This window comes from Oncorhynchus nerka, linkage group LG14 (assembly GCF_034236695.1).
Source record: "Oncorhynchus nerka isolate Pitt River linkage group LG14, Oner_Uvic_2.0, whole genome shotgun sequence".
NCBI lineage: Eukaryota > Metazoa > Chordata > Actinopteri > Salmoniformes > Salmonidae > Oncorhynchus > Oncorhynchus nerka.
In genome coordinates, this window is record NC_088409.1 from 35,637,806 (window position 1) to 35,709,894 (window position 72,089).

Below are 72,089 nucleotides of genomic sequence, written 5' to 3' on the forward strand. Positions count from 1 at the left end.
CCACATTTGGCTGTTCATCGCATATGCACCTGTTATATAAACTTTCTCCTCTCATTGTGGAAGAGGTGAGAGAGAGTAACATGTTATTATGGACAGATATTTACTCATGTTAAAACATGCAGCAGAGAGGAGCTTGGTCCCTTTGTTAGGTAGGCTGTTTTATTTTATAATGTAGTCTTATACTGTAAACATCTTGTAACATTACCTTTTATGTATGATATTGTTGATTAGCCAAACACATTTGCACATCAGGCTTTAAATACATGGAAAATCGTAATTTGAAAGGAAAGGACAGTGTGCCGAGTTCTCAACATGTCTTGGCATGGTTTTGGGAGTTCTCCAAAAAACGGCTGTTTTTAAAGTGTCACTGTTTATTAACGCCACACCGCTAAAACAACCAATTTCACTGTTGTCTTTATGACTGGGAGTGTGCTGGAGGGCCAAGACCTGCAATTAGCAGTTTTATGTGGGCGGCCATTCTAGACAACATCAAGCCTTGTTAGTGCCATGACTGTACTAAGAGTGGAGACGAGAACCGCTAGCCTAATTATGCCACCCTGCTTCACTAAATATGAAGACATTAACATTGATTAGTCTTTCTAATTAAGATATGCTTTTGATACCATTTATGGTTTTGCTTAACGGCATTTATGGACGTTTATTGGGTTTTCTCTCTACTTATTTTTTACGAGTGTTCAAAATGCTAAGGGTTTTCCTACACATCTACACCAACAACATGTGTTTTGTGACAATCTTGAAAATAAGTTAGGCTTTGTTTTCAATGGAAGTGATTTAGTAAATAATCATGGATAATTGTAAGTGATTTGGTGTTGACATAGTACCTACATGTACAGTGCCTTCAGAAAGTATTAACACCCCTTGGCTTTTTCCACATTTTGTTGTGTTACAGCCTGAATTTATTGGCCTTCACACAATAACCCATAATGTCAAAGTGGAATTATGTTTTTTGACATTTTTACAAATTATTTAAAAATCAAAAGCTTGAGTCTGTCACACCCTGATCTATTTCACCTGTCTTTGTGCTTGTCACCACCCTCCACCAGGTGTCGCCCATGTTCCCCATTATCCCATGTGTATTTATACCTGTGTTCTCTGTTTGTCTGTTGCCAATTCATTTCATTCGTGAAACCTACCAGCATTTGTTTCCCTGCTCCTGTCTGTTCCTGCTCCTGTTTTCTAGTCCTTCCCATTTTTGACTGTTCTGCCTGCCCTGACCCTGCCTGCTGTGCTATACCTTGCCACACCTCACTGGATTATTGACCCCTGACTGCCCTGACCCTGAGACTGCCTGCCGTTCTGGACCTTTTACGCCCACTCTGGATTACTGACCTCTGCCTGCCTTTGACCTGTCATTTGCCTGCCCCTGTACTAGAAATAAACTTTTGTTTTCTCGACACTCTGCATCTGGGTCATACCTGAAACCTGATAGTCAATAAGTATTCAACCCCTCTGTTATGTCAAACCTAAATCAGTTCAGGAATAAAAACATGCTAAACAAGTCACATAATAAGTTGCATGGATTCCTTCTGTGTGCAATAATAGTGTTTAACATTATTTTTGAATGACTACCTCATCTCTGTACCCCACACATACAATTATCTCTAAGGTACCTCACTCGAGCAGCGATTTGGAAACACAGATTCAACCACAGAGACCAGGGAGGTTACCCAATGACTCGCAATGAAGGGCAACTATTGGTAGATGGGCAAAAAAAATGTAAAAAGCAGACAATGAATATCCCTTTGAGCATGGTGAAGTTATTAATTACACTTTGGATGGTGTATAAATACATCCAACCACTACAAAGATACAGGCATCCTTCCCAGTTCAGTTGCCGGAGAGGAAGGAAACCGCTCAGGGATTTCACTATGAGTTAGAGTTTAATGGCTGTGATAGGAGAAAACTGAGGATGGATCAACAATATTGTAGTTAGTTACTCCACAATACTAACCTAATTGACAGACCGAAAAGAAGGAAGCCTGTACAGAATAGAAAATATTGCAAAACATGTACCCTGTTTGCAACAAGGCAGGCACTACTACTGTAAAACAAATGTGGCAAAACTATTAACCTTTTGCCCTGAACACATTGTTAAGTTTGGGGCAAATCCAATACAACACATTACTGAATACCCATCTTCATATTTTCAAGCATAGTGGTGGCTGCATCATGGTATGGGTATGCTTGTAATCGTTAAGAACTGGGGAGTTTTTCAGGATAAAAAATAAACTAAATGAAGCTAACACAGGCAAAATCCTAGAGGAGAACCTGGTTCAGTCTGCTTTCCACCAGACACTGGGAGATGAATTCACCTTTCAACAAGACTATAATCTAAAACACGAGGCCAAATCCACAGTGGAGTTGTTTACCAAGAAGACAGTGAATGTTCCTGAGGGACCATGTTACAGTTCTAACTTAAATCAACTTGAAAATCTATGGCAATACCTGAAAATGGTTGTCTTGCAATGCTCAACAACCAATTTGACAGAGCTTGAATAATTTTTTAAACAATAATGGGTAAATGTTGCACAATCCAGGTGTGGAAAGCTCTTAGAGACTTACCCAGAAAGAAGCACAGCTGTAATCGCTGCCAAAGGTGCTTCTACAAAGTATTGACTTAGGGGTGTGAATAGTTACATAAATGAGAGATTTGTGTTTTATTTTCAATAAATGTGCAACATTTTCTGAAAACATGTTTTCACTTTGTCATTATGGGGTATTGTGTGCAGATGGGTGAGACATTGTTTTAATTGAATCCATTTTGAATTCAGGCTGTAACACAATAACGTGTGGAATATATCAAGGAGTATGAATACTATCTGAAGGCCCTGTACATCCCCTCCACTGTCCTTGAACAACTATATGAAATTCTTGGAGTACTTGAAATACCTCAGCATGTGAAACAGTATTGTATTACCCTGAAACAAAACGAACAGTAAGTTGAGTTGTTCATGTATTCAATTTAAACAGGAATGAAACCACAGGACCCACTTAACCCAAGATGCTGTTTCGAATAACAGCCAGATCTGATATCTCATCCCCTCCTTTGCAAATGCACACAAGGACATGACTGGGCAGAAAAAGGCCTTCTCATCTGAAAGATTAGGTTTGGCAACTCAATCCCTTCTCTCCTCTCTCGGCCGGCATGGTTGTCAGATCGGTTGGACTGAATTATATTGAGATCCTCTCAGAGATGACAGATGAAATCTGTCTCTTTGGGCTTGACGTTGAACTGCAGGTGATACATGATACGCGATAAGACAGGCGGGGGCCCACGGAGCCTTTGGGCCTGGCCTCTACAGCGGTGATGTCACGGCCGCAGGTGGCTTCCCCCCACCACATCCCTCCCTGCTCCTGCTACTTGTATAGAAACATGGCAGGCTGTGTGAGAGAGGCTCACAGAGAGAGACAACTGTTATCTCTCCTCATCTGTGTGGTCTCGGGCATGATGATCTTGGACTCCAGCCATCTCAACCTTCATACCATTTAAAGAAAAAAAAGGAGGGGAGAGAGAAAGAGAGCGAACGAGAGAGGGAGAGAGAGAAAGAGGGAGAGCGAGAGAGAGAGAGAGAGAGAGAGAGAGAGAGAGAAAGAGGGAGAGCGAGAGAGAGAGAGAGAGAGAGAGAGAGAGAGAGAGAGGGAGAGAGAGAGAGAGAGAGAGAGAGAGAGAGAGAGAGAGAGAGAGAAAGAGGGAGAGCGAGAGAGAGAGAGAGAGAGAGGGAGAGAGAGAAAGAGGGAGAGCGAGAGAGAGAGAGAGAGAGAGAGAGAGAGAGAGAGAGAGAGGGAGAATATGAGCTGTCTGTCTATATCCCTGCTTTAAAGTTTTATGCAAGCAAGCATCTGTTTTGTCATGGCTGAGCACTCCTTATGCTTTTTGTTTTTAACCAAAAGAAGAACCACAGCTTAGTCAAGCACAGAAAGCTCAACTAAGATTATTATTTTGATAACTATATGAGGGACAAACATGGAGACAGAATAAATCCCTGTTTACCTACCTTTACAATTACATACCTCTTCAGTCACAAGTTCCAGAAACAAGGTTCACTAGATAGGACCATCTTCACATACATTACCGTTCAAAAGTTTGGTGTCACATAGAAATGTTGTTTTTTACACTCTAATGTACTTGTCTTTTTGGTCAGTTGTGCACCGGGCCTCCCACTCCTCTTTCTATTCTGGTTAGCGCCAGTTTGCTCTGTTCTGTGAAGGGAATAGTACATGGTGTTGTATGAGATGTTCAGTTTCATGGCAATTTCCAGCATGGAATAGCCTTCATTTCTCAGAACAAGAATAGACTGACGAGTTTCAGAAGAACGATCTTTGTTTCTGGCCATTTTGAGCCTGTAATCGGACCCACAAATGCTGATGCTCCAGATACTCAACTAGTCTAAAGAAAACCAGTTTTATTGCTTCTTTAATCAGAACAAAACAGTTTTCAGCTGTGCTAACATAATTGCAAAAGGGTTTTCTAATGATCAATTAGCCTTTTAAAATGATAAACTTGGATTAGCTGACACAACGTGCCATTGGAACACAGGAAAGATGGTTGCTGATAATCGGCCTCTGTACGCCTATGTAGATATTCCATAAGAAATCAGCCGTTTCCAGCTACAATAGTAATTTACAACATGAACAATGTCTACACTGTATTTCTGATCAATTTGATGTTATTTTAATGGACAAAAAAAGTCGCTTTCCTTTCAAAAAACAAGGACATTTCTAAGTGACTCCAAACTTTTGAACGATAGTGTAGCTGACAGTGAGTAGCGCATGAGGGACATATCACTCTGAAACGAGACAGAGAGTATAGGTTGGTTGTCAATAATTATGGACTAGTCTTGCTATTGTAACCATGCAACCATGTGCCATTTCAGACTGGGCTGTGCTTCAGAGATAGAGGCTGTCTGCAGTGTCTTATGATATTTCAGCACAGTGCTATTCTTTCATGTTATAAACAACAGCATACAATACATCAAATCACAGGTAGCCTAATGCTGCTTATGGAAATTCTACCTTTAATGTGCCACTCTTCTGCCTGCAATGGAGTGGTAGTCTAAATTGATGCAATTCAATTAATTGTTTGACTGGTTCAGTAAAAAGAGCCAGCAGCAGAGCCATGCAATGTTAGGACAAAACATTGAAATAGCTTTGATCTACATAGAGTATTCATTAATTGAATTTGATTGAAAGTTGTTTTAATCAATTTCAGAATCCAAACAGTGAGAATCAGCTTCTGTAGGTTAATGTAAAAAAAAGAAGGAAATACTATGTGTGCGTGCTGTTGCTGTTTGCAATGCTACTGGTCTAGCTAGCCCTCTAATTAACCTCACCGTTGATAATGTGCTTAATTACTTTATGCTGTGATTGACTTCTTTTCTAGAGGTTACACTTCTTCAGATGGAGGAAATAATCTCACATGCCTCAAAGGTGTTCAGTGAACAGTGTGATGCAGTGGTGAGACTAACGGGTCGGTGCAGAAACTAGCTAGTCGGCATCTGTGGAATGGATTGACTTTGTGATTACTTCTGCATTGACATCAATAGAAAACATTTGACATCTGGCCCAGGGAGAAGGCATCAGACTGGAGCAACTTTGATTAAATGAAAAAAGAAAACTTCATCTAATTTTGCCCGGTCACCTTGTTGGCCCAGTCTCCTCTCCTATCAGACAGGGGAGCTCTCTCAACACCTGTACATTTCTCTGGGCTGAAAATGAAAAGATGAGACACGCGGTTGATAAAAACTGTGGCCAGTCTTCCAAACAACTGCGGTGGTGGAATGAAACTCTGATCCTTTGGCTTTGATATAGAGTCACTAAGCAACAATTTGCTCGCAGGACAATTTTCTGCTCTTTGAATTTGAATGCTGTGCACGGAATGGCACACAGGGAGATAGAGGTTAGTGTCCACAGAAGTGCAGAAAAGAAGGGTGTACACTGAACTACACTGTTTCTGATGATGGCTGAAATGTCATGATTTTTAATAGAGCAAGAGAGTCATGCCTTTTCCATCCTAATGTACACTGAACTAACAATTGTTTTTAGGTATATTGGGGGGATAATAAATTGGTTCAACCATTCAGTCAAGCCACACCAATCTTTCAATATATTAATGTATGTTTATGTGTGGAACAATAGACAACAAATCACCACAAAACTGAAAAGCTATATTGGTAATATGCCTCTCAACCCCAACACACACACACACACACACACACACACACACACACACACACACACACACACACACACACACACACACACACACACACACACACACACACACACACACACACACACACACACACACACACACACACACACACACACATGATTTAGTGCACTTGTTTTGTTTTTTGGTCACAGTGAGGATAACACCTGACTCTTCCCAGTTAATGGCCTTTTTAATTCATGGCTCAAACCCATTTATAGAGCCAACCCTTTCACAATTTACCTTAATTTCTGATGTCATTTCCCCACTATAATTACTGTTCTCTTCCTCATAGTTATCTGTCCAATGTACCTGCCATGAAAATATAAGACCTTGACTCCACTTTCGCGGTATCAGAACACTATTTCATTTGATGTCTTTGGCTGTCCAACAACATTGTTCGAGAGACGTAATTAGGAGAAATGTATCATTTTTATTTGGGGGATATTGCTAGGACATGTGGGACCTTTATGATAAGCAGGGTGGGGGGAACGTTTGAACGCTGCTGCCCAGTATCTTGTGGTTATGTGAATGGGTTTCAATAAAATGAATGGCATAGGGAGATTGCAGTGTTGCCATTTTAAAACAGGAAACAGATGTGGTTCTAGGCATCCAGGTAAGGAAGCAGTTGTTTCCTAAACATAGCGCACACACACACCAAAATATAAATATGGATCTATTTAACATTTAACAGCTCTCTCTCTTTCTCTCTCTCCACTTAACCTACCACTTTCTTACCCCAAAATTGTCAAGAGTTCTTGACTTTACAGTAGTTTACACTGAAGTGGGTCTGGTTTGTTTTTGAAAGTACACAGTTGGTTGAATATTGCGGTATCTGTGTTGTTATCATGTAGAAAAGTATTAATTTCCATAACGGATTCTATTACAAAACATTCTCTTGAACCGTCTGTATTGACAATAGTTTGAAATCCCTACTCTTACGTTACAATGGTGTGTCCATCATGTGAAATGTAGGCTAGACTACTGATCCCCCAAGGAGTGATAAATTACTCTTGGGGAAAAACAGCTTTCGTAGGTTGTTGTTCTTGTTCCGAGCAGCGACAGATTTTCTGTACACAACCTGCTATATGTTATGTTGTCAAAACTGAAGGTATCCCCGGCAAAGAGAAATGAATTGCAGTGAGGCTGGAGAATTTGTTTTCATGTTTCAGTCAGTATTGTGTGCCAGAACGCAGGGGGACAGCTGTAGGGGATGGCTGGTCGACCCACAGCCTTCTGCCTCTACCATGCCTAGCTGCACAGAGCTTCACACAACCACTGACTGATTACACACACAGCCCTCAGGAAGACTGGTCACATACGCATAAACAGTCTTCCAACAGAATAGAAATGACTTTCTGAGACTACCAAAGACAAAACAGCAAAACAGGTGACACTTTAGAATAACTTACATGAATATGCATTAATAAGCACATGAATAAATACATATTTCATTCTTTATAAACATGTATAAGCATTTATAATGGCTTGTTAATGAAAGTTCCGATAAAGAGTCACCAAAAATCTTCTGTATTCAATGTATGACAGAGGAGTCATACAGTACTGTAGTATCAAAGTACATACATTACAAATGTGTGTGAATCACACAGCAGGGAGAGTCTGAACTCATAATAAACAAACATGTTCCTTTAGATGTTTTAACAACTTGCTACAAGAAATAAGGTCAAGCCTGTTGTAAGTGATTCCTCCTCTTCTCAATCTGCTCCAGTATGTGCTCTCACTGTACAAGGAAGCAGACGAGGTTCAGTCAGGAGAGATGGAGTTAGATAGGGCAGTCGAGGGAGGAAGCGTTTTCACACTGCCACAATTACAGAAATCGTCATTACATTGCTCACTCTAACTCGAATACCGATAGAAGCCCAAAAATTATGCGAAGGCTAGGAGGAGAAAGTGTCTCACTTCTGTTTGCTAAATTAATCGCTTCCTAAATGGCTCCGGGCCAGGCAAAGTTAACATTTGCAGTTTCAAAGGTTTTCAGCGCTTGCAATGAGCCATGAAATTACTGCATGCCGTCGAAAATGGCAGCTGATGAAAAGCCCAAGGACTGCAGCGGGTCCCACCGGCAGAGAGAGAGAGAGAGGCTTGGAAGGGAAATCTCAAACACAAAGTCTCAGTCCTTTCTGATGTGCATCATGGATTGTGAAATTCACAACCAAAAACTTCAGAAAATGCCCCAACATGTAATGAGAAAGCTAGTGAGACAGGCAGTGACAAGACAAGACAGATGACGAACAGCTGTTCCTGCTTCTCTCACCAGCTCCTCCGGCGACCAGCGTCCATTGTGGTTCTGGTAGGGGACAGAGGTGGGGCTTTAAGGACCATAATAATGATGTTGAGATGTTCACCTGGAGCCAGAATGGCTGACCCAAATGAGGTTTGTTTGATTACAAGGCAGGGGTGACACTGCATGTCTCAGATGTCGTTAACAACAAAGTGATTATGGTAGGAAGACATTTTGGCTCAGCGCTGAGCAGTCAAACAGAGCATGTGTTGTGCTAATTCCCACTTCTGTGTTCATCCTTTAGAAGATATATACATCCTTATCAAATCAACATTGTTGTATGTAATTTTTTTTACTCATAAATTGTTGTCTTTGACATTATTTCATCTTTGCTCTGAATTACATGAAATCCATAAGTCAATACTGCAAGAGGCTAAAATATTAAAGTGGCAGAAAACAGAGCCTGTTTGACATGTGGATATGATATGGACATGTATGGATACATAATATGGTTTAACCTCCCGAGAAACATGTCTTTGATTGATTAAAGTCAAACTGGAAAGGACCAAATCTAGCCAATATCATGCTATCCCCCAGTAAAGGCCTGGTACTCTTAAAACTGGAACATCATCACGGAGAATGTCTTATCAAAATGTTACCATTATGTATTTTGTAAATCATTTCCAGTAAAACCCTGAAATATTCTCCAGTACGTTGGGTCGTTTGATTTGCCATTCCTCTGAACATGGCTAAAGCACCTTGGCGATTACCCGTTCTCTAAAACTCCCACTGTGCTTTTGGATGTCTGCTATTGCTCCTGTCTGGGTAACCCTGATAATTAACCATTACCCCCAAGATCAATCTGAGACTAATGTGGACTCTGGACTGCAAAGATGCTGACCCTCTTAAAAATGTTTGAGTGACCGTCCCTAGAATGTTATGGAGTAGGACAGTATCATGTGGTTTCTAACCTGGCTATATCATGAAATCCTACCTTGAGTTTATAGGACGTCCCACACTTGTTTGAGAGTTGTACATGATTGCCTTTCTAAGTCATTCTCAAATGAAGAAGTTCATGGCTAAAATGTGAAATGTTCTCTTTGATATACAAGTACTTCTGCACCAATTTAACTCAAATGTTACCATGACCATGCCGACCAATTATTATTTGCAATTATTATTTGGTCTAAAATGGGGGAACCCTCTTTTTTAAAGACATCACCTAATACTGCTAATAGAATTGAAAAAATGTGTTTATCTTGGTGTCCATGTATTAATGACATTTAAATATGTTATGCCTCTAACATAAAACATGAATACTCTATTGTTAGGTCACATTTGGAGTGAGTGGGAAGTGTTAGATGTTTATAAATGAGAGCTTAATTAATTAAAGAATGCATTACATTTTAATGTGAATTGTTAACACGTCTGTGTAGACTCATTAATATGCGCCCCATGGGGATTCCAATGCTATAATTTCAGCAGTAACCTGCAGGCAGCTCGCTCAGTGGCTCTGTGGCTATTTCATGGTCCCACAGATTGATGGATGGCAAAGTAATTAATCCTATGGAGAAATTAACCATCTCTTTAGCCTGTGTGTGTAAGGAGGAAATGAAGAGTCAATACCCGGCCTTTGGAGTGTGTTAGATGAAGGGTGCGTAATATATAATTAATTTAGTTGAGAGGGGAGTGTATGTGCCCTCAAGACTATCAATGGTCATTCCTTCTGCTTCAGTCTTTAGGTCAGGTGTGTTCTTTTTACAATGTTGTTTCTTCAGAGGGATATGCTTTTATTGAGATACCCTTGCACCCAAGCTCTAACTCGTCTGTTCCAGTGCTTTTATATTACATAAGAACAGTGATTTGTCACATACAAAAAGAGAATATATGTTAACATATTTTTTCCACAAAAATAGGGGAAAGGACATGTAATGTGAAAACACTCTAGCGGAGTGTAACAGTGGCATGTTGAGTGGCCAAAGGGCAACACAAGCGCCGGTACCACTCGGGTAGTGTTGTTTAAGACTTCACTGAACTCAGTGGCTCTGAAGCTGCCGTTCTCTCTCCTTTCTCCCCCTAATTACCATCGCCCCTCCACAACGTCCTGTCGCTCCATCTGTTGTCCCCTCAGACACAGACATAGATAGTCTAATCACCTCTCATAACGTGTCTAGTACCATGAGGGAGGGCTACACAGCCACAGCCATAGACACCACCGGGGCTCAGTAGCAGTAGTACAGCATGCCAAGCCTCACAGGAGGGTATCCACTTCCTTACCCTACTCTACAAACACTGTCCGTGGGGCTGGGATAAGATATGATATGTTGAAATAGAGCCATGTTTTAATGTTACAGATCTCTCACACTGAGCGACAACATTAATGTTAACGCCAAATGTGTGTTTGTGAACTGCATGGCACATGTATAGAGGCCAGGCCGTCTATCTGAAGTCCACTTCAATCCTTCACTGAGACCTTTAGACGTAACAGCCCAAATCCAAAATTACATTGTAGGCTACATATATGAAGCCACCAATATCAGGGCATAAAACCTAGAAAAATATAAATGACTTCCCTTGCATCACCAATAAATGTCGATGGCTGTCTACTAAGGAATTATGGACCTTTGAATGAAGCCTTGCCCACACATGCTTTTCTCCAATTAAAATCTCCATTCAAACTTTCTGAACTTGAGATATGTAGCTACTTGAACATTAGCACATGATCATTCAATATGTATATATTGAATAAAGGACTTACAAAATTGCAACAAACAAATCTATTTTATACTCGAGACAGCTTTTGCCAGAAATTTCCAAAAGGCTTGTAGCATAGGACATTTCCCAGCGTATTCTAATCAAATATTTCACTCTCATATCTTTCAGGAACCTTGATTTCTTTGCCTTCGATGTAGGTATTTGATTCCGTGATTTTCACCTATCGGTTAAGGCACCTCCAGCCTTCTTCATTTGGTTCATTCGTTCAAACAACTGTTTTAGGTTCTGTGGCGGATCGCTGTGATAAAAGTTTTGCAAGACAACTTTTTTTCCAGAAGTGGAACTTTTTGAGGCCGAAAGGCAGAACAGAAAGCTTGTCATCTTGGCTGCGAGGCGCGAGGCGGCTGGGCTGAGGGGAGCTCTCAGATGATGACAGCAGTCGTGAAAGGGCAGATAAACCCGTGTGGCTCTGAATGTAATGTTCATCTCATTCTGATCCGGCCGTCGATTCTAATCCCCTGTCTGTCTCACAGTCTTCCCTCTCCAAACAGTTGATCTTCTGCACGTTGAAATCGCCTTATAGATGATCCAGGAGACGACGAGGGGAACGTGGCTGTTTGTCACAACACTTGGGTCTGTTCTTGGCATCGAGAATCATGATTGTTTTGCACAGTATAACTGTAGATTCAGTGTGACATGACCAGCGCTCATTACTTATATGTAGCTTATGAGTTTATGAAGGAAATCACTAAAGTCAAAATAAAGTTTATTAGCATACGGTATAATTAGGTCGAGAATCAACCAAAGGCACATTATAGACAAACACACTGCACCTGACGTCTTAAGGTCATTTCCACTTGAGCTGACACCGGCAGGGTTTACCGTGAATGCGTTCTCTGACAACTCGTTGAACCATATGATGGCCAAAGTTATCCATATTGCATGCATTAGATTAAAGAGGTGTAGCACGTGACGAAATCATTGCATTCATTATTTTAGACACTCCAAATTCTTAAAGAATAAAAGTTAACTATGCCTCTCCTGTATCTCTATCTGATCAATGACATTCAGTATTAGCAGACCATTTCCCTTTGAAACATAATAGCCTATAGGAAAAATGACAGGACAAGCGTCGTGGTAGCATCACTCATACACACACCACAGGGACACTCACCACCATGCTTATTAGAGTGTGTTCAGGGCCTATAGGCCATACATTCCCCTTCAGATAGCTTGACATTTCCAATAGCACTGTTTCTGTGGCAGAGAGACGTTCAGATCAGAGCAGGGCTCTGTGTGGTGTCACGTCTATAGCCGCGTGGCAGGGTACTGTATGCAGAGCTGAATGCTCCCAGTGCTAAATGAGATCCCAAAGGGAGAAGACGAGACCTGAGGGGGCATTATCTCCACTAGCTAATGAACAATTGTATAATTTCTATCATAAGGCCTGCTCAGTCTTACCATATCTTCTCTAAATACTGTCATGATAAAGGAAGCGGTAAAAGGAGAAGAGGGTGGTTGTGGGGAGTGGAAGCTGTCAAGAGGGGTGCTACGGTCAGGGGTGTGGGGAAAGGAGAGTCTTTCCTCTTTATCTGCCATTTCCTGCTCTCCTTCCTGGCTACATTAAGTACAGACAATCACGCACGGCCGTAAGAGATAAAACACGGATGACAAAATATCAACTTCCTGGCTACAAAACTCAAAGCCCTGTTATTAAAATATCAGCAAAGACAGTAATTAATTTTAACTTTAATTACTTGTACTGTTCGTGTAGATTAGATCACAGGTCTGAGATTGGTTATTAAAACAACTGGGAAATGTTCAATGTAAAAAAGAAAAATGAATATGTTAATTTCTCCAGCCCTCCATCTTAACCTGCTTGTTGAGTGATGCAATTACATTTCTGCAGTACAGACGGGGTGATATGGTGCAGATGAGAAAGACAGCGCATCGTTTTGTTGGAAGTGGAAAGGTTTCACTGCATGCAGAAAGCGGGACTGAGACAGGAATCTCATTGATGATATCGTCGGCTCATTGGGATACATTCCTTTTCCATTCCTTGTAATAATCCATGATACAGTATTAACAGTCATTGTTTTTAATTTGATTTAACCAGGTAAGTTGACTGAGAACACATTCTCATTTACAGCAACAACCTGGGGAATAGTTACAGAGGAGAGGAGGATGAATGAGCATATTGGAAGCTGGGGATGATTAGGTGGCCATGATGGTATGAGGACCAGATTGGGAATATAGTCAGGACACCGGGGTTAACACCCCTACTCTTACAATAAGTGCCATGGGAACTTTAGTGACAACAGAGAGTCAGGAGACCCGTTTAACATCCCATCCGACAGATTACGCAGGACAATGTCCCCTGGGGCATTGGTATATTGGTATATTTTTGGGGGACCAGTTAATATTGCCTGCTAACATCAATTTCTTTTAACTAAATATGCAGGTTAAAAAATATACACTTCTGTGTATTGATTTTAAGAAAGGCATTGGTGTTTATGGTTAGGTACAGTTGTCCAACGATTGTGCTTTTTTCGCAAATGCGCTTTTGTTAAATCATCCCCCTGCGTTGCATCGATTATATGCAACGCAGGACACGCTAGATAAACTGGTAATATCATCAACCATGTGTAGTTATAACTAGTGATTATGATTGATTGATTGTTTTTTTATAAGATAAGTTTAATGCTAGTGTCGTGTCTTTACTATCATTAACTGAAGACTGATCGTTTTTATCCCCAAAAAATTCTCTGTAATTAGTTATTACGCGATTAGACTGATTAATCATGTAATCGTAATTACTAGGAAGTCGGAGCACCAAGGAAAAATATTCAGATTACAAAGTTATCATTTCCTAAAATAACTTTTCAGATATTTTATATGATCAATTAGTCTTCGAATTAATGAATTATTTACTTTACCTCACGTTAGTCTCATTCCAAACGTCGTAAATTGATGGTTATCTGCACGAACCCAGTCTTCACTATGAGTCATCCATACATCAATCAATCTTAAATCATTTATTTATTACTAACTAAGTAATTCACAGAAATGCATAAACAAACAAACAAACAAGGTAAATGTGGTTACATGAAATGAGAATGTGTCCTAGTTGGCTAAACCAGCATGGTGGCTTGTTAGACAAAAGGGGAAGTGGGGGTTGACTAAGAAGTCACTACAGAATGATAATTATAACAATTGAAATGCTAATCCTTTACCCATGAACGCTCACTCATTCGGGAACAATTGCAATCAATATATATATTTACGCTCAGTGTGTCGTCTTGATTGCTGGTGAAAAGTTTGTGGTTATAGAATGGATGTTTCGGCGTTGTCGTTCTTCGCGTTCAATGATACCGAATTCCTAGCTACAGACTAGTAATTAATATCAAAGACTTGTTCTTATTCTGTCGGCATCGATAGTCTAAGAGTTTAACCATGTGGTATGGTTAAAAGATTCAGCAATGGTCTACAACCTTTGTCCTCCTAATGGAGAAAAACATGGTCTGCAACCTTTAGCCATCTCGTAATTGAGGTAAGCTCGGTCTGCTGATCGAAAACCCGAGTGGGGGTCTTATTCGGACGGACCGAAGAGGGCTGTCCCAGGATGTCTGACCCTAACTGGGCTCAGGGCGGTCCTCTGATTTAGTTCAAATCAAAAGGGAATTGTATTTTTCTTCATTAAACAGTCCAAAATCATATGACACAATTATACAAACAGTATCATACTCACTCATTCATCTTATACAACAATTAGATGTAAACCTCATATCTGAGGCTATTATATAAACAGCGTTATGGTAATGTGGCCACACCGTCTCCCATGAGCTTCCCCAAGTTGTGACAGACGGACCAGTTCGTAGCTGGATTCTTCACCGATCTTTTATACTTTCTCCGGAACATGAAATTTGTTCGTACCTCAAGTTCTGTGAGGTGGAAGGATTTCCTTTTGTTCTCCATGAAAATCTACTCTCTCTATACTGTGTGTCCATGAGGAGATTCTCAGGAATTTACGACGTCTCTCTTACCACAACAACCTAGTTGAAGGAGGAAAGGGGGAGGCAGGGAGAGGGGAATGGGGCTTGCTATACCCAAAGAGGCCAATGTCATGACACTAGCTAGCAACTTACCTTGGCTTCTTACTGCATTTGCGTAACAGGCAGGTTCCTCGTGGAGTGCAATGAGAGGCAGGTGGTTAAAGCGTTAACTCTAATGTTGCGAGATTGAATCCTGGAGCTGACAAGGTAAAAATCTGTTGTTCTGCCCCTGAACAGGCAGTTAACCCACTGTTCCTAGGCCGTCATTGAAAATAAGAATGTGTTCTTAACTGACTTGCCTCGTTAAATGAAGGTGTAAAAAAAAAAAAATCTGTGTCTAAAATACCTTGATTAATCGGCCATTCCGATTAATCGGTCAACCTCTAATTCGGAGACTTCCCGAAGCCACTCCTGCATTGTCTTGGCTGTGTGCTTAGGGTCGTTGTCCTGTTGGAAGGTGAAACTTTGCCCCAGTCTGAGGTCCTGAGCGCTCTGGAGCCAGTTTCCATCAAGGATCCCTCTGTACTTTGCTCCGTTCATCTTACCCACAATGCTGACTAGTCTCCCAGTCCCTGTCACTGAAAAACATCCCCACAGCATGATGCTGCCACCACCATGCTTCACTGTAGGGACAGGGCCAGGTTTCCTCCAGACGTGACTTATGGCAAACTCCAAGCAGCCTGTCGTGTGCCTTTTACTGAGGAGTGGCTTCCGTCTGGGCACTCTACCAGAAAGGCCTGATTGGTGGAGTGCTGCAGAGATGGTTGTCCTTCTGGATGGTTCTCCCATCTCCACAGAGGAACTCTGGAGCTCCCAGAGTCACCTCCCTGACCAAGGCCATTCTCCCCCGATTGCTCAGTTTGGCCAGGAAGCCAGCTCTAGGAAGAGTCTTGGTGGTTCCAAACTTTTTCCATGTAAGAATGATGGCCACTTGGTTCTTGGAGACATTCAATGCTGCAGACATTTTTTGGTACCCTTCCCCAGATCTGTGCCTCGACACAATCCTGTCTCGGAGCTCTACGACCTCTTCGACCTCGTGGATTGGTTTGGCTTGGTGGCTTGGTTTTTGCTCTGACGTACACTGTCAACTCTGGGACCTTATGAAGACAAGTGTGTGCCTTTCCAAATCATGTCCAATCAATTGAATTTACCACTCCAATCAAGTTGTAGTAACATCTCAAGGATGATCAATGGAAATAGGATGCACCTGAGCTCAATTCCGAGTCTCATAGCAAAGGGTCTGAATACTTACGTAAATAAGGTATTTCTGTTTTTTTTTTTTTATAAATTAACAAACATTTCTAAAAAACTGTTTTCGCTTTGTCATTATGGGGTATTTGGTGTAGATTGATGAGGGAAACAAATATTTAATACATTTTAGAATAAGGCTGTAACATCACAAAATGTGGAAAAAGGGCTGGGGGGGATATACTATACTATTATATGGTAGCAGACATTGTATTTTCCATGGGATTAACTATTAAATAAAAAATGCCAGATTAAATGCATCTGTTTTCGGGTCCATCTTTCCACAGATAGTCTAATTAATTTACCTCAACTATAAATACATCTTTAGTTCCTTCCTAGCACTGCAGTGGCCTGCACACTGCAGTGCACCGGAGTGCAATGCAGCTGGATGGGAGCTAGCCTTCATTATAAAAGGGTGTTAGGAGTATGTGGGAACAGCTAATCTTCGAACCCCTGCCACACATAAACAGAGTGACAGAGAGGAAGGATGTATGAGATAAGTCCAGTAATGAAAGTGGATGCCAAAAGAAGAGGCCAGTATGTAGTGAAGAGAGAGCAGAGGGGAATGTTTAAAATTAGTTCAAGAATAGAGATAAAGCCAAAGATGATGTTATCGTCAGGATTGCAGAGAGCATTTCAGTAACAGAATGCTCCCAATCACTTAATCAGTACTACTCCACCCAGCCCAGACTCTGTCTTCCATCATATGCTATTTCACCCGCTCTAAACAGTCCATTTTCAGTATGTGTTCGTGTTTGTGTTTGTCTGTGTGTGTGCATGTGTATGTGTATGTTTGCGTGAAAGCCAAAGATCATACAGATAATAGTTGAATTTGATGGCACTAAGTTACTGAATCAAAAGACCTCTGAAGTCACTTTCGCATTGGTTAATACAGAACTGTAGCTTTCCACCACAGCAGCAGCCTATTCCATCTAAATACATCTCTGCTACTCCTAACAGTATCAACTGTCTAGAAATAGACAGAGGTTCAGTTTAATCTCAGTCTCCATCCATTATGCCCGAGCAACATCTCCATCACCCACAAGCTTATTTTCAAAAGCTGCAAATGCTGTGTTCAAAGACTCTCTATCCTGTCCCCACTGGCCCCAAAGGCAGCCAAACAGAATGCGGCCCCAGATCCACAGACAAAGACTGGCCTGCTGCTCTGTTGCCTTGGAAGGCCCCCATATCCTCGCTCGGCAAACACCATCTCTGTGCTCATTTGTGAGGCCTTTAGTCACTCATGAGGTTGTGATTAACAGTGTTTTGGTTCGATGGCAGCTCACCAGTTGTAGAAGTCGGAGCGGACAGTGGACCCCCTCTGAGAGAGGGGGAAGAATGGGGCACTAATGCGCCGACCTCACATGTACCAAGAACCTGACTCTGGACCTAATGCTGGCGCATGGAGAGAGAGGGAGAGAGACAGGGAGAGCGAGAGAGATGGAGAGAGATAGGAGGGGATAGAGATGGAAAGAGGGGGGAGAGAGAGAGAGAGAAAATGGGAGAGAGAGAGAGAGAGAGAGAGAGGGAAGAGGGAGAGAGATTAGTAGATATATACTCTAGATAGGACTGGCAGAGAGAGAGGTAGATACAGACAGAGACACACAGCAAGCCTGTTGACTATTGGCTGTACGTGGCTAATGGGGTTAGTGGCAGGCAGAGGCAGCCTGCTGAAAAACAGTGTGTGGGAGACCAGAGCAGAGTATGGTGTGCTGTTGGACTGATCCATATAGCACTAAGCTCCTGGCACACCTTAGCAGGCCTGGAAGAAGCCTGGGAGAAGCCTAGAAGAAGCCTGGAAGAAGCCTGGGAGAAGCCTAGAATAATCATGGGAGAAGCCTGGGAGAAGCCTGGAAGAAGCCTAGAAGGGGAGAAGGGGCACGTGGAGACAACCACCAGCCTGACTTTACTGCTGTCTATCTGTTTCTCCGTCTGTCCGTTCGTCCGGCCGTCTGTCCTTTTTTATATACAAAATATTGTGCTTGCTATATATGTTGCAAACACATATTGCACCTCAATCCCTGAATTTTCCTTGTAATGTTGAGACAATTTCCTTGCAGAAATACAACAGAATGGAGCCTCAATGTGTTCAAGGGCTGGCAAAGTGGAATGTCTTTGCTCCTCTGTTTAAACAAAGGGTGAGATAAGATTTAAAGGAAATACTTGCGGTGAAGCCGGCTGGCTGCCCTCTACCAAGCTGCAGCAACCATACAGCACACAGAGAGGGGACCAACCTCCAAAACCATCCAGTATCCTAGTTTTACATAGGAATAAAGATTTCTCTGGGCTGGCAAACGGTTGGAGATAAATACATTCATCCTCACATTCCCTCCCAGCTTATTCTCCTGAGATAAAGTCCCTAACCAAGGAAGCCTTGGAGAATAAGAGACGTCTCTGTTTTGGTGTTTCACACCTGTCTATTGTTTTCTGCATGTACTGTACTGTGTATTGTACTATACAGTACTGTGTATTGTACTGTGTACTGTACTGTACTGTGTATTGTATTGGACTGTGTATTATACTGTACTGTACTGTGTATTGTACTATACTGTATTGTATTGGACTGTACTATGTATTACACTGTACTGTATTGTACTGTACTGTGTATTGTATTATACTGTATTGTACTGTATTGTATTGTACTGTACTGTGTATTGTACTGTATTGTATTGGACTGTACTATATTGTACCTTATCGCTACACTAAAACCACTGCAGTCACAGGTGCATTGTGTGTCACACGGAGGGTCAATCATCTGACATGGTCCCTTTCACTGACTATTTATGATGTGCATTTATCTTAGCTTAAAAAACTAATCATTGACTTGAATTATTTACAGTGTGTCTGTCTCAATACTGATGACATGTCTGGTTTATCTGAATCATTCCGTTGTCTTTATTTATTTATTTCCCCCCTCTTGTGCCATTTTAATTCCACGCAAAACTACCGGCGAATAAAAATCTGTGAACTGTCAGAAAGCATTAAGAAAACAGAGCATGCTGCATATAAATGCATGATTACGTTACATCAAAAGAATGTTTAACATTTTGTCACATCAACATTGTAATTAATGCAAAACATATTTGCACGAACAACAATTTTACAATGAAAATCATTATTCATAACACTTATACACGCAGTGTGGGACAATCCAGAGTAGTTGAGAGAGTGAAAAAAAATAATTAGCAGGAAGAAACAGATTGGACTAATGAGACGACCATTTGACTAGGATCCTTTACTTGACCTGCAGTGTTTCCTTGACTCGGCCGTTCAGGAGAAAATACACATTTATAATTATACTCTGCAATGCACCATGAAATTGTTATTGTGGAATACCTTTTTCAAAAACGCTATCAAACAATTACTTAAAATTTCCCCTGCGGAGACTGTTGCATATGTATACTAAATGAAATGGGAAGTTGGAGCTGTCTGTGTATGTAGCCTGTCGCCTGGCCTGCCTGTCGACACTGCTGCTGCTGCTGCTTCAAATGGTGCTGTTCTCTTCATGCAGATGAGCTCTGTCTGTTCAGAGGGGGGATGCTGTGGCAAATAAAATAATACCCGGATAAAACTGAAACATTTTATGACACAGTGATAATCATTGCAGGCATACGTGCCACTGATATGAGCTGTTGCAGTTGGGGGAAGAGAGAAAATAATCCTTTTTGTTGGGCTTTAAAAAATGAATCTCAGTTGAATCACATCAAAAAAGAAAAAAACTCAAAAGACAGTTGCAAGATGAGCCAACTCCACGAAAAAAATGACCTCCTCGTTTTGGTGATAAAGTTCTAGCCAAAATGATATCAGGCTGGGACGTGACTCATTAGAAATGTGTGTATTGCGTGGAGGCAGCTCTCCCTATCTGGCTGTGCCTGGCTTGCCGACTGATAAGAGGCAAATGCAAATGTACTGATAAGAACTGAATGCAAATATTCATGATATGATATTCCCTGGGAATTATGTGTGGATAAAACAAAGTGTATTATTTCCCCTGTATTCCCTTTCAGGTTTGCCAAAATGGCTTCTTTTTTTTTTGCTTTTGGAATTTGCATTTCTTCAAAATTGATTGGGCCTGCATATTATGTTAAGCTATTTGTTTGCCTAGGATGGTAATTAGTTACTGTAATTACAGCGATGACAGTTGCTAAATTGTTTTTAAAGCATTACAGTACGTCTGTGCCAGAAGATTGCAGTACTTATTTTAGGATTTAAGCATTCGTTGGAAAAACTCCCACTCCAAGGCCAAAGTGGAATTTGTTTGAACTACAAAGCAGCCATTTTCTAAGCAAAGACATTTTTTAAAATGTCTGTTAATTTACACTAATTGCTGGGTTGACTGTGTTTCGCAGTTTCTTCACCGATCAGGGACATGTTACTGATAGGATGTCTTGAGGGATCAAAACGGGCTTGAAATAGTTTGAAATACATTTGTTTGTGAGCTTTGTGTGCTCATTTTAAGACCAACTTTTTATGTTTTCTGTCAACCAAGAAACAAATTGCTGTTGAAGGCATATTTGTAATTATGGTTCTCAGTGTAGCCTATGCACTTTCAAGTTTAGTAAACATTAATTAGTGTGGACGCTGACAGTTGGTTAATTTAGAAAGTGCTTCATGTTCTCTGACTAAAGTCAAAATCACATTGATCAGGAGTTGGAGAGCTGCAATGCTTATTTGTAATGCACAGAAACAGAACATATCCATGTGCAATATCACTTAAACAACAGTCTGCCAAGTATTAGTGACTCATAACGATTGCATTTGCACTGCTATTGAGGTTAGCTGTCAAAGACAATGCCATACAGATGGTTTCGACTTGTCTTACAGTATGTGATTTTCCTGTACATTTTCACGTGGAGGGGCAGGGCATTGAAAACAGGTAAGTGTAAAAGGTGTGCCAATAACAATCATTGGTCATCCCTGAACACCCAATCTACTGATTGTAGTGTACTATTTGTGAGTTGGTTCCACTCCACAGTGGTAGACCCCATTGTCACCGGTCCTTGTCAGGTTCTCAGGCATTACACTACAGCTAAATGCATAATTGGATTTACTATTAACATAATTAGACAATGTGCATGTTGACTCTCATATTCCATTATGAAATGCATTTCTCTTCCAAAATGTTTAGGATAGGACTAAAGGTGCCACTGAGGTCCCAAGTGCTCCACTTGTACTGTATCTGTATAATGAAGGCTTGAATGAATAGGAACAATATTACTCTGGGTGGATGATTATGTGCATGCATATGCATTTGGTTGTCCACAAAAGAGTCTGAAGGAAAAGGTTGCTTTAAATGTTTTGGTGGAATTAAGAGGGTGAGCAGTGGACAGTAATCTAGGGGACCAAGAATTTTAAGCTCCCACTTTCCTATTGTGAGATGTTTACTTGTAACTGCTGTCCGTTGTATTACACACCTACAAATGTTAGCATGATTGATAAAGACATGTATTGGTCTTGAAAATCTAAAATTCAGTTATAAAAGAAAACATGAGTAAAAACAAGTGAAAGAGGAATGTGGTCATGGTGTGCAGGCAAATATCCCAGCCCACCTCCTCCTTCGCAAGCTTGCTCCCCGATCAGCCCAAAGTCCACAGCCCCCTCTCCATTAACTGCCCCAACCCCTCCCCACTAGATGATCCAACCCCTCCCCACAAGTTGTCCCAACCCCTCCCCACTAGATGTTCCAACCCCTCCCCACTAGTTGTCCCAACCCCTCCCCACTAGATGTTCCAACCTCACCCACTAGATGCTCCAACCCCTCCCCACTAGATGCTCCAACCCCTCCCCACTAGATGTTCCACCCCCTCCCCAATAGATGCTCCAACCCCTCCCCAATAGATGTTCCAACCCCTCTCCACTAGATGCTCCAATCCCCTCCCCATTAGATGTTCCAACCCCTCCCCACTAGATGTTCCACCCCCTCCCACTAGATGCTCCAACCCCTCCCCACTAGATGCTCCAACCCCTCCCCACTAGATGCTCAACCCCTCTCCACTAGATGATGCAACCCCCTCCTCACTAGATGATCCAACCCCCTCCCCACTAGATTCTCCAACCCCTCCCCACTAGATGCTCAACCCCTCCCCACTAGATGCTCCAACCACATCCCCACTAGATATTCAAGCCCCCTCTCCACTAGATGTTCCAACCTCTCCCCACTAGATGTTCCATCCCCCTCCCCACAAACTGCCCAACCCCTCCCCTAGATGTTCCAGCCCCTCCCCCACTAGATGTTCCAACCCTCCCCACTAGATGTTCAATCCCCTCCCCACTAGATGTTCAAATCCCTCCCCACTAGATGTTCAAATCCCCTCCCCACTACATGTTCCAGACCCCTCCCCCAGACCGCCCCCAACCCCTCCCCAATGGATGTTTGAACACCTCCCCTCGAGATGCTCCAATCCCTCCCCACTAGATGTTACAACCCGTTCCCCACTAGATGATCCAACACCCTCCCCACTAGATGCTTCAACCCCTCCTCACTAGATGTTCCAACCCGTTCCCCACTAGATGATCCAACCCCCTCACCACAAGATGTTCCAACCCCTCCCCACTAGATGTTCCAACCCCTCCCCACTAGATGTTCTAACCCCCTCCCCACTAGATGATCCAACACCCTCCCCACTAGATGATCCAACAACCTCCCCACTAGATGATCCAACACCCTCCCCACTAGATTCTCCAACCCCTCCCCACTAGACTCTCCAACCCCCTCCCCACTAGATGTTCCAACCACCTCCCCACTAGATGTTCCAACCCCTCCCCACTAGATGTTCTAACCCCCTCCCCACTAGATGTTCTAACCCCCTCCACACTAGATGTTCCAGCCCCCTCCCCACAAACCGCCCAACCCCTCCCAACTAGATGTTCAAACCCCTCCCCAACTAGATGTTCCAGCCCCTCCCCACTAGATGTTCCAACCACCTCCCCACTAGATGTTCCAATCCCTCCCCACTAGAATCTCCAACCCCTACCCACTATATGTTCCAACCACCTCCCACTAGATGTCCCAACACCTCCCCACTAGATGTTCCAACCCCTCCCACTAGATTCTCCAACCCCCTCCCCACTAGATTCTCCAACCCCCTCCCCACTAGATGTTCCAACAACCTCCCCACTAGATGTTCCAAACCCTCCCCACTAGATGTTCCAACCCCTCCTCGCTAGATGTTCCAGCCCCTCCACACAAACCGCCCCAACCCCTCCCAACTAGATGTTCCAACCCCTACCCACTAGATGCTCCAATCCCTCCCCACTAGTTGTTCCAACCCCTCCCCATTAGATGTTCCAACCCCTCCCCACTAGATTATCCACTAGATGTTCCAACCACCTCCCCACTAGATGTTCCACCCCTCCCCACTAGATGCTCCAACCCCTCCCCACTAGATGCTCCAACCCCTCTCCACTAGATGATGCAACCCCCTCCTCACTAGATGATCCAACCCCTCCCCACTATATTCTCCAACCCCTCCCCACTAGATGTTCCAACCCCTCCTCGCTAGATGTTCCAGCCCCTCCACACAAACCGCCCCAACCCCTCCCCACTAGATGTTCAAACCCCTCCACACTATATGTTCCATTCCCCTCCCCATTAGATGTTCCAACCCCTCCCACTAGATGTTCTAACCCCTCCCCACTGGATGCTCCAACCCCTCCCCACTAGATGTTCCAACCCCTCCCCACTAGATGTTCCAACCCCTCCCCACTAGATGTTCCACCCCTCCCCACTAGATGCTCCAACCCCTCCCCACTAGATGCTCCAACCCCTCTCCACTAGATGATGCAACCCCCTCCTCACTAGATGATCCAACCCCCCTCCCCACTAGATTCTCCAACCCCTCCCCACTAGATGCTCAACCCCTCCCCACTAGATGCTCCAACCACATCCCCACTAGATATTCAAGCCCCCTCTCCACTAGATGTTCCAACCTCTCCCCACTAGATGTTCCATCCCCTCCCCACAAACTGCCCAACCCCTCCCCCTAGATGTTCCAGCCCCTCCCCCACTAGATGTTCAACCCTCCCCACTAGATGTTCCAACAACCTCCCCACTAGATGTTCCAAACCCCTCCCCACTAGATGTTCCAACAACCTCCCCACTAGATGTTCCAAACCCCTCCCCACTAGATGTTCCAACCCCTCCTCACTAGATGTTCCAACCCCCTCCCCACTAGATTCTCCAACCCCCTCCCCACTAGATGTTCCAACCCCTCCCCACTAGATGCTCCAATCCCCTCCCCACTAGATGCTCCAATCCCTCCCCACTAGATGTTCCAACCCCTCCCAATTAGATGTTCCAACCCCTCCCCACTAGATGTTCCAATCCCCTCCCCATGTCATGTTCCAGCCCCTCCCCCAAACCGCCCCAACCCCTCCCAATGGATGTTCTAACATCTCCCCACTAGATGTTCCAACCCCTCCCCACTAGATGTTCCAACCACCTCCCCACTAGATGTTCCAACCCTCCCCACTAGATGTTCCAACCCCTCCCAACTAGATTCTCCAACCCCCCACTAGATTCTCCAACCCCTCCCCACTAGATGTTCCAACCACCTCCCCACTAGATGATCCAACCCCCTCCCCACTAGATGTTCTAACCCTCCCCGCTAGATGTTCTAACCCCTCCCCACTAGATGTTCCAACACCCTCCCCACTAGATTCTCCACCCCCCACTAGATGTTCCAACCACCTCCCCACTAGATGTTCCAATCCCTCCCCACTAGAATCTCCAACCCCTACCCACTATATGTTCCAACCACCTCCCCAATAGATGTCCCAACCCCTCCCCACTAGATGTTCCAACCCCTCCCCACTAGATTCTCCAACCCCTCCCCACTAGATTCTCCAACCCCCTCCCCACTAGATGTTCCAACAACCTCCCCACTAGATGTTCCAACCCCTCCCCACTAGATGTTCCAACCCCTCCCAACTAGATTCTCCAACCCTCCCCACTAGATGTTCCAACCCCTCCCCACTAGATGTTCCACCCCCTCCCCACTAGATGCTCCAACCCCTCCCCACTAGATGCTCCAACCCCTCTCCACTAGATGATGCAACCCCCTCCTCACTAGATGATCCAACCCCCTCCCCACTAGATTCTCCAACCCCTCCCCACTAGATGCTCAACCCCTCCCCACTAGATGCTCCAACCACATCCCCACTAGATATTCAAGCCCCCTCTCCACTAGATGTTCCAACCTCTCCCCACTAGATGTTCCATCCCCCTCCCCACAAACTGCCCAACCCCTCCCCCTAGATGTTCCAGCCCCTCCCCACTAGATGTTCAACCCCCTCCCCACTAGATGTTCCAACAACCTCCCCACTAGATGTTCCAAACCCCTCCCCACTAGATGTTCCAACAACCTCCCCACTAGATGTTCCAAACCCCTCCCCACTAGATGTTCCAACCCCTCCTCACTAGATGTTCCAACCCCTCCCCACTAGATTCTCCAACCCCTCCCCACTAGATGTTCCAACCCCTCCCCACTAGATGCTCCAATCCCCTCCCCACTAGATGCTCCAATCCCCTCCCACTAGATGTTCCAACCCCTCCCAATTAGATGTTCCAACCCCTCCCACTAGATGTTCCAATCCCCTCCCCATGTCATGTTCCAGCCCCCTCCCCCAAACCGCCCCAACCCCTCCCAATGGATGTTCAAACATCTCCCCACTAGATGTTCCAACCCCTCCCCACTAGATGTTCCAACCCCTCCCAACTAGATTCTCCAACCCCCTCCCCATTAGATGTTCCAACCCCTCCCCACTAGATGTTCTAACCCCTCCCACTGGATGCTCCAACCCCTCCCCACTAGATGTTCCAACCCCTCCCCACTAGATGTTCCAACCCCTCCCCACTAGATGTTCCACCCCTCCCCACTAGATGCTCCAACCCCTCCCCACTAGATGCTCCAACCCCTCTCCACTAGATGATGCAACCCCTCCTCACTAGATGATCCAACCCCTCCCCACTATATTCTCCAACCCCTCCCCACTAGATGTTCCAACCCCTCCTCGCTAGATGTTCCAGCCCCTCCACACAAACCGCCCCAACCCCTCCCCACTAGATGTTCAAACCCCTCCACACTATATGTTCCATTCCCTCCCCACTAGATGTTCCAACCCCTCCCATTATATGTTCCAACCCCTCCCCACTAGATGCTCCAATCCCCTCCCCACTAGATGCTCCAATCCCCTCCTCACTAGATGTTCCAACCCCTCCCAATTAGATGTTCCAAACCCTCCCCACTAGATGTTCCAATCCCCTCCCCATGTCATGTTCCAGCCCCTCCCCCAAACCGCCCCAACCCCTCCCAATGGATGTTCTAACATCTCCCCACTAGATGTTCCAACCCCTCCCCACTAGATGTTCCAACCACCTCCCCACTAGATGTTCCAACCCCTCCCCACTAGATGTTCCAACCCCTCCCAACTAGATTCTCCAACCCCCCACTAGATTCTCCAACCCCCTCCCCACTAGATGTTCCAACCACCTCCCCACTAGATGATCCAACCCCTCCCCACTAGATGTTCTAACCCCTCCCCGCTAGATGTTCTAACCCCCTCCCCACTAGATGTTCCAACACCCTCCCCACTAGATTCTCCACCCCCACTAGATGTTCCAACCACCTCCCCACTAGATGTTCTAATCCCTCCCCACTAGAATCTCCAACCCCCTACCCACTATATGTTCCAACCACCTCCCCACTAGATGTCCCAACCCCTCCCCACTAGATGTTCCAACCCCTCCACACTAGATTCTCCAACCCCCTCCCCACTAGATTCTCCAACCCCTCCCCACTAGATGTTCCAACAACCTCCCCACTAGATGTTCCAACCCCTCCCCACTAGATGTTCCAACCCCTCCCAACTAGATTCTCCAACCCCTCCCCATTAGATGTTCCAACCCCTCCCACTAGATGTTCTAACCCCTCCCCACTGGATGCTCCAACCCCTCCCCACTAGATGTTCCAACCCCTCCCCACTAGATGTTCCAACCCCTCCCCACTAGATGTTCCACCCCTCCCCACTAGATGCTCCAACCCCTCCCCACTAGATGCTCCAACCCCTCTCCACTAGATGATGCAACCCCCTCCTCACTAGATGATCCAACCCCTCCCCACTAGATTCTCCAACCCCTCCCCACTAGATGCTCAACCCCTCCCCACTAGATGCTCCAACCACATTCCCACTAGATATTCAAGCCCCCTCTCCACTAGATGTTCCAACCTCTCCCCACTAGATGTTCCATCCCCCTCCCCACAAACTGCCCAACCCCTCCCCTAGATGTTCCAGCCCCTCCCCCACTAGATGTTCAACCCCTCCCCACTAGATGTTCCAACAACCTCCCCACTAGATGTTCCAAACCCCTCCCCACTAGATGTTCCAACAACCTCCCCACTAGATGTTCCAAACCCTCCCCACTAGATGTTCCAACCCCTCCTCACTAGATGTTCCAACCCCCTCCCCACTAGATTCTCCAACCCCCTCCCCACTAGATGTTCCAACCCCTCCCCACTAGATGCTCCAATCCCCTCCCCACTAGATGCTCCAATCCCTCCCCACTAGATGTTCCAACCCCTCCCAATTAGATGTTCCAACCCCTCCCCACTAGATGTTCCAATCCCTCCCCATGTCATGTTCCAGCCCCTCCCCAAACCTCCCCAACCCCTCCCCACTAGATGTTCCAACCCCTCCCCACTAGATGCTCCAATCCCCTCCCCACTAGATGCTACAATCCCTCCCCACTAGATGTTCCAACCCCTCCCAATTAGATGTTCCAACCTCTCCCCACTAGATGTTCCATCCTCCTCCCCACAAACTGCCCAACCCCTCCCCTAGATGTTCCAGCCCCTCCCCCACTAGATGTTCAAATCCCTCCCCACTAGATGTTCCAAACCCTCCCCACTAGATGTTCCAACCCTCCTCGCTAGATGTTCCAGCCCCTCCACACAAACCGCCCCAACCCCTCCCAACTAAATGTTCCAACCCCTACCCACTAGATGCACCAATCCCTCCCCACTAGTTGTTCCAACCCCTCCCCATTAGATGTTCCAACCCCTCCCCACTAGATTATCCACTAGATGTTCCAACCACCTCCCCACTAGATGTTCTAACCCCTCCCCACTTGATTCTCAAATCCCCTCCCCACTAGATTCTCCAACCCCTCTGCACTAGATGTTCCAACCACCTCCCCACTAGATGTTCCAAACCCCTCCCCACTAGATGTTCCAACCCCTCCTCGCTAGATGTTCCAGCCCCTCCACACAAACCGCCCCAACCCCTCCCCACTAGATGTTCAAACCCCTCCACACTAGATGTTCCATTCCCCTCCCCACTAGATTCTCCAACCCCTCCCCACTAGATGCTCAACCCCTCCCCACTAGATGCTCCAACCACATCCCCACTAGATATTCAAGCCCCCTCTCCACTAGATGTTCCAACCTCTCCCCACTAGATGTTCCATCCCCTCCCCACAAACTGCCCAACCCCTCCCCTAGATGTTCCAGCCCCTCCCCACTAGATGTTCAACCCCTCCCCACTAGATGTTCCAACAACCTCCCCACTAGATGTTCCAAACCCCTCCCCACTAGATGTTCCAACAACCTCCCCACTAGATGTTCCAAACCCTCCCCACTAGATGTTCCAACCCCTCCTCACTAGATGTTCCAACCCCTCCCCACTAGATTCTCCAACCCCTCCCCACTAGATGTTCCAACCCCTCCCCACTAGATGCTCCAATCCCCTCCCCACTAGATGCTCCAATCCCCTCCCCACTAGATGTTCCAACCCCTCCCAATTAGATGTTCCAACCCCTCCCCACTAGATGTTCCAATCCCCTCCCCATGTCATGTTCCAGCCCCCTCCCCCAAACCGCCCCAACCCCTCCCAATGGATGTTCTAACATCTCCCCACTAGATGTTCCAACCCTCCCCACTAGATGTTCAAATCCCTCCCCACTACATGTTCCAGACCCCTCCCCAGACCGCCCCAACCCCTCCCCAATGGATGTTTGAACACCTCCCCTCGAGATGCTCCAATCCCCTCCCCACTAGATGATCCAACACCCTCCCCACTAGATGCTTCAACCCCTCCTCACTAGATGTTCCAACCCGTTCCCCACTAGATGATCCAACCCCTCACCACAAGATGTTCCAACCCCCTCCCCACTAGATGTTCCAACCCCTCCCCACTAGATGTTCTAACCCCTCCCCACTAGATGATCCAACACCCTCCCCACTAGATGATCCAACAACCTCCCCACTAGATGATCCAACACCCTCCCCACTAGATTCTCCAACCCCCTCCCCACTAGACTCTCCAACCCCTCCCCACTAGATGTTCCAACCACCTCCCCACTAGATGTTCCAACCCCCTCCCCACTAGATGTTCTAACCCCCTCCCCACTAGATGTTCTAACCCCCTCCCACTAGATGTTCCAGCCCCTCCCCACAAACCGCCCAACCCCTCCCAACTAGATGTTCAAACCCCTCCCCAACTAGATGTTCCAGCCCCTCCCCACTAGATGTTCCAACCACCTCCCCACTAGATGTTCCAATCCCTCCCCACTAGAATCTCCAACCCCTACCCACTATATGTTCCAACCACCTCCCCACTAGATGTCCCAACCCCTCCCCACTAGATGTTCCAACCCTCCCCACTAGATTCTCCAACCCCCTCCCCACTAGATTCTCCAACCCCTCCCCACTAGATGTTCCAACAACCTCCCCACTAGATGTTCCAAACCCCTCCCCACTAGATGTTCCAACCCCTCCTCGCTAGATGTTCCAGCCCCTCCACACAAACCCCCCAACCCCTCCCAACTAGATGTTCCAACCCCTACCCACTAGATGTTCCAACCCCTCCCCACTAGTTGTTCCAACCCCTCCCCATTAGATGTTCCAACCCCTCCCCACTAGATTATCCACTAGATGTTCCAACCACCTCCCCACTAGATGTTCCACCCCCTCCCCACTAGATGCTCCAACCCCTCCCCACTAGATGCTCCAACCCTCTCCACTAGATGATGCAACCCCTCCTCACTAGATGATCCAACCCCCTCCCCACTATATTCTCCAACCCCTCCCCACTAGATGTTCCAACCCCTCCTCGCTAGATGTTCCAGCCCCCTCCACACAAACCGCCCCAACCCCTCCCCACTAGATGTTCAAACCCCTCCACACTATATGTTCCATTCCCCTCCCCATTAGATGTTCCAACCCCTCCCCACTAGATGTTCTAACCCCTCCCCACTGGATGCTCCAACCCCTCCCCACTAGATGTTCCAACCCTCCCCACTAGATGTTCCAACCCCTCCCCACTAGATGTTCCACCCCCTCCCCACTAGATGCTCCAACCCCTCCCCACTAGATGCTCCAACCCCTCTCCACTAGATGATGCAACCCCCCTCACTAGATGATCCAACCCCCTCCCCACTAGATTCTCCAACCCCTCCCCACTAGATGCTCAACCCCTCCCCACTAGATGCTCCAACCACATCCCCACTAGATATTCAAGCCCCCTCTCCACTAGATGTTCCAACCTCTCCCCACTAGATGTTCCATCCCCCTCCCCACAAACTGCCCAACCCCTCCCCCTAGATGTTCCAGCCCCTCCCCACTAGATGTTCAACCCCTCCCCACTAGATGTTCCAACAACCTCCCCACTAGATGTTCCAAACCCCTCCCCACTAGATGTTCCAACAACCTCCCCACTAGATGTTCCAAACCCCTCCCCACTAGATGTTCCCACCCCTCCTCACTAGATGTTCCAACCCCCTCCCCACTAGATTCTCCAACCCCCTCCCCACTAGATGTTCCAACCCCTCCCCACTAGATGCTCCAATCCCCTCCCCACTAGATGCTCCAATCCCTCCCCACTAGATGTTCCAACCCCTCCCAATTAGATGTTCCAACCCCTCCCCACTAGATGTTCCAATCCCTCCCCATGTCATGTTCCAGCCCCTCCCCCAAACCGCCCCAACCCCTCCCAATGGATGTTCTAACATCTCCCCACTAGATGTTCCAACCCCCTCCCCACTAGATGTTCCAACCACCTCCCCACTAGATGTTCCAACCCCTCCCCACTAGATGTTCCAACCCCTCCCAACTAGATTCTCCAACCCCCCACTAGATTCTCCAACCCCCTCCCCACTAGATGTTCCAACCACCTCCCCACTAGATGATCCAACCCCTCCCCACTAGATGTTCTAACCCCCTCCCGCTAGATGTTCTAACCCCTCCCCACTAGATGTTCCAACACCCTCCCCACTAGATTCTCCACCCCCCACTAGATGTTCCAACCACCTCCCCACTAGATGTTCCAATCCCTCCCCACTAGAATCTCCAACCCCTACCCACTATATGTTCCAACCACCTCCCCAATAGATGTCCCAACCCCTCCCCACTAGATGTTCCAACCCCTCCCACTAGATTCTCCAACCCCTCCCCACTAGATTCTCCAACCCCTCCCCACTAGATGTTCCAACAACCTCTAGATGTTCCCCACTAGATGTTCCAACCCCTCCCCAACTAGATGTTCCAACCCCTCCCCACTAGATTCTCCAACCCCTCCCCACTAGATGTTCCAACCCCTCCCCACTAGATGTTCCACCCCTCCCCACTAGATGCTCCAACCCCTCCCCACTAGATGCTCCCCCCAATGCTCCCCTCTCCACTAGATGATGCAACCCCTCCTCACTAGATGATCCAACCCCCTCCCCACTAGATTCTCCAACCCCTCCCCACTAGATGCTCAACCCCTCCCCACTAGATGCTCCAACCACATCCCCACTAGATATTCAAGCCCCCTCTCCACTAGATGTTCCAACCTCTCCCCACTAGATGTTCCATCCCCCTCCCCACAAACTGCCCAACCCCTCCCCTAGATGTTCCAGCCCCTCCCCACTAGATGTTCAACCCCTCCCCACTAGATGTTCCAACAACCTCCCCACTAGATGTTCCAAACCCCTCCCCACTAGATGTTCCAACAACCTCCCCACTAGATGTTCCAAACCCTCCCCACTAGATGTTCCAACCCCTCCTCACTAGATGTTCCAACCCCCTCCCCACTAGATTCTCCAACCCCTCCCCACTAGATGTTCCAACCCCTCCCCACTAGATGCTCCAATCCCCTCCCCACTAGATGCTCCAATCCCCTCCCCACTAGATGTTCCAACCCCTCCCATTAGATGTTCCAACCCCTCCCCACTAGATGTTCCAATCCCCTCCCCATGTCATGTTCCAGCCCCTCCCCCAAACCGCCCAACCCCTCCCAATGGATGTTCAAACATCTCCCACTAGATGTTCCAACCCCTCCCCACTAGATGTTCCAACCCCTCCCAACTAGATTCTCCAACCCCCTCCCCATTAGATGTTCCAACCCCTCCCCACTAGATGTTCTAACCCCTCCCCACTGGATGCTCCAACCCCTCCCCACTAGATGTTCCAACCCCTCCCCACTAGATGTTCCAACCCCTCCCCACTAGATGTTCCACCCCCTCCCCACTAGATGCTCCAACCCCTCCCCACTAGATGCTCCAACCCCTCTCCACTAGATGATGCAACCCCTCCTCACTAGATGATCCAACCCCTCCCCACTATATTCTCCAACCCCTCCCCACTAGATGTTCCAACCCCTCCTCGCTAGATGTTCCAGCCCCTCCACACAAACCGCCCCAACCCCCTCCCCACTAGATGTTCAAACCCCTCCACACTATATGTTCCATTCCCCTCCCCACTAGATGTTCCAACCCCTCCCCATTATATGTTCCAACCCCTCCCCACTAGATGCTCCAATCCCCTCCCCACTAGATGCTCCAATCCCCTCCTCACTAGATGTTCCAACCCCTCCCAATTAGATGTTCCAAACCCTCCCACTAGATGTTCCAATCCCCTCCCCATGTCATGTTCCAGCCCCTCCCCCAAACCGCCCCAACCCCTCCCAATGGATGTTCTAACATCTCCCCACTAGATGTTCCAACCCCTCCCCACTAGATGTTCCAACCACCTCCCACTAGATGTTCCAACCCCTCCCCACTAGATGTTCCAACCCCTCCCAACTAGATTCTCCAACCCCCCACTAGATTCTCCAACCCCCTCCCCACTAGATGTTCCAACCACCTCCCCACTAGATGATCCAACCCCTCCCCACTAGATGTTCTAACCCCTCCCCGCTAGATGTTCTAACCCCTCCCCACTAGATGTTCCAACACCCTCCCCACTAGATTCTCCACCCCCCACTAGATGTTCCAACCACCTCCCCACTAGATGTTCTAATCCCTCCCCACTAGAATCTCCAACCCCTACCCACTATATGTTCCAACCACCTCCCCACTAGATGTCCCAACCCCTCCCCACTAGATGTTCCAACCCCTCCACACTAGATTCTCCAACCCCTCCCCACTAGATTCTCCAACCCCCTCCCCACTAGATGTTCCAACAACCTCCCCACTAGATGTTCCAACCCCTCCCCACTAGATGTTCCAACCCCTCCCAACTAGATTCTCCAACCCCCTCCCCATTAGATGTTCCAACCCCTCCCCACTAGATGTTCTAACCCCTCCCCACTGGATGCTCCAACCCCTCCCCACTAGATGTTCCAACCCCTCCCCACTAGATGTTCCAACCCCTCCCCACTAGATGTTCCACCCCTCCCCACTAGATGCTCCAACCCCTCCCCACTAGATGCTCCAACCCCTCTCCACTAGATGATGCAACCCCTCCTCACTAGATGATCCAACCCCCTCCCCACTAGATTCTCCAACCCCTCCCCACTAGATGCTCAGCCCCTCCCCACTAGATGCTCCAACCACATTCCCACTAGATATTCAAGCCCCTCTCCACTAGATGTTCCAACCTCTCCCCACTAGATGTTCCATCCCCTCCCCACAAACTGCCCAACCCCTCCCCTAGATGTTCCAGCCCCTCCCCCACTAGATGTTCAACCCCCTCCCCACTAGATGTTCCAACAACCTCCCCACTAGATGTTCCAAACCCTCCCCACTAGATGTTCCAACAACCTCCCCACTAGATGTTCCAAACCCCTCCCCACTAGATGTTCCAACCCCTCCTCACTAGATGTTCCAAGCCCCCTCCCCACTAGATTCTCCAACCCCTCCCCACTAGATGTTCCAACCCCTCCCCACTAGATGCTCCAATCCCTCCCCACTAGATGCTCCAATCCCTCCCCACTAGATGTTCCAACCCTCCCAATTAGATGTTCCAACCCCTCCCCACTAGATGTTCCAATCCCTCCCCATGTCATGTTCCAGCCCCTCCCCCAAACCTCCCCAACCCCTCCCCACTAGATGTTCCAACCCCTCCCCACTAGATGCTCCAATCCCCTCCCCACTAGATGCTACAATCCCCTCCCCACTAGATGTTCCAACCCCTCCCAATTAGATGTTCCAACCTCTCCCCACTAGATGTTCCATCCTCCTCCCCACAAACTGCCCAACCCCTCCCTAGATGTTCCAGCCCCTCCCCACTAGATGTTCAAATCCCTCCCCACTAGATGTTCCAAACCCCTCCCCACTAGATGTTCCAACCCCTCCTCGCTAGATGTTCCAGCCCCCTCCACACAAACCGCCCCAACCCCTCCCAACTAAATGTTCCAACCCCTACCCACTAGATGCACCAATCCCCTCCCCACTAGTTGTTCCAACCCCTCCCCATTAGATGTTCCAACCCCTCCCCACTAGATTATCCACTAGATGTTCCAACCACCTCCCCACTAGATGTTCTAACCCCTCCCCACTTGATTCTCAAATCCCCTCCCCACTAGATTCTCCAACCCCCTCTGCACTAGATGTTCCAACCACCTCCCCACTAGATGTTCCAAACCCCTCCCCACTAGATGTTCCAACCCCTCCTCGCTAGATGTTCCAGCCCCTCCACACAAACCGCCCCAACCCCTCCCCACTAGATGTTCAAACCCCTCCACACTAGATGTTCCATTCCCTCCCCACTAGATTCTCCAACCCCTCCCCACTAGATGCTCAACCCCTCCCCACTAGACATTGCTCCAACCACATCCCCACTAGATATTCAAGCCCCCCTCTCCACTAGATGTTCCAACCTCTCCCCACTAGATGTTCCATCCCCTCCCCACAAACTGCCCCCCCTCCCCCTAGATGTTCCAGCCCCTCCCCACTAGATGTTCAACCCCCTCCCCACTAGATGTTCCAACAACCTCCCCACTAGATGTTCCAAACCCCTCCCCACTAGATGTTCCAACAACCTCCCCACTAGATGTTCCAGGCCCCCTCCCCACTAGATGTTCCAACCCCTCCTCACTAGATGTTCCAACCCCTCCCCACTAGATTCTCCAACCCCTCCCCACTAGATGTTCCAACCCCTCCCCACTAGATCCAATCCTCCCCACTAGATGCTCCAATCCCCTCCCCACTAGATGTTCCAACCCCTCCCAATTAGATGTTCCAACCCCTCCCCACTAGATGTTCCAATCCCCTCCCCATGTCATGTTCCAGCCCCTCCCCCAAACTGCCCAACCCTCCCAATGGATGTTCTAACATCTCCCCACTAGATGTTCCAACCCCTCCCCACTAGATGTTCCAACCACCTCCCACTAGATGTTCCAACCCCTCCCCACTAGATGTTCCAACCCCTCCCAACTAGATTCTCCAACCCCCCACTAGATTCTCCAACCCCCTCCCCACTAGATGTTCCAACCACCTCCCACTAGATGATCCAACCCCTCCCCACTAGATGTTCTAACCCCCTCCCCGCTAGATGTTCTAACCCCTCCCCACTAGATGTTCCAACACCCTCCCCACTAGATTCTCCACCCCCCACTAGATGTTCCAACCACCTCCCCACTAGATGTTCCAATCCCTCCCCACTAGAATCTCCAACCCCTACCCACTATATGTTCCAACCACCTCCCCAATAGATGTCCCAACCCCTCCCCACTAGATGTTCCAACCCCTCCCCACTAGATTCTCCAACCCCCTCCCCACTAGATTCTCCAACCCCTCCCCACTAGATGTTCCAACAACCTCCCCACTAGATGTTCCAACCCCTCCCAACTAGATTCTCCAACCCCTCCCCATAGATGTTCCAACCCCTCCCCACTAGATGTTCTAACCCTCCCCACTGGATGCTCCAACCCCTCCCCACTAGATGTTCCAACCCCTCCCCACTAGATGTTCCAACCCCTCCCCACTAGATGTTCCACCCCTCCCCACTAGATGCTCCAACCCCTCCCCACTAGATGCTCCAACCCCTCTCCACTAGATGATGCAACCCCTCCTCACTAGATGATCCAACCCCTCCCCACTAGATTCTCCAACCCCTCCCCACTAGATGCTCAACCCTCCCCACTAGATGCTCCAACCACATCCCCACTAGATATTCAAGCCCCTCTCCACTAGATGTTCCAACCTCTCCCCACTAGATGTTCCATCCCCTCCCCACAAACTGCCCAACCCCTCCCCCTAGATGTTCCAGCCCCTCCCCACTAGATGTTCAACCCCCTCCCCACTAGATGTTCCAACAACCTCCCCTAGATGTTCCAAACCCCTCCCCACTAGATGTTCCAACAACCTCCCCACTAGATGTTCCAATCCCCTCCCCACTAGATGTTCCAACCCCTCCCAATTAGATGTTCCAACCCCTCCCCACTAGATGTTCCAATCCCCTCCCCATGTCATGTTCCAGCCCCTCCCCCAAACCGCCCCAACCCCTCCCAATGGATGTTCTAACATCTCCCCACTAGATGTTCCAACCCCTCCCCACTAGATGTTCCAACCACCTCCCCACTAGATGTTCCAACCCCTCCCCACTAGATGTTCCAACCCCTCCCAACTAGATTCTCCAACCCCCCACTAGATTCTCCAACCCCTCCCCACTAGATGTTCCAACCACCTCCCCACTAGATGATCCAACCCCTCCCCACTAGATGTTCTAACCCCTCCCCGCTAGATGTTCTAACCCCCTCCCCACTAGATGTTCCAACACCCTCCCCACTAGATTCTCCACCCCCCACTAGATGTTCCAACCACCTCCCACTAGATGTTCCACTAGATGTTCCAATCCCTCCCCACTAGAATCTCCAACCCCTACCCACTATATGTTCCAACCACCTCCCCAATAGATGTTCCAACCCCTCCCCACTAGATGTTCCAACCCCTCCCCACTAGATTCTCCAACCCCTCCCCACTAGATTCTCCAACCCTCCCCACTAGATGTTCCAACAACCTCCCCACTAGATGTTCCAACCCCTCCCACTAGATTCTCCAACCCCTCCCCATTCGATGTTCCAACCCCTCCCCACTAGATGTTCTAACCCCTCCCCACTGGATGCTCCAACCCCTCCCCACTAGATGTTCCAACCCCTCCCACTAGATGTTCCACCCCCTCCCCACTAGATGCTCCAACCCCTCCCCACTAGATGCTCCAACCCCTCTCCACTAGATGATGCAACCCCTCCTCACTAGATGATCCAACCCCTCCCCACTAGATTCTCCAACCCCTCCCCACTAGATGCTCAACCCCTCCCCACTAGATGCTCCAACCACATCCCCACTAGATATTCAACCCCTCTCCACTAGATGTTCCAACCTCTCCCCACTAGATGTTCCATCCCCCTCCCCACAAACTGCCCAACCCCTCCCCCTAGATGTTCCAGCCCCTCCCCACTAGATGTTCAACCCCTCCCCACTAGATGTTCCAACAACCTCCCCACTAGATGTTCCAAACCCCTCCCACTAGATGTTCCAACAACCTCCCCACTAGATGTTCCAAACCCCTCCCCACTAGATGTTCCAACCCCTCCTCACTAGATGTTCCAACCCCCTCCCCACTAGATTCTCCAACCCCTCCCCACTAGATGTTCCAACCCCTCCCCACTAGATGCTCCAATCCCCTCCCCACTAGATGCTCCAATCCCCTCCCCACTAGATGTTCCAACCCCTCCCAATTAGATGTTCCAACCCCTCCCCACTAGATGTTCCAATCCCCTCCCCATGTCATGTTCCAGCCCCTCCCCCAAACCGCCCCAACCCCTCCCAATGGATGTTCAAACATCTCCCCACTAGATGTTCCAACCCCTCCCCACTAGATGTTCCAATCCCCTCCCAACTAGATTCTCCAACCCCCTCCCCATTAGATGTTCCAACCCCTCCCCACTAGATGTTCTAACCCCTCCCCACTGGATGCTCCAACCCCTCCCCACTAGATGTTCCAACCCCTCCCCACTAGATGTTCCAACCCCTCCCCACTAGATGTTCCACCCCCTCCCCACTAGATGCTCCAACCCCTCCCCACTAGATGCTCCAACCCCTCTCCACTAGATGATGCAACCCCCTCCTCACTAGATGATCCAACCCCTCCCCACTATATTCTCCAACCCCTCCCCACTAGATGTTCCAACCCCTCCTCGCTAGATGTTCCAGCCCCCTCCACACAAACCGCCCCAACCCCTCCCCACTAGATGTTCAAACCCCTCCACACTAGATGTTCCATTCCCCTCCCCACTAGATGTTCCAACCCCTCCCCATTATATGTTCCAACCCCTCCCCACTATAGATGCTCCAATCCCCTCCCCACTAGATGCTCCAATCCCCTCCTCACTAGATGTTCCAACCCCTCCCAATTAGATGTTCCAAACCCTCCCCACTAGATGTTCCAATCCCCTCCCCATGTCATGTTCCAGCCCCTCCCCAAACCGCCCAACCCCTCCCAATGGATGTTCTAACATCTCCCCACTAGATGTTCCAACCCCTCCCCACTAGATGTTCCAACCACCTCCCCACTAGATGTTCCAACCCCTCCCCACTAGATGTTCCAACCCCTCCCAACTAGATTCTCCAACCCCCCCCACTAGATTCTCCAACCCCTCCCCACTAGATGTTCCAACCACCTCCCCACTAGATGATCCAACCCCTCCCCACTAGATGTTCTAACCCCTCCCGCTAGATGTTCTAACCCCCTCCCCACTAGATGTTCCAACACCCTCCCCACTAGATTCTCCACCCCCCACTAGATGTTCCAACCACCTCCCCACTAGATGTTCAATCCCTCCCACTAGAATCTCCAACCCCCTACCCACTATATGTTCCAACCACCTCCCCACTAGATGTCCCAACCCCTCCCCACTAGATGTTCCAACCCCTCCCCACTAGATTCTCCAACCCCTCCCCACTAGATTCTCCAACCCCTCCCCACTAGATGTTCCAACAACCTCCCCACTAGATGTTCCAACCCCTCCCCACTAGATGTTCCAACCCCTCCCAACTAGATTCTCCAACCCCCTCCCCATTAGATGTTCCAACCCCTCCCCACTAGATGTTCTAACCCCTCCCCACTGGATGCTCCAACCCCTCCCCACTAGATGTTCCAACCCCTCCCCACTAGATGTTCCAACCCCTCCCCACTAGATGTTCCACCCCCTCCCCACTAGATGCTCCAACCCCTCCCCACTAGATGCTCCAACCCCTCTCCACTAGATGATGCAACCCCCTCCTCACTAGATGATCCAACCCCTCCCCACTAGATTCTCCAACCCCTCCCCACTAGATGCTCAACCCTCCCCACTAGATGCTCCAACCACATTCCCACTAGATATTCAAGCCCCCTCTCCACTAGATGTTCCAACCTCTCCCCACTAGATGTTCCATCCCCTCCCCACAAACTGCCCAACCCCTCCCCTAGATGTTCCAGCCCCTCCCCACTAGATGTTCAACCCCTCCCCACTAGATGTTCCAACAACCTCCCCACTAGATGTTCCAAACCCCTCCCCACTAGATGTTCCAACAACCTCCCACTAGATGTTCCAAACCCCTCCCCACTAGATGTTCCAACCCCTCCTCACTAGATGTTCCAACCCCTCCCCACTAGATTCTCCAACCCCCTCCCCACTAGATGTTCCAACCCCTCCCCACTAGATGCTCCAATCCCCTCCCCACTAGATGCTCCAATCCCCTCCCCACTAGATGTTCCAACCCCTCCCAATTAGATGTTCCAACCCCTCCCCACTAGATGTTCCAATCCCCTCCCCATGTCATGTTCCAGCCCCTCCCCAAACCGCCCAACCCCCTCCCCACTAGATGTTCCAAACCCTCCCACTAGATGCTCCAATCCCTCCCCACTAGATGTTCCACCCCTCCCAATTAGATGTTCCAACCTCTCCCACTAGATGTTCCATCCTCCTCCCCACAAACTGCCCAACCCCTCCCCCCTAGATGTTCCAACCCCTCCCCACTAGATGTTCAAATCCCTCCCCACTAGATGTTCCAAACCCTCCCCACTAGATGTTCCAACCCCTCCCCTAGATGTTCCAGCCCCTCCCACCAAACCGCCCCAACCCCTCCCCACTAGATGTTCAAACCCCTCCACACTAGATGTTCCATTCCCCTCCCCACTAGATGTTCCAACCCATCCCCATTAGATGTTCCAACCCCTCCCCACTAGATGCTCCAATCCCTCCCCACTAGATGTTCCAACCCCTCCCAATTAGATGTTCCAACCCCTCCCCACTAGATGTTACAATCCCCTCCCCATGTCATGTTCCAGCCCCTCCCCTAACCGCCCCAACCCCTCCCAATGGATGTTCAAACATCTCCCCACTAGATGTTCCAACCCCTCCCCACTAGATGTTCCAACCCCCTCCCATTAGACTCTCCAACCTCCTCCCCACAAGATGCTCCAACAACCTCCCCACTAGATGTTCCAACCCCCCTCCCCACTAGATGTTCCAATCCCCTCCCCATGTCATGCTCCAGCCCCCTCCCCAAACTGCACCAACCCCTCTCAATGGATGTTCAAACATCTCCCCACTAGATGTTCCAACCCCTCCCCACTAGATGTTCCAACCCCTCCCCATTAGATGTTCCAACCCCTACCCACTAGATGCTCCAATCCCTCCCCACTAGTTGTTCCAACCCCTCCCCATTAGATGTTCCAACCCCTCCCCACTAGATTATCCACTAGATGTTCCAACCACCTCCCCACTAGATGTTCTAACCCCTCCCCACTAGATTCTCAAATCCCCTCCCCACTAGAATTTCCAACCCCTCTCCACTAGATGTTCCAACCACCTCCCCACTAGATGTTCCAACCCCTCCCCACTAGATGTTCCAACCCCTCCTCGCTAGATGTTCCAGCCCCCTCCACACAAACCGCGCCAACCCCTCCCCACTAGATGTTCAAACCCCTCCACACTAGATGTTCCATTCCCTCCCCACTAGATGTTCCAACCCCTCCCCATTATATGTTCCAACCCCTCCCCACTAGATGCTCCAATCCCCTCCCCACTAGATGCTCCAATCCCCTCCTCACTAGATGTTCCAACCCCTCCCAATTAGATGTTCCAAACCCTCCCCACTAGATGTTCCAATCCCCTCCCCATGTCATGTTCCAGCCCCTCCCCAAACCCCCCAACCCCTCCCAATGGATGTTCTAACATCTCCCCACTAGATGTTCCAACCCCTCCCCACTAGATGTTCCAACCACCTCCCCACTAGATGTTCCAACCCCTCCCCACTAGATGTTCCAACCCCTCCCAACTAGATTCTCCAACCCCCCACTAGATTCTCCAACCCCTCCCCACTAGATGTTCCAACCACCTCCCCACTAGATGATCCAACCCCCTCCCCACTAGATGTTCTAACCCCCCTCCCCGCTAGATGTTCTAACCCCCTCCCCACTAGATGTTCCAACACCCTCCCCCTAGATTCTCCACCCCCCCACTAGATGTTCCAACCACCTCCCCACTAGATGTTCTAATCCCTCCCCACTAGAATCTCCAACCCCCTACCCACTATATGTTCCAACCACCTCCCCACTAGATGTCCCAACCCCTCCCCACTAGATGTTCCAACCCCTCCCCACTAGATTCTCCAACCCCCTCCCCACTAGATTCTCCAACCCCTCCCCACTAGATGTTCCAACAACCTCCCCACTAGATGTTCCAACCCCTCCCCACTAGATGTTCCAACCCCTCCCAACTAGATTCTCCAACCCCTCCCCATTAGATGTTCCAACCCCTCCCCACTAGATGTTCTAACCCCTCCCCACTGGATGCTCCAACCCCTCCCCACTAGATGTTCCAACCCCTCCCCACTAGATGTTCCAACCCCTCCCCACTAGATGTTCCACCCCCTCCCCACTAGATGCTCCAACCCCTCCCCACTAGATGCTCCAACCCCTCTCCACTAGATGATGCAACCCCCTCCTCACTAGATGATCCAACCCCCTCCCCACTAGATTCTCCAACCCCTCCCCACTAGATGCTCAACCCCTCCCCACTAGATGCTCCAACCACATTCCCACTAGATATTCAAGCCCCCTCTCCACTAGATGTTCCAACCTCTCCCCACTAGATGTTCCATCCCCTCCCCACAAACTGCCCAACCCCTCCCCCTAGATGTTCCAGCCCCTCCCCCACTAGATGTTCAACCCCTCCCCACTAGATGTTCCAACAACCTCCCCACTAGATGTTCCAAACCCCTCCCCACTAGATGTTCCAACAACCTCCCACTAGATGTTCCAAACCCCTCCCCACTAGATGTTCCAACCCCTCCTCACTAGATGTTCCAACCCCCCCACTAGATTCTCCAACCCCTCCCCACTAGATGTTCCAACCCCTCCCCACTAGATGCTCCAATCCCCTCCCCACTAGATGCTCCAATCCCCTCCCCACTAGATGTTCCAACCCCTCCCAATTAGATGTTCCAACCCCTCCCCACTAGATGTTCCAATCCCTCCCCATGTCATGTTCCAGCCCCCTCCCCAAACCGCCCCAACCCCTCCCCACTAGATGTTCCAACCCCTCCCCACTAGATGCTCCAATCCCCTCCCCACTAGATGCTCCAATCCCCTCCCCACTAGATGTTCCAACCCCTCCCAATTAGATGTTCCAACCTCTCCCCACTAGATGTTCCATCCTCCTCCCCACAAACTGCCCAACCCCTCCCCTAGATGTTCCAGCCCCTCCCCCACTAGATGTTCAAATCCCTCCCCACTAGATGTTCCAAACCCTCCCCACTAGATGTTCCAACCCCTCCTCGCTAGATGTTCCAGCCCCCTCCACACAAACCGCCCCAACCCCTCCCAACTAAATGTTCCAACCCCTACCCACTAGATGCACCAACCCCTCCCACTAGTTGTTCCAACTCCCCATTAGATGTTCCAACCCCTCCCCACTAGATTATCCACTAGATGTTCCAACCACCTCCCCACTAGATGTTCTAACCCCTCCCCACTTGATTCTCAAATCCCCTCCCCACTAGATTCTCCAACCCCCTCTGCACTAGATGTTCCAACCACCTCCCCACTAGATGTTCCAAACCCTCCCCACTAGATGTTCCAACCCCTCCTCGCTAGATGTTCCAGCCCCTCCCACAAACCGCCCCCAACCCCTCCCCACTAGATGTTCAAACCCCTCCACACTAGATGTTCCATTCCTCCCCACTAGATGTTCCAACCCATCCCCATTAGATGTTCCAACCCCTCCCCACTAGATGCTCCAATCCCTCCCCACTAGATGTTCCAACCCCTCCCAATTAGATGTTCCAACCCCTCCCCACTAGATGTTACAATCCCCTCCCCATGTCATGTTCCAGCCCCTCCCCTAACCGCCCCAACCCCTCCCAATGGATGTTCAAACATCTCCCCACTAGATGTTCCAACCCCTCCCCACTAGATGTTCCAACCCCTCCCCATTAGACTCTCCAACCTCTCTCCCCACTAGATGCTCCAACAACCTCCCCACTAGATGTTCTAACCCCTCCCCACTAGATGTTCCAATCCCCTCCCCATGTCATGCTCCAGCCCCCTCCCCCAAACTGCACCAACCCCTCTCAATGGATGTTCAAACATCTCCCCACTAGATGTTCCAACCCCTCCCCACTAGATGTTCCAACCCCTCCCCATTAGATGTTCCAACCCCTACCCACTAGATGCTCCAATCCCCTCCCCACTAGTTGTTCCAACCCCTCCCCATTAGATGTTCCAACCCTCCCCACTAGATTATCCACTAGATGTTCCAACCACCTCCCCACTAGATGTTCTAACCCCTCCCCACTAGATTCTCAAATCCCTCCCCACTAGAATTTCCAACCCCCTCTCCACTAGATGTTCCAACCACCTCCCACTAGATGTTCCAAACCCCTCCCCACTAGATGTTCCAACCCCTCCTCGCTAGATGTTCCAGCCCCCTCCACACAAACCGCGCCAACCCCTCCCCACTAGATGTTCAAACCCCTCCACACTAGATGTTCCATTCCCTCCCCACTTGATGTTCCACCCTCCCCATTAGATGTTCCAACCCCTCCCCACTAGATTCTCCAACCCCTCTCCACTAGATGATGCCCCCCCTCACTAGATGATCCAACCCCCTCCCCACAAACCCCTCCCCACTAGATGTTCCAACCCCTCCTCGCTAGATGTTCCAGCCCCTCCACACAAACCGCCCCAACCCCTCCCCACTAGATGTTCAAACCCCTCCACACTAGATGTTCCATTCCCTCCCCACTAGATGTTCCAACCCTCCCATTATATGTTCCAACCCCTCCCCACTAGATGCTCCAATCCCCTCCCCACTAGATGCTCCAATCCCTCCTCACTAGATGTTCCAACCCCTCCCAATTAGATGTTCCAAACCCTCCCCACTAGATGTTCCAATCCCCTCCCCATGTCATGTTCCAGCCCCCCCCCAAACCGCCCCAACCCCTCCCAATGGATGTTCAAACATCTCCCCACTAGATGTTCCAACCCCTCCCCACTAGATGTTCCAACCACCTCCCCACTAGATGTTCCAACCCCCTCCCACTAGATGTTCCAACCCCTCCCCTAGATTCTAGATGATTCTCCAACCCCTCCCCACTAGATGTTCCAACCCCTCCCCACTAGATGATCCAACCCCTCCCCACTAGATGTTCTAACCCCCTCCCCACTAGATGTTCTAACCCCTCCCCACTAGATGTTCCAACCCTCCCCACCTCCACCCCCCACTAGATGTTCCAACCACCTCCCCACTAGATGTTCTAATCCCTCCCCACTAGAATCCAACCCCTACCCACTATATGTTCCAACCACCTCCCCACTAGATGTCCAACCCCTCCCCACTAGATGTTCCAACCCCTCCCCACTAGATTCTCCAACCCCTCCCCACTAGATTCTCCAACCCCCTCCCCACTAGATGTTCCAACAACCTCCCCACTAGATGTTCCAACCCCTCCCCACTAGATGTTCCAACCCCTCCCCACTAGATGTTCCAACCCCTCCCCACTAGATGTTCCAACCCCTCCCCACTAGATGTTCCAACCCCTCCCCACTAGATGTTCCAACCCCTCCCCACTAGATGTTCCACCCCCTCCCCACTAGATGCTCCAACCCTCCCCACTAGATGCTCCAACCCCTCCCACTAGATGTTCCAACCCCTCCCCACTAGATGTTCCAACCCCTCCCCACTAGATGTTCCAACCCCTCCCCACTAGATGACTAGATGCTCCAACCCATCCCCACTAGATATTCAAGCCCCCTCTCCACTAGATGTTCCAACCCCTCCCCACTAGATGTTCCATCCCCCTCCAACCCCTCCCACTAGATGTTCCACCCCTCCCCACTAGATGTTCCAACCCCTCCCCACTAGATGTTCCAACCCCTCCCCACTAGATGTTCCAACCCCTCCCCACTAGATGTTCCAACCCCCCCCCACTAGATGTTCCAACCCCTCCCCACTAGATGTTCCAACCCCTCCCCACTAGATGTTCTAACCCCTCCCCCTAGATGCCCCCCCTCCCCACTAGATGTTCCAAACCCTCCCACTAGATTCTTCCAGATGTTCCAACCACCTCCCCACTAGATGTTCCAATCCCTCCCCACTAGAATCTCCAACCCCCTACCCACTATATGTTCCAACCACCTCCCCACTAGATGTCCCAACCCCTCCCCACTAGATGTTCCCCCTCCCCACTAGATTTCCACCCCCTCCCCACTAGATTCTCCCCCCTCCCCACTAGATGTTCAACAACCTCCCCACTAGATGTTCCAACCCCTCCCCACTAGATGTTCCAACCCCTCCCAACTAGATTCTCCAACCCCCTCCCCATTAGATGTTCCAACCCCTCCCCACTAGATGTTCTAACCCCTCCCCACTGGATGCTCCAACCCCTCCCCACTAGATGTTCCAACCCCTCCCCACTAGATGTTCCAACCCCTCCCCACTAGATGTTCCACCCCCTCCCCACTAGATGCTCCAACCCCTCCCCACTAGATGCTCCAACCCCTCTCCACTAGATGATGCAACCCCCTCCTCACTAGATGATCCAACCCCTCCCCACTAGATTCTCCAACCCCTCCCCACTAGATGCTCAACCCCTCCCCACTAGATGCTCCAACCACATCCCCACTAGATATTCAAGCCCCTCTCCACTAGATGTTCCAACCTCTCCCCACTAGATGTTCCATCCCCTCCCCACAAACTGCCCAACCCCTCCCCCTAGATGTTCCAGCCCCTCCCCCACTAGATGTTCAACCCCTCCCCACTAGATGTTCCAACAACCTCCCCACTAGATGTTCCAAACCCTCCCCACTAGATGTTCCAACAACCTCCCCACTAGATGTTCCAAACCCCTCCCCACTAGATGTTCCAACCCCTCCTCACTAGATGTTCCAACCCCCTCCCCACTAGATTCTCCAACATCTCCCCACTAGATGTTCCAACCCCTCCCCACTAGATGCTCCAATCCTCCCCACTAGATGCTCCAATCCCCTCCCCACTAGATGTTCCAACCCCTCCCAATTAGATGTTCCAACCCCTCCCCACTAGATGTTCCAATCCCTCCCCATGTCATGTTCCAGCCCCCTCCCCCAAACCGCCCCAACCCCCTCCCAATGGATGTTCTAACATCTCCCCACTAGATGTTCCAACCCCTCCCCACTAGATGTTCCAACCACCTCCCCACTAGATGTTCCAACCCCTCCCCACTAGATGTTCCAACCCCTCCCAACTAGATTCTCCAACCCCCCACTAGATTCTCCAACCCCTCCCCACTAGATGTTCCAACCACCTCCCCACTAGATGATCCAACCCCTCCCCACTAGATGTTCTAACCCCTCCCCGCTAGATGTTCTAACCCCTCCCCACTAGATGTTCCAACACCCTCCCCACTAGATTCTCCACCCCCCACTAGATGTTCCAACCACCTCCCCACTAGATGTTCCAATCCCTCCCCACTAGAATCTCCAACCCCCTACCCACTATATGTTCCAACCACCTCCCCAATAGATGTCCCAACCCCTCCCCACTAGATGTTCCAACCCCTCCCCACTAGATTCTCCAACCCCCTCCCCACTAGATTCTCCAACCCCTCCCCACTAGATGTTCCAACAACCTCCCCACTAGATGTTCCAACCCCTCCCCACTAGATGTTCAACCCCTCCCAACTAGATTCTCCAACCCCCTCCCCATTAGATGTTCCAACCCCTCCCCACTAGATGTTCTAACCCCTCCCCACTGGATGCTCCAACCCCTCCCCACTAGATGTTCCAACCCCTCCCCACTAGATGTTCCAACCCCTCCCCACTAGATGTTCCACCCCTCCCCACTAGATGCTCCAACCCCTCCCCACTAGATGCTCCAACCCCTCTCCACTAGATGATGCAACCCCTCCTCACTAGATGATCCAACCCCTCCCCACTAGATTCTCCAACCCCTCCCCACTAGATGCTCAACCCCTCCCCACTAGATGCTCCAACCACATCCCCACTAGATATTCAAGCCCCCTCTCCACTAGATGTTCCAACCTCTCCCCACTAGATGTTCCATCCCCTCCCCACAAACTGCCCAACCCCTCCCCTAGATGTTCCAGCCCCTCCCCACTAGATGTTCAACCCCTCCCCACTAGATGTTCCAACAACCTCCCCACTAGATGTTCCAAACCCCTCCCCACTAGATGTTCCAACAACCTCCCACTAGATGTTCCAAACCCCTCCCCACTAGATGTTCCAACCCCTCCTCACTAGATGTTCCAACCCCTCCCCACTAGATTCTCCAACCCCCTCCCCACTAGATGTTCCAACCCCTCCCCACTAGATGCTCCAATCCCCTCCCCACTAGATGCTCCAATCCCCTCCCCACTAGATGTTCCAACCCCTCCCAATTAGATGTTCCAACCCCTCCCCACTAGATGTTCCAATCCCTCCCCATGTCATGTTCCAGCCCCTCCCCAAACCGCCCCAACCCCTCCCAATGGATGTTCAAACATCTCCCCACTAGATGTTCCAACCCCTCCCCACTAGATGTTCCAACCCCTCCCAACTAGATTCTCCAACCCCCTCCCCATTAGATGTTCCAACCCCTCCCCACTAGATGTTCTAACCCCTCCCCACTGGATGCTCCAACCCCTCCCCACTAGATGTTCCAACCCCTCCCCACTAGATGTTCCAACCCCTCCCCACTAGATGTTCCACCCCTCCCCACTAGATTCTCCAACCCCTCCCCACTAGATGTTCCAACCCCTCTCCACTAGATGATGCAACCCCCTCCTCACTAGATGATCCAACCCCTCCCACTAGATTCTCCAACCCCTCCCCACTAGATGTTCCAACCCCTCCCCACTAGATGTTCCAGCCCCTCCAACCGCCCCACCTCCCCACTAGATGTTCAAACCCCTCCACACTATATGTTCCATTCCCCTCCCACTAGATGTTCCAACCCCTCCCATTATATGTTCCAACCCCTCCCCACTAGATGCTCCAATCCCCTCCCCACTAGATGTTCCAACCCCTCCTCACTAGATGTTCCAGCCCCTCCCACAAGATGTTCCAAACCCTCCCCACTAGATGTTCCAATCCCCTCCCCATGTCATGTTCCAGCCCCTCCCCCAAACCTCCCCACCCCTATGGATGTTCTAACATCTCCCCACTAGATGTTCCAACCCCTCCCCACTAGATGTTCCAACCACCTCCCCACTAGATGTTCCAACCCCTCCCCACTAGATGTTCCAACCCCTCCCAACTAGATTCTCCAACCCCCCACTAGATTTCCAAGCCCCCTCCCCACTAGATGTTCCAACCACCTCCCCACTAGATGATCCAACCCCTCCCCACTAGATGTTCTAACCCCTCCCCGCTAGATGTTCTAACCCCTCCCCACTAGATGTTCCAACACCCTCCCCACTAGATTCTCCACCCCCCCACTAGATGTTCCAACCACCTCCCCACTAGATGTTCTAATCCCTCCCCACTAGAATCTCCAACCCCTACCCACTAGATGTTCCAACCACCTCCCCACTAGATGTCCCAACCCCTCCCCACTAGATGTTCCAACCCCTCCCCACTAGATTCTCCAACCCCTCCCCACTAGATTCTCCAACCCCCTCCCCACTAGATGTTCCAACCCTCCCCACTAGATGTTCCAACCCCTCCCCACTAGATGTTCCAACCCTCCCAACTAGATTCTCCATCCCCCTCCCCATTAGATGTTCCAACCCTCCCCACTAGATGTTCTAACCCCTCCCCACTGGATGTCCAACCCCTCCCCACTAGATGTTCCAACCCCTCCCCACTAGATGTTCCAACCCCTCCCCACTAGATGCTCCAACCCCTCCCCACTAGATGCTCCAACCCCTCTCCACTAGATGTTCCAACCCCTCCTCACTAGATGATCCAACCCCTCCCCACTAGATTCTCCAACCCCTCCCACTAGATGTTCCAACCCCTCCCCACTAGATGCTCCAACCACATTCCCACTAGATATTCCAACCCCCTCTCCACTAGATGTTCCAACCCTCCCCACTAGATGTTCCATCCCCTCAAATGCCCAACCCCTCCCAACTAGATGTTCCAGCCCCTCCCCCACTAGATGTTCAACCCCCTCCCACTAGATGTTCCAACAACCTCCCCACTAGATGTTCCAAACCCCTCCCCACTAGATGTTCCAACAACCTCCCCACTAGATGTTCCAAGCCCCCCCCACTAGATGTTCCAACCCCTCCTCACTAGATGTTCCAACCCCTCCCCACTAGATTTCCAACCCCTCCCCACTAGATGTTCCAACCCCTCCCACTAGATGTTCCAATCCCCTCCCCACTAGATGTTCCAATCCCCTCCCCACTAGATGTTCCAACCCCTCCCATTAGATGTTCCAACCCCTCCCCACTAGATGTTCCAATCCCCTCCCCATGTCATGTTCCAGATGCCCCAACCCCTCCCCACTAGATGTTCAATCCCCTCCCCACTAGATGCTCCATCCCTCCCACTAGATGTTCCAACCCCTCCCAATTAGATGTTCCAACCCTCCCCACTAGATGTTCCAACCTCCTCCCCACTAGATGTTCCAACCCTCCCCACTAGATGTTCCAAACCCCTCCCCACTAGATTTCCAACCCCTCCTCGCTAGATGTTCCAGCCCCCCCCTCCAACCCCCCACTAGATGTTCCAACCCCTCCCCACTAGATGCTCCAACCCCTCCCCACTAGATGTTCCAACCCCTCCCCATTAGATGTTCCAACCCTCCCCACTAGATTGTCCACTCCAACCCCTCCCCACTAGATGTTCCAACCACCTCCCCACTAGATGTTCCAACCCCTCCCAACTAGATTCTCCAACCCCCTCCCACTAGATGTTCCAACCACCTCCCACTAGATGTTCCAACCCCTCCCCACTAGATGTTCCCTCCTCACTAGATGTTCCAGCCCCTCCCACTAGATTCTCCAACCCCTCCCCACTAGATGTTCCAACCCCTCCACACTAGATGTTCCATTCCCTCCCCACTAGATGTTCCAACCCATCCCCACTAGATGTTCCAACCCCTCCCCACTAGATGCTCCAACCCCTCCCCACTAGATGTTCCAACCCTCCCCACTAGATGTTCCAACCCCTCCCCACTAGATGTTACAATCCCTCCCCATGTCATGTTCCAGCCCCTCCCCTAACCCCCCCCAACCCCTCCCAAGATGTTCAAACATCTCCCCACTAGATGTTCCAACCCCTCCCCACTAGATGTTCCAACCCCTCCCCAGTAGATCTCCAACCTCCTCCCCACTAGATGCTCCAACAACCTCCCCACTAGATGTTCCAACCCCTCCCCACTAGATGTTCCAATCCCCTCCCATGTCATGCTCCAGCCCCCTCCCCAAATTCTCCATGGATGTTCAAACCCTCCCCACTAGATGTTCCAATCCCCTCCCCACTAGATGTTCCAACCCCTCCCCATTAGATGTTCCAACCCCTACCCACTAGATGTTCCAATCCCCTCCCACTAGTTGTTCCAACCCCTCCCCATTAGATGTTCCAGCCCTCCCCACTAGATTATCCACTAGATGTTCCAACCACCTCCCAATGGATGTTCAAACATCTCCCCACTAGATTTCAAACCCCTCCCCACTAGATTTCCAACCCCTCTCCACTAGATGTTCCAACCACCTCCCCACTAGATGTTCCAAACCCTCCCCACTAGATGTTCCAACCCCTCCCCACTAGATGTTCCAACCCCTCCACACAAATGCTCCAACCCCTCCCCACTAGATGTTCAAACCCCTCCCACTAGATGTTCCATTCCCCTCCCCACTAGATGTTCCACCCCCTCCCCACTAGATGCTCCAACCCCTCCCCACTAGATGCTCCAACCCCTCTCCACTAGATGATGCAACCCCCTCCTCACTAGATGATCCAACCCCCTCCCCACTATATTCTCCAACCCCTCCCCACTAGATGTTCCAACCCCTCCTCGCTAGATGTTCCAGCCCCTCCACACAAACCGCCCCAACCCTCCCCACTAGATGTTCAAACCCCTCCACACTAGATGTTCCATTCCCTCCCCACTAGATGTTCCAACATCTCCCCATTATATGTTCCAACCCCTCCCCACTAGATGCTCCAATCCCCTCCCCACTAGATGCTCCAATCCCCTCCTCACTAGATGTTCCAACCCCTCCCAATTAGATGTTCCAAACCCTCCCCACTAGATGTTCCAATCCCCTCCCCATGTCATGTTCCAGCCCCTCCCCCAAACCGCCCCAACCCCTCCCAATGGATGTTCTAACATCTCCCCACTAGATGTTCCAACCCCTCCCCACTAGATGTTCCAACCACCTCCCCACTAGATGTTCCAACCCCTCCCCACTAGATGTTCCAACCCCTCCCCCCTCCCAACTAGATTCTCCAACCCCCCCCCACTAGATGTTCCAACCCCTCCCCACTAGATGATCCAACCCCCTCCCCACTAGATGTTCTAACCCCTCCCGCTAGATTTTCTAACCCCTCCCCACTAGATGTTCCAACACCCTCCCCACTAGATTCTCCACCCCCCCACTAGATGTTCCAACCACCTCCCACTAGATGTTCCAATCCCTCCCCACTAGAATCTCCAACCCCCTACCCACTATATGTTCCAACCACCTCCCCACTAGATGTCCCAACCCCTCCCCACTAGATGTTCCAACCCCTCCCCACTAGATTCTCCAACCCCTTCCCCACTAGATTCTCCAACCCCTCCCCACTAGATGTTCCAACAACCTCCCCACTAGATGTTCCAACCCCTCCCCACTAGATGTTCCAACCCCTCCCAACTAGATTCTCCAACCCCTCCCCATTAGATGTTCCAACCCCTCCCCACTAGATGTTCTAACCCCTCCCCACTGGATGCTCCAACCCCTCCCCACTAGATGTTCCAACCCCTCCCCACTAGATCTTCCAACCCCTCCCCACTAGATGTTCCACCCCCTCCCCACTAGATGCTCCAACCCCTCCCCACTAGATGCTCCAACCCCTCTCCACTAGATGATGCAACCCCCTCCTCACTAGATGATCCAACCCCTCCCCACTAGATTCTCCAACCCCTCCCCACTAGATGCTCAACCCCTCCCCACTAGATGCTCCAACCACATTCCCACTAGATATTCAAGCCCCTCTCCACTAGATGTTCCAACCTCTCCCCACTAGATGTTCCATCCCCTCCCCACAAACTGCCCAACCCCTCCCCCTAGATGTTCCAGCCCCTCCCCCACTAGATGTTCAACCCCTCCCCACTAGATGTTCCAACAACCTCCCCACTAGATGTTCCAAACCCCTCCCCACTAGATGTTCCAACAACCTTCCCACTAGATGTTCCAAACCCCTCCCCACTAGATGTTCCAATCCCTCCTCACTAGATGTTCCAACCCCTCCCCACTAGATTCTCCAACCCCTCCCCACTAGATGTTCCAACCCCTCCCCACTAGATGCTCCAATCCCTCCCCACTAGATGCTCCAATCCCCTCCCCACTAGATGTTCCAATCCCCTCCCATTAGATGTTCCAACCCCTCCCCACTAGATGTTCCAATCCCCTCCCCATGTCATGTTCCAGCCCCTCCCCAAAAGATGCCCCAACCCCTCCCAATGGATGTTCAAACATCTCCCCACTAGATGTTCCAACCCCTCCCCACTAGATGTTCCAACCCCTCCCAACTAGATTCTCCAACCCCTCCCCACTAGATGTTCCAACCCCTCCCCACTAGATGTTCCAACCCCTCCCCACTGGATGTTCCAGCCCCCTCCCCACTAGATGTTCCAACCACCTCCCCACTAGATGTTCCAACCCCTCTCCACTAGATGTTCCAACCCCTCCCCACTAGATGTTCCAACCCCTCCACACTAGATGTTCCAACCCCTCCCCACTAGATGTCCCAACCCCTCCCCACTAGATGTCCCAACCCCTCCCCACTAGATTCTCCAACCCCTCCCCACTAGATGTCCCAACCCCTCCCCACTAGATTCTCCAACCACCTCCCCACTAGATGTTCTAACCCCTCCCCACTTGATTCTCAAATCCCTCCCAACTAGATTCTCCAACCCCCTCTGCACTAGATGTTCCAACCACCTCCCACTAGATGTTCCAACCCCTCCCCACTAGATGTTCCAACCCCTCCCGCTAGATGTTCCAGCCCCCTCCCACAAACCGCGCCAACCCCTCCCCACTAGATGTTCCAACCCCTCCACACTAGATGTTCCATTCCCTCCCCACTAGATGTTCCAACCCATCCCCATTAGATGTTCCAACCCCCTCCCACTAGATGCTCCAATCCCCTCCCCACTAGATGTTCCAACCCCTCCCAATTAGATGTTCCAGCCCCTCCCCACTAGATATTACAATCCCTCCCCATGATGTTCCAGCCCCCTCCCCTAATGCCCCAACCCCCTCCCAATGGATGTTCAAACATCTCCCCACAGATGTTCTAACCCCTCCCCACTGGATGTCCAACCCCTCCCCACTAGATGTTCCAACCCCTCCCCACTAGATGTTCCAACCCCTCCCCACTAGATGTTCCACCCCTCCCCACTAGATGCTCCAACCCCTCCCCACTAGATGCTCCAACCCCTCCCCACTAGATGTTCCAACCCCTCCTCACTAGATGATCCAACCCCTCCCACTAGTCGTTCTCCAACCCCTCCCCACTAGATGCTCAACCCTCTCCCCACTAGATGCTCCAACCACATCCCCACTAGATGTTCAAGCCCCCTCCACTAGATGTTCCAACCTCTCCCCACTAGATGTTCCATCCCCTCCCCACAAACTGCTCCAACCTCCCCACTAGATGTTCCAGCCTCTCCCCACTAGATGTTCAAATCCCTCCCCACTAGATGTTCCAAACCCCTCCCACTAGATGTTCCAACCCTCCCGCTAGATGTTCCAGCCCCCTCCCACAAACTAGATGTTCCAACCCCTCCCCACTAAATGTTCCAACCCCTACCCACTAGATGCACCAATCCCTCCCCACTAGTTGTTCCAACCCCTCCCCATTAGATGTTCCAACCCCTCCCCACTAGATTATCCACTAGATGTTCCAACCACCTCCCCACTAGATGTTCTAACCCCTCCCCACTTGATTCTCAAATCCCCTCCCAACTAGATTCTCCAACCCCCTCTGCACTAGATGTTCCAACCACCTCCCCACTAGATGTTCCAAACCCCTCCCCACTAGATGTTCCAACCCCTCCTCGCTAGATGTTCCAGCCCCTCCACACAAACCGCGCCAACCCCTCCCCACTAGATGTTCAAACCCCTCCACACTAGATGTTCCATTCCCCCCCACTAGATGTTCCAACCCCTCCCAATTAGATGTTCCAACCCCTCCCCACTAGATATTACAATCCCCTCCCCATGTCATGTTCCAGCCCCTCCCTAACCGCCCCAACCCCCTCCCAATGGATGTTCAAACATCTCCCCACTAGATGTTCCAACCCCTCCCCATTAGATTCTCCAACCCCCTCCCCACTAGATGTTCCAACCACCTCCCCACTAGATGTTCCAACCCCTCTCCACTAGATGTTCCAACCCCTCCCACTAGATTCTCCAACCCCTCCACACTAGATGTTCCAACCCCCTCCCCACTAGATGTCCCAACCCCTCCCCACTAGATGTCCCAACCCCTCCCCACTAGATGTTCCAACCCCTCCCCACTAGATTCTCCAACCCCATCCCCACTAGACTCTCCAACCTCCTCCCACTAGATTTTCCAACAACCTCCCCACTAGATGTTCTAACCCCCTCCCCACTAGATGTTCCAATCCCCTCCCCATGTCATGCTCCAGCCCCTCCCCCAAACTGCACCAACCCCTCTCATGGATGTTCAAACATCTCCCACTAGATGTTCCAACCCCTCCCCACTAGATGTTCCAACCCCTCCCCATTAGATGTTCCAACCCCTACCCACTAGATGCTCCAATCCCCCCCCCACTAGTTGTTCCAACCCCTCCCCATTAGATGTTCCAACCCCTCCCCACTAGATTATCCACTAGATGTTCCAACCACCTCCCCACTAGATGTTCTAACCCCTCCCCACTAGATTCTCAAATCCCCTCCCCACTAGAATTTCCAACCCCTCTCCACTAGATGTTCCAACCACCTCCCCACTAGATGTTCCAAACCCTCCCCACTAGATGTTCCAACCCCTCCTCGCTAGATGTTCCAGCCCCCTCCCACAAACCGCGCCAACCCCTCCCCACTAGATGTTCAAACCCCTCCACACTAGATGTTCCATTCCCCTCCCCACTAGATGTTCCAACCCTTCCCCATTAGATGTTCCAACCCCTCCCCACTAGATGCTCCAATCCCGTCCCCACTAGATGCTCCAAACCCTCCCCACTAGATGTTCCAACCCCTCCTCGCTAGATGTTCCAGCCCCCTCCACACAAACCGCGCCAACCCCTACCCACTAGATGTTCAAACCCCTCCACACTAGATGTTCCATTCCCCTCCCACTAGATGTTCCAACCACTCCCAATTAGATGTTCCAACCCCTCCCCACTAGATGTTACAATCCCCTCCCCATGTCATGTTCCAGCCCCCTCCCCCAAACCGCCCCAACCCCTCCCAATGGATGTTCAAACATCTCCCCACTAGATGTTCCAACCCCTCCCCACTAGATGTTTCAACCCCTCCCCACTAGATTCTCCAACCCCTCCCCACTAGATGTTCCAACCACCTCCCCACTAGATGTTCCAACCCCTCTCCACTAGATGTTCCAACCCCTCCCCACTAGATTCTCCAACCCCCTCCCCACTAGATGTTCCAACCCCTCCCCACTAGGTGTTCCAACCCCTCCCCACTAGATGTTCAAACCCCTCCACACTAGATGTTCCATTCCCCTCCCCACTAGATGTTCCAACTACCTCCCCACTAGATGTTCCAATCCCCTCCCCACTAGATGTTCCAACCCCTCCCACTAGATGATCCAACCCCTCCCCACTAGATTCTCCAACCCCTCCCCACTAGATGTTCCAACCACCTCCCCACTAGATGTTCCAACCCCTCCCAACTAGATTCTCCAACCCCTCCCCACTAGATGTTCCAACCCCTCCCACTAGATGTTCCAACCACCTCCCCACTAGATTCTCCAACTCCCTCCCCACTAGATTCTCCAACCCCCCACTAGATGTTCCAACCACCTCCCCACTAGATGTTCCAATCCCTCCCCACTAGATTCTCCAACCCCTCCCCACTAGATGTTCCAACCACCTCCCCACTAGATGTCCCAACCCCTCCCCATTAGATGTTCCAACCCCTCCCCACTAGATTCTCCAACCCCTCCCCACTAGATTCTCCAACCCCCTCCCCACTAGATGTTCCAAAAACCTCCCCACTAGATGTTCCAAACCCCTCCCCAGTAGATGTTCAAACCCCTCCACACTAGATGTTCCATTCCCCTCCCCACTAGATGTTCCAACCCCTCCCCATTAGATGTTCCAACCCCTCCCCACTAGGTTCTCCAATCCCCTCCCCACTAGATGCTCCAATCCCCCCACTAGATGTTCCAACCCCTCCCAATTAGATGTTCCAACCCCTCTCCACTAGATGTTCCAATCCCCTCCCCATGTCATGTTCCAGCCCCCTCCCCCAAACCGCCCCAACCCCTCCCAATGGATGTTCAAACATCTCCCCATTTGATGTTCCAACCCCTCCCCACTAGATGTTCCAACCCCTCCCCACTAGATTCTCCAACCCCCTCCCCACTAGATGTTCCAACCACCTCCCCACTAGATGTTCCAACCCCTCCCAACTAGATTCTCCAACCCCTCCCCACTAGATGTTCCAACCCCTCCCCACTAGATGTTCCAACCACCTCCCCACTAGATTCTCCAACTCCCTCCCCACTAGATTCTCCAACCCCCCACTAGATGTTCCAACCACCTCCCCACTAGATGTTCCAATCCCTCCCCACTAGATTCTCCAACCCCCTCCCCACTAGATGTTCCAACCACCTCCCACTTGATGTCCCAACCCCTCCCCACTAGATGTTCCAACCCCTCCCCACTAGATTCTCCAGCCCCCTCCCCACTAGATTCTCCAACAACCTCCCCACTAGATGTTCCAACAACCTCCCCACTAGATGTTCCAACCACCTCCCCACTAGATGTTCCAATCCCTCCCCACTAGATTCTCCAACCCCTCCCCACTAGATGTTCCAACCACCTCCCCACTAGATGTCCTAACCCCTCCCCACTAGATGTTCCAACACCTCCCAATTACATGTTCCAACCCCTCCCCACTAGATGTTTCAATCCCCTCCCCATGTCATGCTCCAGCCCCTCCCCCAAACCGCACCAACCCCTCCCAATGGATGTTCAAACATCTCCCACTAGATGTTCCAACCCCTCCCCACTAGATGTTCCAACCCCTCCCCACTAGATTCTCCAACCCCCCCACTAGATTCTCCAACCCCCTCCCTACTAGATGTTCCAACCACCTCCCCACTAGATGTTCCAACCCACTCCCCACTAGATGTTCTAACCCCTCCCCACTAGATGTTCTAACCCCTCCCCACTAGATGTTCCAGCCCCCTCCCCACAAACCGCCCAACACCTCCCAACTAGATGTTCAAACCCCTCCCCAACTAGATATTCCAGCCCCCTCCCCACTAGATTCTCCAACCCCCCACTAGATGTTCCAACCACCTCCCACTAGATGTTCCAATCCCTCCCCACTAGATTCTCCAACCCCCTCCCCACTAGATGTTCCAACCACCTCCCCACTAGATGTCCCAACCCCTCCCCACTAGATGTTCCAACCCCTCCCCACTAGATTCTCCAACCCTCCCCACTAGATTCTCCAACCCCTCCCCACTAGATGTTCCAAAACCTCCCCACTAGATGTTCCAAACCCCTCCCCAGTAGATGTTCAACCCCTCCACACTAGATGTTCCATTCCCCTCCCCACTAGATGTTCCAACCCCTCCCCATTAGATGTTCCAACCCCTCCCCACTAGATTCTCCAATCCCTCCCCACTAGATGCTCCAATCCCCTCCCCACTAGATGTTCCAACCCCTCCCAATTAGATGTTCCAACCCCTCCCCACTAGATGTTCCAATCCCTCCCCATGTCATGTTCCAGCCCCCTCCCCAAACCGCCCCAACCCCTCCCAATGGATGTTCAAACATCTCCCCACTAGATGTTCCAACCCCTCCCCACTAGATGTTCCAACCCCTCCCCACTAGATTCCCCAACCCCCTCCCCACTAGATGTTCCAACCACCTCCCCACTAGATGTTCCAACCCCTCCCAACTAGATTCTCCAACCCCTCCCCACTAGATGTTCCAACCCCTCCCCACTAGATGTTCCAACCACCTCCCCACTAGATTCTCCAACTCCCTCCCCACTAGATTCTCCAACCCCCCACTAGATGTTCCAACCACCTCCCCACTAGATGTTCCAATCCCTCCCCACTAGATTCTCCAACCCCTCCCCACTAGATGTTCCAACCACCTCCCCACTAGATGTCCCAACCCCTCCCCACTAGATGTTCCAACCCCTCCCCACTAGATTCTCCAACCCCCTCCCCACTAGATTCTCCAACCCCTCCCCACTAGATGTTCCAACAACCTCCCCACTAGATGTTCCAACCACCTCCCACTAGATGTTCCAATCCCTCCCCACTAGATTCTCCAACCCCTCCCCACTAGATGTTCCAACCACCTCCCCACTAGATGTCCCAACCCCTCCCCACTAGATGTTCCAACACCTCCCAATTATATGTTCCAACCCCTCCCCACTAGATGTTCCAATCCCCTCCCCATGTCATGCTCCAGCCCCTCCCCCAAACCGCACCAACCCCTCCCAATGGATGTTCAAACATCTCCCCACTAGATGTTCCAACCCCTCCCCACTAGATGTTCCAACCCCTCCCCACTAGATTCTCCACCCCCCACTAGATTCTCCAACCCCTCCCTACTAGATGTTCCAACCACCTCCCCACTAGATGTTCCAACCCACTCCCCACTAGATGTTCTAACCCCTCCCCACTAGATGTTCTAACCCCTCCCCACTAGATGTTCCAGCCCTCCCCACAAACCGCCCAACACCTCCCAACTAGATGTTCAAACCCCTCCCCAACTAGATATTCCAGCCCCCTCCCCACTAGATGTTCCAACCCCTACCCACTAGATGCTCCAATCCTCTCCCACTAGTTGTTCCAACCCCTCCCCACTAGATTATCCACTAGATGTTCCAACCACCTCCCCACTAGATGTTCTAACCCCTCCCCACTAGATTCTCAAATCCCCTCCCCACTAGATTCTCCAACCCCTCTCCACTAGATGTTCCAACCACCTCCCCACTAGATGTTCCAAACCCTCCCCACTAGATGTTCCAACCCCTCCTCGCTAGATGTTCCAGCCCCTCCACACAAACCGCCCCAACCCCTCCCCACTAGATGTTCCAACCCCTCCCCACTAGATGTTCCAACCCCTCCCCACTAGATTCTCCAACCCCTCCCCACTAGATGTTCCAACCACCTCCCCACTAGATGTTCCAACCCCTCCCAACTAGATTCTCCAACCCCCCCACTAGATGTTCCAACCACCTCCCCACTAGATGTTCCAATCCCTCCCCACTAGATTCTCCAACCCCTCCCCACTAGATGTTCCAACCACCTCCCCACTAGATGTCCCAACCCCTCCCCATTAGATGTTCCAACCCCTCCCCACTAGATTCTCCAACCCCTCCCCACTAGATTCTCCAACCCCTCCCCACTAGATGTTCCAAAAACCTCCCCACTAGATGTTCCAAACCCCTCCCCAGTAGATGTTCAAACCCCTCCACACTAGATGTTCCATTCCCTCCCCACTAGATGTTCCAACCCCTCCCCATTAGATGTTCCAACCCCTCCCCACTAGATTCTCCAATCCCTCCCCACTAGATGCTCCAATCCCCCCACTAGATGTTCCAACCCCTCCCAATTAGATGTTCCAACCCCTCTCCACTAGATTTTCCAATCCCCTCCCCATGTCATGTTCCAGCCCCCTCCCCCAAACCGCCCCAACCCCTCCCAATGGATGTTCAAACATCTCCCCATTTGATGTTCCAACCCCTCCCCACTAGATGTTCCAACCCCTCCCCACTAGATTCTCCAACCCCTCCCCACTAGATGTTCCAACCCCTACCCACTAGATGCTCCAATCCCCTCCCCACTAGTTGTTCCAACCCCCCCACTAGATTATCCACTAGATGTTCCAACCACCTCCCCACTAGATGTTCTAACCCCTCCCCACTAGATTCTCAAATCCCCTCCCCACTAGATTCTCCAACCCTCTCCACTAGATGTTCCAACCACCTCCCCACTAGATGTTCCAAACCCCTCCCCACTAGATGTTCCAACCCCTCCTCGCTAGATGTTCCAGCCCTCCACACAAACCGCCCCAACCCCTCCCCACTAGATGTTCCAACCCCTCCCCACTAGATGTTCCAACCCCTCCCCACTAGATTCTCCAACCCCTCCCCACTAGATGTTCCAACCACCTCCCCACTAGATGTTCCAACCCCTCCCAACTAGATTCTCCAACCCCCCCCACTAGATGTTCCAACCACCTCCCCACTAGATGTTCCAATCCCTCCCCACTAGATTCTCCAACCCCCTCCCCACTAGATGTTCCAACCACCTCCCACTAGATGTCCCAACCCCTCCCCATTAGATGTTCCAACCCCTCCCCACTAGATTCTCCAACCCCTCCCCACTAGATTCTCCAAAAACCTCCCCACTAGATGTTCCAAACCCCTCCCCAGTAGATGTTCAAACCCCTCCACACTAGATGTTCCATTCCCCTCCCCACTAGATGTTCCAACCCCTCCCCATTAGATGTTCCAACCCCTCCCCACTAGATTCTCCAATCCCCTCCCCACTAGATGCTCCAATCCCCTCCCCACTAGATGTTCCAACCACCTCCCCACTAGATTCTCCAACTCCCTCCCCACTAGATTCTCCAACCCCCACTAGATGTTCCAACCACCTCCCCACTAGATGTTCCAATCCCTCCCCACTAGATTCTCCAACCCCTCCCCACTAGATGTTCCAACCACCTCCCCACTAGATGTCCCAACCCCTCCCCACTAGATGTTCCAACCCCTCCCCACTAGATTCTCCAACCCCCTCCCCACTAGATTCTCCAACCCCCTCCCCACTAGATGTTCCAACAACCTCCCCACTAGATGTTCCAACCACCTCCCACTAGATGTTCCAATCCCTCCCCACTAGATTCTCCAACCCCTCCCCACTAGATGTTCCAACCACCTCCCACTAGATGTCCCAACCCCTCCCCACTAGATGTTCCAACACCTCCCAATTATATGTTCCAACCCCTCCCCACTAGATGTTCCAATCCCCTCCCCATGTCATGCTCCAGCCCCTCCCCAAACCGCACCAACCCCTCCCAATGGATGTTCAAACATCTCCCCACTAGATGTTCCAACCCCTCCCCACTAGATGTTCCAACCCCTCCCCACTAGATTCTCCAACCCCTCCACTAGATTCTCCAACCCCCTCCCTACTAGATGTTCCAACCACCTCCCCACTAGATGTTCCAACCCACTCCCCACTAGATGTTCTAACCCCTCCCCACTAGATGTTCTAACCCCCTCCCCACTAGATGTTCCAGCCCCTCCCCACAAACCGCCCAACACCTCCCAACTAGATGTTCAAACCCCTCCCCAACTAGATATTCCAGCCCCCTCCCCACTAGATGTTCCAACCCCTACCCACTAGATGCTCCAATCCCTCCCCACTAGTTGTTCCAACCCCTCCCCACTAGATTATCCACTAGATGTTCCAACCACCTCCCCACTAGATGTTCTACCCCCCTCCCCACTAGATTCTCAAATCCCTCCCCACTAGATTCTCCAACCCCTCTCCACTAGATGTTCCAACCACCTCCCCACTAGATGTTCCAAACCCTCCCCACTAGATGTTCCAACCCCTCCTCGCTAGATGTTCCAGCCCCCTCCACACAAACCGCCCCAACCCCTCCCCACTAGATGTTCCAACCCCTCCCCACTAGATGTTCCAACCCCTCCCCACTAGATTCTCCAACCCCTCCCCACTAGATGTTCCAACCACCTCCCCACTAGATGTTCCAACCCCTCCCAACTAGATTCTCCAACCCCCCCACTAGATGTTCCAACCACCTCCCCACTAGATGTTCCAATCCCTCCCCACTAGATTCTCCAACCCCCTCCCCACTAGATGTTCCAACCACCTCCCCACTAGATGTCCCAACCCCTCCCCATTAGATGTTCCAACCCCTCCCCACTAGATTCTCCAACCCCTCCCCACTAGATTCTCCAACCCCTCCCCACTAGATGTTCCAAAAACCTCCCCACTAGATGTTCCAAACCCCTCCCCAGTAGATGTTCAACCCCTCCACACTAGATGTTCCATTCCCCTCCCCACTAGATGTTCCAACCCCTCCCCATTAGATGTTCCAACCCCTCCCCACTAGATTCTCCAATCCCCTCCCCACTAGATGCTCCAATCCCCCCCACTAGATGTTCCAACCCCTCCCAATTAGATGTTCCAACCCTCTCCACTAGATGTTCCAATCCCTTCCCATGTCATGTTCCAGCCCCCTCCCCCAAACCGCCCCAACCCCTCCCAATGGATGTTCAAACATCTCCCCATTTGATGTTCCAACCCCTCCCCACTAGATGTTCCAACCCCTCCCCACTAGATTCTCCAACCCCTCCCCACTAGATGTTCCAACCCCTACCCACTAGATGCTCCAATCCCCTCCCCACTAGTTGTTCCAACCCCTCCCCACTAGATTATCCACTAGATGTTCCAACCACCTCCCCACTAGATGTTCTAACCCCTCCCCACTAGATTCTCAAATCCCTCCCCACTAGAATCTCCAACCCCTCTCCACTAGATGTTCCAACCACCTCCCCACTAGATGTTCCAAACCCCTCCCCACTAGATGTTCCAACCCCTCCTCGCTAGATGTTCCAGCCCCTCCACACAAACCGCCCCAACCCCTCCCCACTAGATGTTCCAACCCCTCCCACTAGATGTTCCAACCCCTCCCCACTAGATTCTCCAACCCCTCCCCACTAGATGTTCCAACCACCTCCCCACTAGATGTTCCAACCCCTCCCAACTAGATTCTCCAACCCCCCCACTAGATGTTCCAACCACCTCCCCACTAGATGTTCCAATCCCTCCCCACTAGATTCTCCAACCCCTCCCCACTAGATGTTCCAACCACCTCCCCACTAGATGTCCCAACCCCTCCCCATTAGATGTTCCAACCCCTCCCCACTAGATTCTCCAACCCCTCCCCACTAGATTCTCCAACCCCTCCCCACTAGATGTTCCAAAACCTCCCCACTAGATGTTCCAAACCCCTCCCCAGTAGATGTTCAAACCCCTCCACACTAGATGTTCCATTCCCCTCCCCACTAGATGTTCCAACCCCTCCCCATTAGATGTTCCAACCCCTCCCCACTAGATTCTCCAATCCCCTCCCCACTAGATGCTCCAATCCCCCCCCACTAGATGTTCCAACCCCTCCCAATTAGATGTTCCAACCCCTCTCCACTAGATGTTCCAATCCCCTCCCCATGTCATGTTCCAGCCCCTCCCCAAACCGCCCCAACCCCTCCCAATGGATGTTCAAACATCTCCCCATTTGATGTTCCAACCCCTCCCCACTAGATGTTCCAACCCCTCCCCACTAGATTCTCCAACCCCTCCCCACTAGATGTTCCAACCACCTCCCCACTAGATGTTCCAACCCCTCCCAACTAGATTCTCCAACCCCTCCCCACTAGATGTTCCAACCCCTCCCCACTAGATGTTCCAACCACCTCCCCACTAGATTCTCCAACTCCTCCCCACTAGATTCTCCAACCCCCCACTAGATTTTCCAACCACCTCCCCACTAGATGTTCCAATCCCTCCCCACTAGATTCTCCAACCCCTCCCCACTAGATGTTCCAACCACCTCCCCACTTGATGTCCCAACCCCTCCCCACTAGATGTTCCAACCCCTCCCCACTAGATTCTCCAACCCCTCCCCACTAGATTCTCCAACCCCTCCCCACTAGATGTTCCAACAACCTCCCCACTAGATGTTCCAATCCCTCCCCACTAGAATTCTCCAACCCCTCCCCACTAGATGTTCCAACCACCTCCCCACTAGATGTCCCAACCCTCCCACTAGATGTTCCAACACCTCCCAATTACATGTTCCAACCCCTCCCCACTAGATGTTCCAATCCCCTCCCCATGTCATGCTCCAGCCCCTCCCCCAAACCGCACCAACCCTCCCAATGGATGTTCAAACATCTCCCCACTAGATGTTCCAACCCCTCCCCACTAGATGTTCCAACCCCTCCCCACTAGATTCTCCAACCCCCCACTAGATTCTCCAACCCCCTCCCTACTAGATGTTCCAACCACCTCCCACTAAATGTTCCAACCCACTCCCCACTAGATGTTCTAACCCCTCCCCACTAGATGTTCTAACCCCTCCCCACTAGATGTTCCAGCCCCTCCCCACAAACCGCCCAACACCTCCCAACTAGATGTTCCAATCCCTCCCCACTAGATTCTCCAACCCTCCCCACTAGATGTTCCAACCACCTCCCCACTAGATGTCCCAACCCCTCCCCACTAGATGTTCCAACCCCTCCCCACTAGATTCTCCAACCCCCCCCACTAGATTCTCCAACCCCCTCCCCACTAGATGTTCCAAAACCTCCCCACTAGATGTTCCAAACCCCTCCCCAGTAGATGTTCAAACCCCTCCACACTAGATGTTCCATTCCCCTCCCCACTAGATGTTCCAACCCCTCCCCATTAGATGTTCCAACCCCTCCCCACTAGATTCTCCAATCCCCTCCCCACTAGATGCTCCAATCCCCTCCCCACTAGATGTTCCAACCCCTCCCAATTAGATGTTCCAACCCCTCCCCACTAGATGTTCCAATCCCCTCCCCATGTCATGTTCCAGCCCCTCCCCAAACCGCCCCAACCCCTCCCAATGGATGTTCAAACATCTCCCCACTAGATGTTCCAACCCCTCCCCACTAGATGTTCCAACCCCTCCCCACTAGATTCTCCAACCCCTCCCCACTAGATGTTCCAACCACCTCCCCACTAGATGTTCCAACCCCTCCCAACTAGATTCTCCAACCCCTCCCCACTAGATGTTCCAACCCCCTCCCCACTAGATGTTCCAACCACCTCCCCACTAGATTCTCCAACTCCCTCCCCACTAGATTCTCCAACCCCCCACTAGATGTTCCAACCACCTCCCCACTAGATGTTCCAATCCCTCCCCACTAGATTCTCCAACCCCTCCCCACTAGATGTTCCAACCACCTCCCCACTAGATGTCCCAACCCCTCCCCACTAGATGTTCCAACCCCTCCCCACTAGATTCTCCAACCCCTCCCCACTAGATTCTCCAACCCCCTCCCCACTAGATGTTCCAACAACCTCCCCACTAGATGTTCCAACCACCTCCCCACTAGATGTTCCAATCCCTCCCCACTAGAATTCTCCAACCCCTCCCCACTAGATGTTCCAACCACCTCCCCACTAGATGTCCCAACCCCTCCCCACTAGATGTTCCAACACCTCCCAATTATATGTTCCAACCCCTCCCCACTAGATGTTCCAATCCCCTCCCCATGTCATGCTCCAGCCCCTCCCCCAAACCGCACCAACCCCTCCCAATGGATGTTCAAACATCTCCCACTAGATGTTCCAACCCCTCCCCACTAGATGTTCCAACCCCTCCCCACTAGATTCTCCAACCCCCCACTAGATTCTCCAACCCTCCCTACTAGATGTTCCAACCACCTCCCACTAGATGTTCCAACCCACTCCCCACTAGATGTTCTAACCCCCTCCCCACTAGATGTTCTAACCCCCTCCCCACTAGATGTTCCAGCCCCCTCCCCACAAACCGCCCAACACCTCCCAACTAGATGTTCAAACCCCTCCCCAACTAGATATTCCAGCCCCTCCCCACTAGATGTTCCAACCCCTACCCACTAGATGCTCCAATCCCCTCCCCACTAGTTGTTCCAACCCCTCCCCACTAGATTATCCACTAGATGTTCCAACCACCTCCCCACTAGATGTTCTAACCCCTCCCCACTAGATTCTCAAATCCCTCCCCACTAGATTCTCCAACCCCTCTCCACTAGATGTTCCAACCACCTCCCACTAGATGTTCCAAACCCCTCCCCACTAGATGTTCCAACCCCTCCTCGCTAGATGTTCCAGCCCCCTCCACACAAACCGCCCCAACCCCTCCCCACTAGATGTTCAAACCCTCCACACTAGATGTTCCATTCCCTCCCCACTAGATGTTCCAACCCCTCCCCATTAGATGTTCCAACCCCTCCCCACTAGATTCTCCACCCCCCACTAGAATCTCCAACCCCCTCCCCACTAGATGTTCCAACAACCTCCCACTAGATGTCCCAACCCCTCCCCACTAGATGTTCCAACCCCTCCCCACTAGATTCTCCAACCCCTCCCCACTAGATTCTCCAACCCCTCCCCACTAGATGTTCCAACCCCTCCCAGCTAGATGTTCAAACCCCTCCACACTAGATGTTCCTATTCCCCTCCCCACTAGATGTTCCAACCACCTCCCCACTAGATGTTCCAACCCCTCCCCACTAGATGTTCTAACCCCTCCCCACTAGATGTTCTAACCCCCTCCCCACTAGATGTTCCAACCCCTCCCAATTAGATGTTCCAACCCCTCCCCACTAGATGTTCCAATCCCCTCCCCATGTCATGATCCAGCCCCCTCCCCAAACCGCCCCAACCCCTCCCAATGGATGTTCAAACATCTCCCCACTAGATGTTCCAACCCCTCCCCACTAGATGTTCCAACCCCTCCCCACTAGATTGTCCAACCCCCTCCCCACTAGATGTTCCAACCACCTCCCCACTAGATGTTCAAACATCTCCCAACTAGATTATCCAACCCCCTCCCCACTAGATGTTCCAACCCCCTCCCCACTAGATGTTCCAACCACCTCCCCACTAGATTCTCCAACTCCTCCCCACTAGATTCTCCAACCCCCCACTAGATGTTCCAACCACCTCCCACTAGATGTTCCAATCCCTCCCCACTAGATTCTCCAACCCCTCCCCACTAGATGTTCCAACCACCTCCCCACTAGATGTCCCAACCCCTCCCCACTAGATGTTCCAACCCCTCCCCACTAGATTCTCCAACCCCTCCCCACTAGATTCTCCAACCCCTCCCCACTAGATGTTCCAACAACCTCCCCACTAGATGTTCCAACCACCTCCCCACTAGATGTTCCAATCCCTCCCCACTAGATTCTCCAACCCCTCCCCACTAGATGTTCCAACCACCTCCCCACTAGATGTCCCAACCCCTCCCCACTAGATGTTCCAACACCTCCCAATTATATGTTCCAACCCCTCCCCACTAGATGTTCCAATCCCCTCCCCATGTCATGCTCCAGCCCCCTCCCCCAAACCGCACCAACCCCTCCCAATGGATGTTCAAACATCTCCCCACTAGATGTTCCAACCCCTCCCCACTAGATGTTCCAACCCCTCCCCACTAGATTCTCCAACCCCCCACTAGATTCTCCAACCCCTCCCTACTAGATGTTCCAACCACCTCCCCACTAGATGTTCCAACCCACTCCCCACTAGATGTTTCTAACCCCCTCCCCACTAGATGTTCTAACCCCTCCCCACTAGATGTTCCAGCCCCTCCCCACAAACCGCCCAACACCTCCCAACTAGATGTTCAAACCCTCCCCAACTAGATATTCCAGCCCCTCCCCACTAGATGTTCCAACCCCTACCCACTAGATGCTCCAATCCCTCCCCACTAGTTGTTCCAACCCCTCCCCACTAGATTATCCACTAGATGTTCCAACCACCTCCCCACTAGATGTTCTAACCCCTCCCCACTAGATTCTCAAATCCCTCCCCACTAGATTCTCCAACCCCTCTCCACTAGATGTTCCAACCACCTCCCCACTAGATGTTCCAAACCCCTCCCCACTAGATGTTCCAACCCCTCCTCGCTAGATGTTCCAGCCCCTCCACACAAACCGCCCCAACCCCTCCCCACTAGATGTTCAAACCCCTCCACACTAGATGTTCCATTCCCCTCCCCACTAGATGTTCCAACCCCTCCCCATTAGATGTTCCAACCCCTCCCCACTAGATTCTCCACCCCCCACTAGAATCTCCAACCCCTCCCCACTAGATGTTCCAACAACCTCCCCACTAGATGTCCCAACCCCTCCCCACTAGATGTTCCAACCCCTCCCCACTAGATTCTCCAACCCCTCCCCACTAGATTCTCCAACCCCTCCCCACTAGATGTTCCAACCCCTCCCAGCTAGATGTTCAAACCCCTCCACACTAGATGTTCCTATTCCCCTCCCCACTAGATGTTCCAACCACCTCCCCACTAGATGTTCCAACCCCCTCCCCACTAGATGTTCTAACCCCTCCCCACTAGATGTTCTAACCCCCTCCCCACTAGATGTTCCAACCCCTCCCAATTAGATGTTCCAACCCTCCCCACTAGATGTTCCAATCCCCTCCCCATGTCATGATCCAGCCCCTCCCCCAAACCGCCCCAACCCCTCCCAATGGATGTTCAAACATCTCCCCACTAGATGTTCCAACCCCTCCCCACTAGATGTTCCAACCCCTCCCCACTAGATTGTCCAACCCCCCTCCCCACTAGATGTTCCAACCACCTCCCCACTAGATGTTCAAACATCTCCCAACTAGATTATCCAACCCCCTCCCCACTAGATGTTCCAACCCCCTCCCCACTAGATGTTCCAACCACCTCCCCACTAGATGTTCCAACCCCTCCCCACTAGATTCTCCACCCCCCCCCACTAGATTCTCCAACCCCTCCCCACTAGATGTTCCAACCACCTCCCCACTAGATGTTCTAACCCCTCCCCACTAGATGTTCCAGCCTATCCCCACAAACCGCCCAACCCTCCCAACTAGATGTTCAAACCCCTCCCCAACTAGATGTTCCAGCCCCCTCCCCACTAGATGTTCCAACCACCTCCCCACTAGATGTTCCAATCCCTCCCCACTAGAATCTCCAACCCCCCTCCCCACTAGATGTTCCAACCACCTCCCCACTAGATGTTCCAACCCCTCCCCACTAGATTCTCCAACCCCTCCCCACTAGAATCTCCAACCCCTCCCCACTAGATGTTCCAACAACCTCCCCACTAGATGTTCCATTCCCCTCCCCACTAGATGTTCCAACCCCTCCCCATTAGATGTTCCAACCCCTCCCACTAGATGCTCCAATCCCCTCCCCACTAGATGCTCCAATCCCCTCCCCACTAGATGTTCCAACCACCTCCCCACTAGATGTTCCAACCACCTCCCCACTAGATGTTCCAACCACCTCCCCACTAGATGTTCCAACCCCTCCCCACTAGATTCTCCACCCCCCCCCCCACTAGATTCTCCAACCCCCCCCACTAGATGTTCCAACCACCTCCCCACTAGATGTTCTAACCCCTCCCCACTAGATGTTCCAGCCCCTCCCCACAAACCGCCCAACCCTCCCAACTAGATGTTCAAACCCTCCCCAACTAGATGTTCCAGCCCCCTCCCCACTAGATGTTCCAACCACCTCCCACTAGATGTTCCAACCACCTCCCCACTAGAATCTCCAACCCCCTCCCACTAGATGTTCCAGCCCTTCCCCACAAACCGCCCAACCCTCCCAACTAGATGTTCAAACCCCTCCCCAACTAGATGTTCCAGCCCCTCCCCACTAGATGTTCCAACCACCTCCCCACTAGATGTTCCAATCCCTCCCCACTAGAATCTCCAACCCCCTCCCCACTAGATGTTCCAACCACCTCCCACTAGATGTTCCAACCCCTCCCCACTAGATTCTCCAACCCCCTCCCCACTAGAATCTCCAACCCCTCCCCACTAGATGTTCCAACAACCTCCCCACTAGATGTTCCATTCCTCCCCACTAGATGTTCCAACCCCTCCCCATTAGATGTTCCAACCCCTCCCCACTAGATGCTCCAATCCCCCCCACTAGATGCTCCAATCCCCTCCCCACTAGATGTTCCAACCACCTCCCCACTAGATGTTCCAACCACCTCCCCACTAGATGTTCCAACCACCTCCCCACTAGATGTTCCAACCCCTCCCCACTAGATTCTCCACCCCCCACTAGATTCTCCAACCCCTCCCCACTAGATGTTCCAACCACCTCCCCACTAGATGTTCTAACCCCTCCCCACTAGATGTTCCAGCCCCTCCCCACAAACCGCCCAACCCCTCCCAACTAGATGTTCAAACCCCTCCCCAACTAGATGTTCCAGCCCCGCCCACTAGATTCTCCAACCCCTCCCCACTAGATGTTCCAACCACCTCCCCACTAGAATCTCCAACCCCTCCCCACTAGATGTTCCAACCACCTCCCCACTAGATGTTCCAACCCCTCCCCACTAGATTCTCCAACCCCTCCCCACTAGAATCTCCAACCCCTCCCCACTAGATGTTCCAACAACCTCCCCACTAGATGTTCCATTCCCCTCCCCACTAGATGTTCCAACCCCTCCCCATTAGATGTTCCAGCCCCTCCCCACTAGATGCTCCAATCCCTCCCCACTAGATGCTCCAATCCCCTCCCCACTAGATGTTCCAACCACCTCCCCCTAGATGTTCCAACCACCTCCCCACTAGATGTTCCAACCACCTCCCCACTAGATGTTCCAACCCCTCCCCACTAGATTCTCCAACCCCCCCCACTAGATTCTCCAACCACCTCCCCACTAGATGTTCCAACCACCTCCCCACTAGAATCTCCA